This window comes from Oncorhynchus clarkii, chromosome 28 (assembly GCF_045791955.1).
Source record: "Oncorhynchus clarkii lewisi isolate Uvic-CL-2024 chromosome 28, UVic_Ocla_1.0, whole genome shotgun sequence".
Lineage (NCBI taxonomy): Eukaryota > Metazoa > Chordata > Actinopteri > Salmoniformes > Salmonidae > Oncorhynchus > Oncorhynchus clarkii.
Genome location: NC_092174.1, coordinates 33575952 through 33638451, shown reverse-complemented (window position 1 = coordinate 33638451; position 62500 = coordinate 33575952). Strand labels below are relative to the sequence as shown.

Sequence of the window (62500 nt, the reverse complement as noted above, 5' to 3'; positions counted from 1 at the left end):
TGCTTCCATCACGTGGACTGGGAGATGTTTCGTATTGCGTCAGATAACAACATTGACGAATACGCTGATTCGGTGTGCGAGTTCATTAGAACGTGCGTTGAAGATGTCGTTCCCATAGCAACGATTAAAACATTCCCTAACCAGAAACCGTGGATTGATGGCAGCATTCGTGTGAAACTGAAAGCGCGAACCACTGCTTTTAATCAGGGCAAGGTGTCTGGTAACATGACCGAATACAAACAGTGCAGCTATTCCCTCCGCAAGGCTATCAAACAAGCTAAGCGCCAGTACAGAGACAAAGTAGAATCTCAATTCAACGGCTCAGACACAAGAGGCATGTGGCAGGGTCTACAGTCAATCACGGACTACAGGAAGAAACCCAGCCCAGTCACGGACCAGGATGTCTTGCTCCCAGGCAGACTAAATAAGACACACACACAGGGAGAGACACACACACAGGGAGAGACACACACACACAGGGAGACACGCATACACAGGGAGGCACACACACACACACACAGGGAGACGGACACACACACACAGGGAGAGACACACACACACAGGGAGACACGCATACACAGGGAGGCACACGCACACACACACACACACACACAGGGAGACGGAGACACACAGGGACACACACACAGGAAGACACACACATGGACACACACACACAGGGAGACACACACACACACACAGGTAGACGGAGACACACACACACACACACAGGGACACACACACGGGGACACACACACACAGGGACGCAGGGTGAGACATGGACACAGGGAGAGACACACACACGCACACAGGGACACACACACACACACAGGGAGACACACGCACGCACACAGGGAGACACACGCACGCACACAGGGACACACACACACGGGGACACACACACACGGGGACACACACACACAGGGACGCATGGTGAGACATTGACACAGGGAGAGAGACACGCACACAGGGACACACGCACACAGGGAGACACACGCACACAGGGAGACACACGCACACAGGGAGACACACGCACACAGGGAGACACACGCACACAGGGAGACACACGCACACAGGGAGACACGCACACAGGGAGACACACGCACACAGGGACACAGGGAGAGACACACACAGGGACACGCACACACACAACACAGGGAGACACACACACAACACCGGGTGACACACACACAACACAGGGAGACACACAGGGAGACACACACACACAACACAGGGAGACACACACAACACAGGGAGACACACACGCAATACAGGGAGACACACAGGGAGACACACACACACAACACAGGGAGACACACAGGGAGACACACACACACAATACAGGGAGACACACACACAACACAGGGAGACACACAGGGAGACACACACACAACACCGGGAGACACACAGGGAGACACACACAACACAGGGAGACACACAGGGAGACGCACACACAACACAGGGAGACACACAGGGAGACACACACACACAACACAGGGAGACACATCAGTTGATGGGTGCATTCCTTTCCGCTAGGCACACTTAGAGACTGGCTGATTTCTGAACAGGTGAATTGTGTGCGTTGTGTGAAAAAGAGAGCAAGAGAGATGCTGATGCTGAGATTATTTGATGCTTGTCTGACTTAATTTTAGTAGATCAGTATTCTGGTATGAGAAGGAAGAAGTACAGAAAAACAGACCTGTCTCCAACTAACTTCTCTTCAGTCCCATGGCTGTGCAGAAGTCCGACTAGCTGCAGGGCTCACTGTTTATCAGGGTGCATTGGGTTCCTTTCACTCCAAATGTTTGTTTACTTTCCCCGACGCACAGTTCAGACACTGAATTAATAACGAGTCCAACTGAATAGAAATTAAGAACGGGCTGGCATGATTGATGTACCAATTGGTTTCGTACAGTCGCTCTCAACACTGCAGCAGACTTCCTTGGTTGGTTTTGGGTCGAATTCGGGCATAACAGCGACCTCTCAGAGATATCCTCCACCTGCGATCTGGAGCCATGATTGTGCTTCCGTTGTGGTTGTGGTCAAGAGGCAACCTTTTTTTGCATGAAATTGACATGCATTACCATTTCTTCCGACAGTGGAAGAACTGCTATGGATCGCTGCATGAAAGACGGCAAGCGGCACAGTGGTCTAGGGCACTGCATCACAGTCCTAGCTGTTCCACTAGAGATTCTGGGTCTCAGCTGGCCCCGACCGGGAGACCCATCGGGCAGTGCGCAATTGGCCCAGCGTCGTCCGGGTTAGGGGAGGGTTTGGTCGGTAGGGATTTCCTGGTCCCATCACACACTAGCGACTCCTGTGGCAGGCCGGGCGCAGTGCACACTGACACGGTCGCCAGGTGTATGGTGTTTCCTCCGACACATTGGTGCAGCTGGCTTCCGGGTTAAGTGGGCATTGTGTCAAGAAGCTGTGCTGCTTGGTTGGATTGTGTTTCGGAGGACGCACGGCTCTCGACCTTCGCCTCTCCAGAGTCCATACGGGAGTTGCAGTGATGAGACAAGACTGTCTACCAATTGGATACCACGAAAAGGGGGTAAAAAAAATTCAAATAAAATGAAGGCATGCTTCAACAGCACCACTCCGAAAGAGCTGCCGAAAGAGGCTGCCGAACTATCGTCAAATGACAGGCGAAGGGTACTATATTGTTTCAGATGGCAATCTATCCAAATCAAATCAAATTTATTTATATAGCCCTTCGTACATCAGCTGATATATCAAAGTGCTGTACAGAAACCCAGCCTAAAACCCCAAACAGCAAGCAATGCAGGTGTAGAAGCACGATGGCTAGGAAAAACTCCCTAGAAAGGCCAAAACCTAGGAAGTCAGAGGTCGGGGCCCGAGACACACTCTGTGCACCCTAACCACTCTTTCAAAAAGAACGTGCCGTAGTTCTGTGCTGTGATAGGGCGCTGTTTGAACTAGGGCTTAGAAGGGAAGATAGACACACACATGCTCAGAAATTACACAACACTATTGAGCTGTCTTCACAGAATCTTCCCGAAGTTGTCCTGTAAATGTGTGCGTTATGAGTGTCTCACATCTGTCAGTTCTGACCTCCTCCCTCATCGGCTATGACAGACATTCTAACGCGCGGGGTTGTCACGACAGCAAAGCCAGTTACACACCAGTGTTTGATCAGAATGGAAGGGTAAACACACACACTCCAAACTCATCTGGTCTTTGTGAATAGATAACATACAACCTCCCTCCCTGTCATTTCCATGCCTGTCAGCCTCCCTAACCAGACTGTGTTTTTATTTGATAAGTTGCTTTTTAAATTCTTCTCTGCTGTAATCTAAAGTAGGGGCTGCCATGCGACCCGAATGCAGTTAATAAACCCTAAAGGAAAACCCCTAAAGTATAGCCAGTGGTTACCAACCTTTTTTGGTTACTGTTCCACCAACTGAATTTTGCTCTGCCTGGATACCCCAGAAGTACCCCCCTCGTGCATTTTACCTATAGGTATATGGTCTCATGAATCTTCTCAAGAACCCCTGTGGATAGGCCAAGTAGTAGCCCTGGTTGGGAATCACTGGTATAGCTTGTAAAATAACGTGTGCCTTTTTGAGCTGTTATTGTGACTCTTCAGACAGTCACACATTTCATAGGCCTATGCACAATTCAATACATGGGCATCTCTGTCAGACATGAATGCTGTTAACAATTCAGAGAGGCGTGAGGGAAATGTTCCCTATCTTCACATGTCCTAGACCCTAGGCTATTTTCATTTCCAGTTCCAATCCCACTGAAACCCCAAAATCTGACTCGTGTCTCACCTAAAAATTCCTAACTTTATTCTGTAATCTATAGGTTGTGTAATCAAAGCACGTCGCTCGCTTATGTAAAAGGGAAAGGGGGATACCTAGTCAGTTGTACAACTGAATACTTTCAACTGAAATGTGTCTTCTGCATTTAACCCAACCCCTAAATTACCGCTCAAACATTTCCCCCTTCTCTGTGCTGTCTCGTACTTGTTGCCCATATGAGAGCTTCAGTAGGTGTGAGCAACAAATGGTACGAGAGTAGATATGGCTATTTTTAAAACAGTTGGTCCCCGTTAAGATACCTTGAACTATTTCCACTCTTCATCTCCCCGGTATTCATGAGCTGATCTGATATCTGTATAAATAGAGATATTCTGTAATTCATTTGAAGGTTATCAAGCAAGCTTAGCAACTTTGGTCAGTTGACGTTTGTTTGACTGAGTTTCTATGATTCAACAATGTCATTGTCAATCAAAGATAGTAACTTTATCATATCTAAATATCTGTTTAATTTGCCCTGAAATCTTTAAATAGTGTCGCAGCCAAGTCGACAAGGTGGCGGTGCGCCCCTCTTATTTTGCGAGAACCAAATAATGACCATACCTTGGTTCCATACATATTTGGCCATGGAAGAAGTGGTCAGAACGGGACTTTTTTAAGCTGAATGCTAAAACATTTTTGCTGGCTACCCAAACTCCTTGCTCCGGCCAAACACTATGCCATGGATGTTAGTTTATTCTCTGCAATGAGTCTGGATCTGAGCACCTCCCCGACTATTTCTAGAACGCAAACACATTCTAACCATTTTGATTCGTCCCAGAAACCAATGGGTTGGGCCAGAGCCCGAACAAACACATGTGGGTAAAGCGCCATTTTGACAATGTGTCATTGCCTTTGATACTTTGATTGGTTAGAAATGATCCAATCACTGAATACTTTGTTTTGTACAACACCCCTCATTTTGATGTCACCACAAACTACTTCAATAATAGCAGTCTTAGACTGAAGTATGTAGCAAACAGAGTAGCAGAAGAATTGTTGGAGTCATCAGGCAAAAAAACCTTTAGGAGATGGAGGTGCTCAAAGTTGACCCATTTTGCATACCCCACCATACCATGAGACATCCAGGTCTTCAATGGAAAATATTAACGGTTGAGTTAGGTGTCATTTAAAAGCTTACAAACAGGGTTGTCGAAGTCATTTATTGAAGAGCATTTTTTAAAAACATCTTCATATTAGCATGTGTTGTAGCTAAGTCCCTACTTTATATGATCTGAGGTTTTAGTGTTGTGCCCGCCATTGGTTAAGACACAACATGCTCATGAATACAGGGTGGGTGTCATTTCAATCATAGGTCCATTCAATGAAAACTATTTCTCTTCAGACCATCTCTTTCGGACCACTGCACTTTAGCTGGTACACCATTGACATTTAAATGTCATTTACATTTGAACTTCTAATTACTCCCACAAAGATCTCTACCTGAAGAGACATGCTCTAAGTGATTGATAGTTGATATTCAGCAGTCATAAAAGTAGGGCTGGGAATTGGCAGGGACCTCACGATACGATATTATCAACATTCTTATTGCCGATACGATATGTATTGTGATTCTCACGATTCTAAAAATATTGCGATTCGATACTGATTTTAATTGCGATTCGACATTCCAAACATATTGCTTACCATATGTCGGCTGCAGAGGGATGAGAGAGACATGAGAAAACACGTTTTCATCAGTCATGGCAGTAAAACTGCTGAAAACACATTTTATTCCTTTTTTTATTATTATTAAAAAAGGAAAAATGGAGGAAAAATACTGCTGCTTTGGTGTAGGTACAGCCAACTAGCGCAAAAATAATATTGAGAATTTGTTTTTAAAGCCATACGGTATGTAACTATCGATTTAGTTTTTCACCCATCACTACATAAAAGTATGCCTTATTTACTTTGAAAAATGATTAAATAGTGACTTTGTCAGACAGCATAGGCAGCAGCTCTATAGAGATGACGACTTGGCTATAAATAATAGTCATCAAATTAAACAAGTGTAATTAATATACACAACTTAAATATTTAATTAGTCGTGAATAAATTATGGTTAATAAGTAGAATGGAGTATTGTTTCTTCATCCTATGTCATGTAATCTGTTATTATGTTTATTTATTATTATTTTCAGAGAAATTGGTAATTGAAATTAGATTTGTCCCATCCTACATCCTGATATTACTAGGTTCTGACCACCAGATGCTATTCCGATTTTAATTTAAAAAAAAATTTTTTTACCCCCGCCACCCCATCAATGTTAAAGGGATAGTTCACCCAAATTACAAAATTGGACAAGGTATGACAGCAACCAATGATTTTGGTATTGTTTACCTTGCCACTGTTTCAAATGCTATCTTTTTAGCATTTGTGGCATAAATCCAATGTGTGGCACAAGTCAACGGTACCTATATTAGCATGTATACGCTTCATATGCAAGCCATCATTGAGTTATACAATACATTTTTTTATACCTTGTGATTCAGACATGAAGCATGAAAATGCTAATATACAGTGGGGCAAAAAAGTATTTAGTCAGCCACCAATTGTGCAAGTTCTCCCACTTAAAAAGATGAGAGGCCTGTAATTGTCGTCATAAAATGAGAAAAAAAATCCTGAAAATCACATTGTAGGATTTTTAATGAATTTATTTGCAAATTATGGTGGAAAATAAGTATTTGGTCACCCTGTCTTGGGTCAGTTAGCATCACCACTTTATTTTAAGAATGTGAAATGTCAGAATAATAGTAGAGTGATTTATTTCAGCTTTTATTTCTTTCATCACATTCCCAGTGGGTCAGAAGTTTACATACACTCAATTAGAATTTGGTAGCATCGCCTTTAAATGGTTTAACTTGGGTCAAACATTTCGGGTAGCCTTCCACAAGCTTCCCACAATAAGTTGGGTGAATTTTGGCCCATTCCTCCTGACAGAGCTGGTGTAACTGAGTCAGGTTTGTTGGTCTCCTTCCTCGCACAATAATTTTCAGTTCTGCCCACAAATGTTCTATTGGCTTGAGGTCAGGGCTTTGTGATGGCCACTCTAATACCTTGACTTTGTTGTCCTTAAGCCATTTTGCCACAACTTTGGAAGTATGCTTGGAGTCATTGTCCATTTGGAAGACCCATTTGCAAACAAGCTTTAACTGATGTCTTGAGATGTTGCTTCAATATATATACACATAATTTTCCTGCCTCATGATGCCATCTACAGTGCCTTGCGAAAGTATTCGGCCCCCTTGAACTTTGCGACCTTTTGCCACATTTCAGGCTTCAAACATAAAGATATGAAACTGTATTTTTTTGTGAAGAATCAACAACAAGTGGGACACAATCATGAAGTGGAACGACATTTATTGGATATTTCAAACTTTTTTAACAAATCAAAAACTGAAAAATTGGGCGTGCAAAATTATTCAGCCCCTTTACTTTCAGTGCAGCAAACTCTCTCCAGAAGTTCAGTGAGGATCTCTGAATGATCCAATGTTGACCTAAATGACTAATGATGATAAATACAATCCACCTGTGTGTAATCAAGTCTCCGTATAAATGCACCTGCACTGTGATAGTCTCAGAGGTCCGTTAAAAGCGCAGAGAGCATCATGAAGAACAAGGAACACACCAGGCAGGTCCGAGATACTGTTGTGAAGAAGTTTAAAGCCGGATTTGGATACAAAAAGATTTCCCAAGCTTTAAACATCCCAAGGAGCACTGTGCAAGCGATAATATTGAAATGGAAGGAGTATCAGACCACTGCAAATCTACCAAGACCTGGCCGTCCCACTAAACTTTCAGCTCATACAAGGAGAAGACTGATCAGAGATGCAGCCAAGAGGCTCATGATCACTCTGGATGAACTGCAGAGATCTACAGCTGAGGTGGGAGACTCTGTCCATAGGACAACAATCAGTCGTATATTGCACAAATCTGGCCTTTATGGAAGAGTGGCAAGAAGAAAGCCATTTCTTAAAGATATCCATAAAAAGTGTTGTTTAAAGTTTGCCACAAGCCACCTGGGAGACACACCAAACATGTGGAAGAAGGTGCTCTGGTCAGCAACAATGCAAAACGTTATGTTTGGCGTAAAAGCAACACAGCTCATCACCCTGAACACACCATACCCACTGTCAAACATGGTGGTGGCAGCATCATGGTTTGGGCCTGCTTTTCTTCAGCAGGGACAGGGAAGATGGTTAAAATTGATGGGAAGATGGATGGAGCCAAATACAGGACCATTCTGGAAGAAAACCTGATGGAGTCTGCAAAAGACCTGAGACTGGGACGGAGATTTGTCTTCCAACAAGACAATGATCCAAAACATAAAGCAAAATCTACAATGGAATGGTTCAAAAATAAACATATCCAGGTGTTAGAATGACCAAGTCAAAGTCCAGACCTGAATCCAATCGAGAATCTGTGGAAAGAACTGAAAACTGCTGTTCACAAATGCTCTCCATCCAACCTCACTGAGCTCGAGCTGTTTTGCAAGGAGGAATGGGAAAAAATGTCAGTCTCTCGATGTGCAAAACTGATAGAGACATACCCCAAGCGACTTACAGCTGTAATCGCAGCAAAAGGTGGCGCTACAAAGTATTAACTTAAGGGGGCTGAATAATTTTGCACGCCCAATTTTTCAGTTTTTGATTTGTTAAAAAAGTTTGAAATATCCAATACATGTCGTTCCACTTCATGATTGTGTCCCACTTGTTGTTGATTCTTCACAAAAAAATACAGTTTTATATCTTTATGTTTGAAGCCTGAAATGTGGCAAAAGGTCGCAAAGTTCAAGGGGGCCGAATACTTTCGCAAGGCACTGTATTTTGTGAAGTGCACCAGTCCCTCCTGCAGCAAAGCACCCCCACAAGATGATGCTGCCACCCCCGTGCTCCATGGTTGGGATGGTGTTCTTCAGCTTGCAATCCCTGTTTCCTCCAAATATAACGATGGTCACTATGGCCAAACAGTTCTATTTTTGTTTCATCAGACCAGAGGACATTTCTCCAAAAAGTATGATCTTTGTCCCCATGTGCAGTTGCAAACCGTAGTCTGGCTTTTTTATGGCGGTTTTGGACAGTGGCTTCTTCCTTGCTGAGCGGCCTTTCAAGTTCTGTCGATATAGGACTCATTTTACTATGGATATAGATACTTTTGTAATTGTTTCCTCCAGCATCTTCTGGGTCCTTTGCTGCTGTTCTGGGATTGATCTGCACTTTTCGCACGAAAGTATGTTCATCTCTAGGAGACAGAACGTGTCTCCTTCCTGAGCGGTATGACGGCTTCGTAGTTCCATGGTGCTTATACTTGCGTACTATTGTTTTTACAGATGAGCATGGTACCTTCATGTGTTTGGAAATTGCTCCCAAATTGTCACACAATACGCCATAATGACAAAGCAAAAATAGTTTTTTAAGCATTTTTGCAAATGTTTTAAAAATAAATAACAATACTTTTATTTACATAATTATTCAGACCCTTTGTTATGAAACTCGAAATTGAGCTCAGGTGCATCCTGATTGCATTGATCATCCTTGATGTTTCTACAACTTGATTGGAGTCCACCTGTGGTAAATTGAATTGATTAGACATGATTTGGAAAGGTACACATCTGTTTTTTTAAGGTCCCACAGTATATGGTGCATGTCAGCAAAAACAGCATTGAAGGTCCCCAAGAACACAGTGGCCTCCATCATTCTTAAATGGGAGAAGTTTGGATTTATCCTAGAGCTGGCCGCCTGGGGAGAAGGGACTCGGTCAGGGAGGTGACCAAGAACCCGATGGTCAGTCTGATAGAGCTTCAGAGTTCCTCTGTGGAGATGGGAGAACCTTCCAGAAGGACAACCAACTCTGCAGCACTCCACCAATCAGGCCTTTATGGTAGAGTGGCCAGATGGAAGCCACTCTTCAGTAAAAGGCACATGACCACCCACTTGGAGTTTGCCAAAAGGCACGTAAAGACTCTCAGACCATGAAAAACAGGATTTTCTGGTCTGATGAAACTAAGCTTGAACTCTTTGATCTGGATGCCAAGCATCACATCTGGAGGAAACCTGGCACCATACCTATGGTGAAGCATGGTGGTGGTAGCATGCTGTGTGGATGTTTTGCAGCAGGAAGGACTGGGAGACTAGTCAGGATTGAGGGAAAGATAACCAGAGCAAAGTACAGAGAGATCCTTGATGAAAACCTGCTTCAGAGCTCTCAGGACCTCAGACTGGGGCAAAGGTTCACCTTCCAACAGGACAACAACCCTAAGCACACAGCCAAGACGATGCAGGAGTCGCTTTGGGACAAGTCTCTGAATGTCCTTGAGTGGCCCAGCCAGAACCCAATCAAACATCTCTGGAGAGACCTGAAAATAGCTGTGCAGCAATGCTCACAATCCAACCTGACAGAGCTTGCAAGGATCTGCAGAGCTGAATGGGAGAGCCTCCCCAAATACAGGTGTGCCAAACTTGTAGAGTCATACCAAAGAAGAATCCAGGCTGTAATTGCTGCCAAAGGTTCTTCAAGAAAGTACTGAATAAAGGGTCTGAGTACTTATGTAAATGTCATATTTCAGGTTTTTATTTTTTTAGCAAAAAATATCAGGTTTTTGCTTTGTTATTATGGGGTATTGTGTGTAGATTGAGAAAAGCAAAAACTATTTAATACATTTTAGAATAAGGCCCATAACGTAACAATGTGGAAAAAGTCAAGGGATCTGAATAATTTCCAAATGTACTGTACTATGAAGAGCATTGAAAGTCAAAGTGGAGGGTTCCATCAATCAATCAATTAATCAATATATTTTATATAGCCCTTTCTCACAAAGTTGTCTCAAAGTGCTTAAGAGAGACCCAGCCTAAAACCCCAAAGAGCCAGCAATGCAGAAGCACAGTGGCCAGGAAAAACTCCCCATTAAGGCAGGAACCTAGGAAGAAACTTGGAGAGGAACTAGGTTCCTAGGGGTGGCCAGTCCTCTTCTGGCTGTACCCGGGTGGACATTTTTAGAGTACATGTGTGGCCATAAAGACAGATCGTTTTTCAAGATGTTTTCAAATGTTCATAGATGACCAGCAGGGTCAAATAATATCCATGGTGGCCATGGAGGTTGCAATTGACTGACCCATGTTCAACTGCTGTCCACAGTCTCCCAATATTTGAGATACTTTTGGTCATGTGGTGTATGTGGACATTCCAAATCATGGGCATTAATATGGAGTGCCACCCCCCCCCCCCCCCCCCCCCCCCTCTTTTGCTGCTATAACAGCCTTCACTCTTCTGAGAAGGCATTCCACTAGATGTTGGAACATTACTGCGGGGACTTGCTTCCATTCAGCCACGAGCATTAGTGAGTTCGGGCACTGATGTTGTGCGATTAGGCCTGGCTCGCATTCAGCGTTCCAATTCATCCAAAAGGTGTTTGATGGGGTTAAGGTCAGGGCTCTGTGCAGCTTCCACACCAATTTCGAAAAACCATTTCTGTATGGATCTTTCTTTATGGACCTCGCTTTGTGCACAGTGGCATTGTAATACTGGAACAGGAAAGGGCCTTCCCCAAATTGTTGCCACAAATTTGGAAGAACAGAATTGTCTATAATGTTGTATGCTGTAGCTTTTAAGATTTCCCTTCACTAGCCCGAATCATGAAAACCCATTATTCTTCCCCCCACCAAACTTTACAGTTGGCACTATGCATTGAGACTGGTAGCGTTCTCCAAACCCAGATTCGTCCGTCGTATTGGGTTAGTGTTGAGCTCCTCTGATAGCTCTGTAATCGGTGCTCTTGTCTGAATGTGTGTCCTCTGATGCTCTGGCATCTACTCCTGACACCTTCATGAATGAACAATCTCATCTCCCTGCCGAGCAGAAATGTTCTTTAATTGCGTCGACAAGCCAGCGCATACCATACTCTATCAGACCGTCTCTGAACACACACACAGTTACTTACACACAAACAAACCTAAGATGACGGGGGTACTGGAGAACTCAGCAGATTGCATGTCCCACTGGTATGGGGCCTGTTGCTGCAGCTCAGTGGGTGTGGATGGTGGTGGCTCTCCTCTCATCTTCTTGTCTCCTTTCTTCTCCGATGGAATGATCTGTCCCAAAATGTGTGCTCCTGTCGCTGTGATCCACAGAATGATAGCTCTCACCCACACACACCAGTATATTGAGCTGTGTTGATCACACACACTCCGGCCCCTCAATCTGACAGACGTCTCGTTAGCGCTCTGTCTGGATGATCTGGGTGTGGGCTGTGCCCCCGCATATCCCTGTGTGTCTGTGGTGAGCCTATCCCACCACTAAGAGACTGGTGGGCTCTGTCTGAGCTACCATCTTCTGAACTTCTGTGTTGAGCCCTATTTAGACTACCAACTACTCTTCTCTCCCTCCGCTCCCCGCTCTTTTACTGGCGTTCTTTCTCTTTGTCCTCTCGCTTTCTTTGTTCTTTCGCTCTCTTTCTCTCCTCGCTTGCGCTCTCTTTCTCTCCTCGCTTGCGCTCTCTTTCTCTCCTCGCTTGCGCTCTCTTTCTCTCCTCGCTTGCGCTCTATCTCTCCTCACGCTTTATCTCTCCTCTCTCTCTCTTTCTGTCCTCGCACTCTTTCTCTCCTCGCGCTCTCTTTCTGTCCTCGTGCTCTCTTTCTCTCCTCGCTTGTGCTCTCTTTCTCTCCTCGCTCGTGCTCTCTTTCTGTCCTCGCTCGTGCTCTCTTTCTCTCCTCACGCTCTCTTTCTCTCCTCGCTCGCACTCTTTCTCTCCTCGCGTGCTCTCTTTCTGTCCTCGCTCGTGCTCTCTTTCTGTCCTCGCCCGTGCTCTCTTTCTATCCTCGCCCGTGCTCTCTTTCTGTCCTCGCTCGTCCTCTCTTTCTGTCCTCGCTCGTGCTCTCTTTCTGTCCTCACGCTCTCTTTCTCTCCTCGCTCGTGCTTTCTTTCTGTCCTCGCTCGTGCTCTCTTTCTCTCCTCGCTCGTGCTCTCTTTCTGTCCTCACGCTCTCTTTCTCTCCTCGCTCGTGCTTTCTTTCTGTCCTCGCTCGTGCTCTCTTTCTCTCCTCGCTCGTGCTCTCTTTCTGTCCTCACGCTCTCTTTCTCTCCTCGCTCCTGCTCTCTTTCTGTCCTCGCTCGTGCTCCCTTTCTCTCCTCGCTCGTGCTCTCTTTCTCTCCTCGCTCGTGCTCTCTTTCTCTCCTCGCTCGTGCTCTCTTTCTGTCCTCGCTCGTGCTCTCTTTCTGTCCTCACGCTCTCTTTCTGTCCTCCTCCCCGCTCTCTTAGGTAGATGTCAAGATGCAGAAGACAGAGTGGATCAGGTGGGAGAAGCTGGAGGGAGAGGGACAGGAGCCCAACGTCAAACACTTCATCCCCAGTCAGTTCCTCTCCGTCACACACACGCGTGCTCTCTCCACCTTTGCGCTCTCTGTCTTACACTAACATATAACAAATTCAGAACTGGTTTCTGGTACTGAAACCTTTTTAATGCGTGTGTGTTCCTGTGTAGACCAGTACCCGTCATCGTCTGCCTCCAGCCTTAACTGGGACAAGGTGGTGGGGGACATCAGTGAGGAGGAGAAGCTGGAGGGACACGCAGCGCTCAACGAACTCTTTCAACAAATCTACTGTGACGGCACTGACGAGGTCAAACGGGCCATGAACAAATCCTTTGTGGGTATACACACACCACGAGAGGAACGGAGAAAGCTGTTTTTGTTTTAGCAGGACACAGTATCACTGACTCTCTTCTCCTCCCCCTGTAGGTAGAGTCGGGTGGTACAGTCCTGAGCACCAACTGGACAGACGTCGGGAAAAGAACGATAGAGATGAGCCCTCCTGATGACATGGAGTTTAAGAAGTACTGAAGAACACTCTCGCTCTCTGTGTCAAATGGATCACCCATATCTCCTCTCCCCCCCCCTTCCTCCTCCCAGGCCATGTCTGTTAATATATTATTTTTTTAATTTCACCTTTATTTAACCAGGTAGGCTAGTTGAGAACAAGTTCTCATTTACAACTGCGACCTGGCCAAGATAAAGCAAAGCAGTGCAACACAAACAACAACACAGAGATACACATGGAATAAACAAACATACAGTCAATAACACAATAGAGAAACGGTCTATATACAGTGTGTGCAAATGAGGTAAGGCAATAAATAGGTCATAGTGGTGAAATAATGACAATATAGCAATTGAACACTGGAATGATAGGTGTGCAAGTAGAGATACTGGGGTGCAAATGCGCAAAATAAATCAAATAAAAAACAGTATGGGGGATGAGGTAGTTGGATGGGCTATGTACAGGTGCAGTGATCTGTGAGCTGCTCTGACAGCTGGTGCTTAAAGTTAGTGAGGGAGATATGTGTTTCCAGTTTCAGAGATTTTGCCTCCAATGGACATGTCCACTTTATTCCCCCAAACCCACCCTTCCTTCCAGTCCGTCTGTCGATATTGGTTTTAGAGCTTTGGTGCTTTTCGCCGCAGTCCAGAAACCACTAGTAACCCTAGCGTTTAACCATTCTCACAAACACTATAAAGAGGTTAATCGATACATCTGTCTATCCTATATATAATATAAAAACTGGGAATCATCTGAATGGCCAATTTGGTTAAACCTGATTCTTGGACTGAAAGGTTAGGAAACCCTTTTCACCTCTTGTGGCTGTTCTTGTGTTTAGAGCCTTTCTTTATCCGGGGTGGGTGGGAGGTGAGGGACGTTTATGTTGTCCCATCACCACTTGGAAAGAATACAAAATATGTGAAATGTTTTTTTGTTTTTTTTGTACTTGTATAAGAATTCTAGAATATTTTTCCACATCAGCAGCAATACAGTCATGCAATGGAAGTCCATTTTTAATTTCCTTTTCCTCAATGTGATTCAAACTTAAATGTAAGTAAATTATTTTGTTTATGGATCACAATTGTTTGTTTCACTGTGTGTAATGTTGTCTAAATGTTCTGATAAACATATGTTATGTACATCAAAGGAATCAAACCTGCTCTATTCGTGGCATTTTGTCTGCAACATTTGGCTACTGAAGGTGGCCCAAAAGAAAGCTAGCATCGTCAATTACCAATACCAAACACACCCAATCCTGTACTAATCTACTGTACTATATTATAGGGAGTAGACCTCATCCTCACACACTACGCTCTGCTGCTCTCTGCTTTGAGTGGGCGTTGCGTTAAGTGCAGGAGCATTAATATGGATCTAACTGCATCATCAGCCCTCACACTGAGTTAAGTGAAAAATACACACACCCCTTCCCTTCCTCACTGAGTTAAGTGTTAAATTCATTGCACGTTGTTTCAGGTGCCGTGGCGATCAAATGGCTTCGGTTAAAACTCTTAACTGCATCTCACGCACCCACACAGCCCCCTGCCTGAAGCTGCTCTACTAACATCAAAAGGAGTTAAGCACTTTGCATCGTGGGTAAGATCTCAGCATGACGGCTGCAGTCTTTAGTCTCATTAAACACTTCTAGAACTGGAACTCTGACATTAAAGCTTTCGAGATCTCTGAAACTCACTGCTGCTCTCAAAGTTTTTCACCTTCTGGATCAACTAGTATATTTTCCATATTAACTCCAGTGTGTTTGGCTGCATGCATGCTGTGTGTACGGTAGCATTCATCTCTGCTCTTCACACATACAGTACAGACTCATTTGCAACATACAGTTTGAAGGGCCGCTTATGTATTGAGGACAGCACATTACTGAAGTAATGTGTTGCTATGCAATAAGAATGGCAAAAATGAATTATATATGTTTATTTAAAAGGTTTATTCATTGAAATTGCACTTTGAAATAGTTATTTCATGCTGATGGGAAATATAGTTACTTTTGAGGAGAACTACAAAGCAAACATCACATGTTGTTAGTAGGCCCTACTTCTGGAGAAATGGTTAGGACAGAAACATTTCTCACTAGCATGATGAATACCTAAAGGCATGCACAGCTGACATACAGTCTAGTCCTACAGAATAGTTCTTACATGTATTTACATCAGAAAGCTCCAAGGAAAGGTGTTAGCTCTTTACATACAAGTTTCCACAAATCATAACTATCACAGATCATATTATATATCATTGATATAAAAGCTGTACTGATGTTACTTTATGTTTCGTTTAAGATGACAAGATCAGACAGGATGATTTTGTTATCACGGGTATGTGGTATGAAAGAGTACTCTTTTCTAAAGTATGTCATATGGTATTGTAGTCTGTGTTATAGCATATCTTATGATGAAAAACTGAATATCCTTGAAAGATTCGTTTTTTCCCTCTCCCTTGCCCAAATCCACCTACCCTCTTCTCTCTCTACCCGCCTCTCCTTCTCTCTGGAACCTACCAGTCCAGGGCTGGTTGAGGGGTGTTTAGAGGATGCCCAGGATGCGTCCCACCCACCAACGGCAGGGCATAATGACTCTGCAGGCTACCCTGCACCCGCGGTAGTGGTAGGGCCAGGGTTGGAACCTGTCCAGGGGCTCACAGATCCTCTGGCACGGGGTGTGGCTCCTCCGGCACTCCGTACAGCACACGCCCTGGTGGTCCAGCATGGGGTCAAAGGTCATGGTGCCCTCATCGCCATCCAGGCCACGCTTTATGTTGAGGGACAGATGGGGAGGAAATGCAGATAGAGGGAGACAGAAAGGGAGTGAGAGAGAGAGTGAAATACTGATAATAGCCACATTTTTCAACTCCTCTCTAAACCCATTTATGTCTGTATTAATGTGTTTCTGTGTAGAATTATATTTCTCATTCAATGATTTATCTCAAATGCAAACAGAGTCTGGTTCTGTGTCTGTGGGTGTCTGTTTCTCTCAGGGGAAGGAGAAGGAGGAGCGGTGAGGATTAGGGGAAGTCTGGGGGTCTACACATGGACAGAGTGGCAGGAGGGGAGCAATTTACACTCCTGAAAGGCTCAATGGGACTTTAGTTTGGTATTCTAAAGGGGTTCATGAGGCGCAGACAAGACTCGGCGTGACAGGCAAACACACACACACACGCTCTGAGTGACAGGCGCACTCGCATAATCACACACTGGCATTGTGACCCCAACATCTGCTCCTGCTCACACAGCTGTGCATGCTGGGAGAGAGACGGGACCAGGACAGAAACCATTTGTCAGACACTCAACTGTGAACATAACATTATATATCTGAGAGAGGATGTGGTCTGGCTGTTCGAATAGGCCAGTGGTGACACAGCAAACACTCAATGAAGGCCAAATGTTAGTGCTCTGCTGTGGGAATCTCGAGTAACACAGCATACTGACTGATTGGACGGGGGGACTCACGTGATAGGGGTTCTCGGGGTTAAATTCTGCTTCCGGGTCCACTTCCTCCTCTGCCCCGGGTGCCTGGCGATGCTGATGAGGGGCCGCCCTCCTCTTCCTCTGCCCACCTGGGGAGAGCACAGAGACAGTCAATACACTATGGAAGCCAACACAACATAATTTGACATCTGGTCATTATTGGAGCCACTTTTGAAGGCAGCACACCTACATTGCTAAAACTAATTGCAAAAAACCCTACTAATTGTACTGTTTTGCATATCTCCAGTGCATCATGTTGCTATGTGCATTGCTTGGAGTCACTTTCATAACTTATTGTTGTTCTGTGATAATTTTAAAGGGTCTGATTGGGTACTGTTGGTGTAGGTGTGATGGAGCCAGAAGATTTGCAGGTCTCCACACAAATCACGGATCTTGATGCTGAGGAAGGCAGGGTCAGAGAGGGGCACGTCAGCTGCCACCCAGATCCATGACTGTTCCTCAAATTTAGCAGGGGTCACCTCATCCTGGAGAGAGAAAGACAGGGGGGTTATAAATACACAATAAACATTGAAATGTAAATCATATACAGTGGGGCAAAAAAGTATTTAGTCAGCCACCAATTGTGCAAGTTCTCCCACTTAAAAAGATGAGAGAGGCCTGTAATTTTCATCATAGGTACAATTCAACTATGACACACAAAATGATAGAAAAAAATCCAGAAAATCACATTGTAGTATTTTTTATGAATTTATTTGCAAATTATGGTGGAAAATTAGTATTTGGTCACCTATAAACAAGCAAGATTTCTGGCTCTCACAGACCTGTAACTTCTTCTTTAAGAGGCTCCTCTGTCCTCCACTCGTTACCTGTATTAATGGCACCTGTTTGAACTTGTTATCAGTATAAAAGACACCTGTCCACAACCTCAAACAGTCACACTCCAAACTCCACTATGGCCAAGACCAAAGATCTGTCAAAGGACACCAGAAAAAAAATTGTAGACCTGCACCAGGCTGGGAAGACTGAATCTGCAATAGGTAAGCAGCTTGGTTTGAAGAAATCAACTGTGGGAGCAATTATTAGGAAATGGAAGACATACAAGACCACTGATAATCTCCCTCGATCTGGGGCTCCACGCAAGTTCTCACTCCGTGGGGTCAAAATGATCACAAGAACGGTGAGCAAAAATCCCAGAACCACACGGGGGGACCTAGTGAATGACCTGCAGAGAGCTGGGACCAAAGTAAGTAAAGCCTACCATCAGTAACACACTACGCCGCCGGGGACTCAAATCCTGCAGTGCCAGACGCTGCTTAAGCCAGTACATGTCCAGGCCCGTCTGAAGTTTGCTAGAGAGCATTTGGATGATCCAGAAGAAGATTGGGAGAATGTCATATGGTCAAATAAAACCAAAATATAACTTTTTGGTAAAAACTCAACTCGTCGTGTTTGGAGGACAAAGAATGCTGAGTTGCATCCAAAGAACCCCATACCTACTGTGAAGCATGGGGGTGGAAACATCATGCTTTGGGGGTGTTTTTCTGCAAAGGGACCAGGACGACTGATCCGTGTAAAGGAAATAATGAATGGGGCCATGTATCGTGAGATTTTGAGTGAAAACCTCCTTCCATCAGCAAGGGCATTGAAGATGAAACGTGGCTGGGTCTTTCAGCATGACAATGATCCCAAACACACCGCCCGGGCAACGAAGGAGTGGCTTCGTAAGAAATATTTCAAGGTCCTGGAGTGGCCTAGCCAGTCTCCAGATCTCAACCCCATAGAAAATATTTGGAGGGAGTTGAAAGTCCGTGTTGCCCAGCAACAGCCCCAAAACATCACTGCTCTAGAGGAGATCTGCATGGAGGAATGGGCCAAAATACCAGCAACAGTGTGTGAAAACCTTGTGAAGACTTACAGAAAACGTTTGACCTCTGTTATTGCCAACAAAGGGTATATAACAAAGTATTGAGATAAACTTTTGTTATTGACCAAATACTTATTTTCCACCATAATTTGCTAATAAATTCATTACAAATCCTACAATGTGATTTTCTAGATTTTTTTTTCTCATTTTGTGTGTCATAGTTGAAGTGTACCTATGGTGAAAATTACAGGCCTCTCATCTTTTTAAGTGGGAGAACTTGCACAATTGGTGGCTGACTAAATACTTTTTTGCCCCACTGTAAGTAGCTCTCGACTATACAAAGTTGACAGACATTCACGGGCTCTTAAGGAAAGCCCCTGGACTTACACTATGTTTGACGGACAGTAATTATTTTCCTGTTTAATGGCAATTTTCTGACTCTTGACCCCTTGTCTGGTTTGATATGGTTTGCTCTTTCTCATTCCCCCTTTTCTGTTTAAATATTTTGTATGCTTTCTAAATGAAACCAATAACAAAGTACACATTAAAACAGGGAAATCCCTCATGCTTTTTGTAAATATATAGTTTCTGACCTAGTGTTCATTAGATGTTAGATTTATTGGATGGTCTGCGTTAGGTACTTTATGAAGCCCTGAGGTAGAACTGAGTAGAAAACACAGTTGTTCCAACAATTCGGTGCCTTTTGAGAAAGGTAACTTGGTCAATTTATTTTTGATTTCACCTCATTTTAACATTCTGTCATAAAGAGCACATCTTCAACTTAATGAACAGCACATTTTCCAATTTCATGACGTAAAAAATATAAGTGGCAAATAAAGTAACAGGGTTGACCATAACAGGATGAATGATTTCTTGTTAAATCAGTCATAAACCCCTTTGTGACGGGGAATGGAAGCTTGTTGTCTGCAACAGGGAGTGAAGTAACAGGGTTGACCATAACAGGATGAATGATTTCTTGTTAAATCAGTCATAAACCCCTTTGTGACGGGGAATGGAAGCTTGTTGTCTGCAACAGGGAGTGAAGTAACAGGGTTGACGTGTTATGCTCGACCTGCTTAGTTTTCCACCACAAAACACCAGAAAATGGCCAAAAAGAGTAGAACCATCTCACCTTCTTTAACTCTAGGATTTGACTATTAGATGGTCAATGTTTTTTTTAAATTTTTTTATAGTTTAACCATATTAAAATGAGAGTTCAGTTCACATAACAGGGTTGACCTTAAAATGAGGGACAGATGTAAATGAATCATTAATCACATGAAATAAATAATACTCTTCAGAAGTAACTTTGTCAGAGCAACAAAATAACTAGGGCTTTACAATTTAAACTTGGATAAAATGTGGGACTAAGTGACTGAGCAAGCCTTTAGTCATAACTGTGTGTGGTGACCAGTAGCTACATGACTCAGGCTGGTTCCCAGAGTAGCCCTCTACATATCCTTCATCAACCATCTCCCTGACCACCTTCCTCTGATCAAGCCACGAACTGTCCCTCTCCATCTTTGGAGGATGCACACAGACTTGTCCTCTACTGGTTGACCTAACTATAGCTAGTGAACTCATCATGTATTGCTTGTTTGTTTTTTGCTTTTGAAGAGCTTTCAAATTGTTATCAAAAGTGATTTAGACATTTAATAAATTATTATTATATTAAAATTCTGATTTATTGAATTCTCCAAAGGCAACTTCATTTAATAGCACAGTTTCTACTTAAAATATCAAAGGAACGCAAAGGCACTCATCTCGTGTAATGACTCAGTAGCTCTTCTGTTGATGAAAAAACATTTAGGTTCTCTCCAGTATTTAGGTGCTCAAACAAAGTCAGGAGACATTCACATTAAGTCTACAAGCTGACAGAAAAACATGGCCTACATATTAAAAAGTACATCATCTGATTTTTAGATCAAAAACACACACAGACAGACACAGACACACAGCTAACACTAATAACATGGTAATAACATTGTATTATTAGAGTAATAAACATGTGTTGCTAGTTACTAAACAGGTAATAGATAGTCAGGGGAATGTTATCATCTAACCCAACAGATAATTTTTTCATTTTAAATTATTAGCTTGGGGGACAAACAACAGCAAGGGTCCTCCACTGCAGGACCGATAAGAGTTTATCTGACCCAGTGTGTGTGTGTGTGTGTGTGTGTCACCCCTGCGAGACTGATAAGAGTTTATCTGACCCATATTTCCCATCACTCTAAATTACAGCAGATGACCAGCCTGCAGCTACTATTATAACCACATCTCCCTATCTGAGCCGACCACACACACACACAGTTTGGCACACAGCAGAATAAATAAATGGCTGTTTACAAGGCAGAGAGTAAGGTACTGTGTGTATGTGCGTGTTTGTGAGAAAACAGCCCTGCATGATGTTTAATGATGTGTACATGGTGCATATGCAGCGCTAACTGATTTAAATAATCAGACGGCCTCATTTTGGCACAGGGATAGCTTACACACACACACACACACACCCACACACAGAGAAACACACACAATTACAACTTGCAGCACTGTGACAGCTTGACAGGCTTGTTCAGATGTTGTTAAGATCAGTGTGTTGATCCAACCCACCTCGTCCCAGTTTGGCCAGAGAGCGAGAGTGTGAAAACATGACTCACAAGTAAAAGCAATCTTTCTCTCTGAGAGGCATGTGCTAGTGTGTGTGTGTGCACGTGTGTGTATAGTGCTGAGCGATTCACCGAAATGTATATTTTCCACTTTTTAAACAACTAATGACTTAGGTTAAATTATTTGAATTCAGTTTTTTTCCATGAGCTCATTACGCACATTGCAGCTGTTTCTCTAGAGATAAATAAGTTAAAGCCTGAACTGTGCGAAGTAGTAGGGAGTTGTAGTTTCCAACAGGACAATATTCTACATATTTTAGTGCAGAAAAGATGGTAATTAACTACAATGACCATAATCCATTGCGCGCCTACTTGTCCGGTCTGTGTTTCTTTTACACCTGCTATGTAAAAGAGACTGCAGGATCGGAGAGGGATAGAGAGCAGTTGCTTTGCGAGGTATTTCTACCTGAAAATACATGATCTAAGTGATCGATAGTTATATTCAGCAGTCATAAAGGCATGCCTTATTTACTTTGAAGATCTACCTAAATAGTGATTTTGTAAAGTAAAGTAAAATACACAACAACTGAACTATTTTATTATTTTATTAAAGTAATGTGAATAAATGATGGCTAATAAGAGATAAGCAGTAATGGGCAGTCACTACCATCATAGTGTCACGCCCTGGCCATAGAGAGGCTTTTTATTCTCTATTTTGGTTAGGCCAGGGTGTGACTAGGGTGGGCATTCTTTGTCCTTTTTTCTATGTTTTGTATTTCTATGTCGTGGCCTGGTATGGTTCTCAATCAAGGACAGCTGTCTATCGTTGTCTCTGATTGAGAACCATACTTAGGTACCCTTTTCCCCCACCTGTTTTGTGGGAAGTTGACTTTGTTCAGGGCACATAGTGCCAAGACTCACGGTTTGGTTTGGTTTGGTTTGGTTGGCGTCATTTTTAATCAAAAGAAAATGTACGCTTACTATGCTGCACCTTGGTCCTCACCTTCTTCCCACGACAGCCGTGTGTCACGCCCTGGCCTTAGTTATCTTTGTTTTCTTTAGTTTGGTTAGGCCAGGGTGTGACATGGGTTATGTATGGTTTTTGTCTCATCTAGGGTGTTTTCTTGTCTAGGCGTTTGTATGTTTATGGGGCTGTCTCCTGTCTAGTTAAATTGTATGTCTATGGTTGCCTAGATTGGTTCTCAATTAGAGGCAGCTGTCTAGCGTTGTCTCTGATTGGGAACCATATTTAGGCAGCCATATTCTTTGGGTATTTTGTGGGTGATTGTTTCCTGTGTCAGTGTTCCACATGGAACTGTTTCATTGCCAGTTCACTTTATTATTTTGTATCTGTGTTCATGTTTAGTTTCTTATTAAAAACCATGGACACCTACCACGCTGCGTATCGGTCCGATCCTTGTTTCACCTCTTCAGAGGAGGAAATCTGCAGTGACACATGGGACATTCACTAATGGTTTTTTTCTATGTTACAGCATTCAACCCAAATAATGACTAGTACATTAAGTGGTTTTAAAAAAAAATTGAAAGCGAAATTGAAAACTGTGATTATTTAAATAATCAAACCGAACAGACCTCAAAGCACCAATCTTTCAGCACTAGTGTGTGTGAGGCTCCACAGCTCACAGTCCACCTCCCCATTCTTCCACTAGCTCTCTGATAATCTGACAGCTGCTAACAGGACTTTAAAGCCTCCTTGTATGTGAGCTGGTGGCTGCTTCTCCTGACTGCAGGGTTACTGGCTCATGACCTTCTCTGGCTGTTCATTAAGTTGCTACATTAAGGGGAAAAAACAACACCAGTATACAGTAGAGGAACATGAATAGATGATATGTTCACCATCAAATACTCCTAAACTGGCTTCACCCTGAGAGAAATGGACAACATGACAGTCAGGGCTATAACACATGACTTGGGGCATAGGGGGTGGGGAGTCCCTTGTGTCAGCTGAGGCCAGATCACAGGTCTGGTTTGGGTATCGTTTGTGGCAGAGGAGCCCCCCCAGGCCAGAGAGAGAGCTCATGTTTGGGTCTGGATGCCAATCTACTACAATCTCTTCCTTTCCCTTTACAAGCCCTCAGGCTAAACACATCCAGGCCAACTAACCACACACACACCGCCACGGCAGACACATCCACACACCGCTAACCCAGCCAGAGTCAACCACTCAGTTCATCTTAGATCTGTCCTGTAAACGCTTAAATGACCTCAGTCCCTATACCTACCCCGCACCCCCAACCCTCAGACAATGTTAACCGTGTCTGACAGTTGATAGGTGTGTGTCGTGGTCAGATAGGTAACACAGAACTTCTTTGACCTGATACCTTCACCTTTAGACAGAGACACACACAGGAAGGTGATGAGTGAAGTAACACGCAAGTGTTAGAGTGAGTGAAAGAGAGGGAGGGAGAGAGAGACAGAGGCACTGGCGTACAGGACACACCCACAGCCCCAACAAGGCTGAGGGACCCATGAGATCTGCGGGCCCATGTGCCTGTCATCAATGTCTATTTATTTTTTTCATGTAATAAATCATTTTGACAGTAACCTTCTAAAAATACATTTATTCATATACCTTTTTTGATTTCCATATGTACCAGGAAGATAAGTGTTTGTTTCTTGGGCTTCAGGAATGTGACTGAAAAAGTTCCTCAGGCCTTGAAAAAGAAACATTTAAACTGATTGAAAGTATAAGGGGGATATCCATGAACAAATGTGGTGATCAAGGCTACGATGGTGACAGTGCAATGAGTGGAGCTTAATCAGGTGTTCTAAAGTTCATATCAGACGGAGAGCCTAATGCTTCTTATGTAGTTCTTTATGAGTTTTAGTTTAGAGAATGAGCTCTTTGCAGAACCGACAGTTACAGGGATGGTAAAAACAGCTTGATTGCCGTAGCAACATCAGGGAAACTAGGCAGAAGGGAGGAGTGCTAATATTAAAGCAGTTTTGCAATATCTTTAATTGCGTTTCTCATTCTCCTTAATTGCTGGCCGCAACCTGGACCTACAGGCCGTGGGGAAAACCTTTGCACACAAAAAAGGAGTACTTCAGAAGACCAAGGAAGTCTCAAGTTGGATTTCATTTGTTTTAGGCCTCATTTAATTTTCCTTCAATATTGCAGTCCATTTGTGTAGGCTATTAGCGAGACAATAAATAGTAGCTGAATTTATCCTCAAGGCAACTACTTTTTTCCTCATTGTTAGGCTATTTGATGTGTCATTTTTATAAAAAGATTATAAATAGCACCTAAATCGCAGCTAAAGACACTATAGATGGTATTATACAGTACCAGTCAACAGTTTGGACACACCTACTCATTTCAGGGTTTTTCTTTATTTTTACTATATTCTACATTGTAGAATAATAGTGAAGACATCAAAACTTTTAAATAACATATGAAACACATACGGACAAATCAAATATATTTTATATTTGAGACTCTTCAAAGTAGCCAACATTTGCCTTGATGACAACTTTGTACACTCTTGGCATTCTCTCAACCAGCTTCATGAGGTAGCCATCTGGGATGCATTTCAATTAACAGGTGTGCCTCGTTAAAAGGTAATTGTTGAATTTCTTTCCTTCTTAACGTGTTTGAGCCAATCAGTTGTGATGTGACAAGGTGGGGGTGGTATACAGAAGATTTGGTAAAAGACCAAGGCCATATTATTGCTAGAACAGCTCAAATAAGCAAAGACAAATGACAGTCCATCATTACTTTAAGACATGAAGGTCAGTCAATACAGAACAGTTCAAGAGCTTTTAAAGTGTCTTCAAGTGCAGTCGCAAAAACCATCAAGCTATATGATGAAACTGGCTCTCATGAGGACCGCCACAGGAGAGGAAGACCCAGAGTTACCTTTGCTGCAGAGGATAAGTTCATTAGAATTACCAGCCTCAGAAATTGCAGCCCAAATAAATGTTTCACAAAGTTCAAGTAAAAGACACATCTCAACATTAACTGTTCAGAGACAGCGTGAATCAGGCCTTTGTGGTAAAATTGCTGCAAAGAAACCATTACCAAAGGACACCAGTAAGAAGAAGAGACTTACTTGGGCCAAGAAACATGAGCAATGGACATTAGACTGGTGGAAATTTGTCCTTTGGTCTGATGAGTTCAAATTAGATTTTTGGTTCCAACCGCTGTGTCTTTGCGAGATACAGAGTAGGTGAACGGATGATCTCTGCATGTGTGGTTCCCTGGAGGAGGAGGAAGAGGAGGTGTGATGGTGCATTGCTGGTGACACTGTCAGTGATTTAGTTAGAATTCAAGACACACTTAATCAGCATGGCTACCACAGCATTCTGCAGCAATACGCCATCCAATCTGGTTTGTGCTTAGTGGGACTATCATTTGTTTTTCAACAGGACAATGACTCAACACCTCCAGGCTGTGTAAGGGCTATTTTACCAAGAAGGAGAGTGATCGAGTGCTTCGTCAGATGACCTGGCCTCCATAATCACCTGACCACAACCCAATTGAGATGGGTTTTTTTTATTCTACAATGTAGAAAATAGTTTAAAATTGTCACGAATATCACCGAAAGTGTTCGAGCGCCTTCCTGTTCGGGTGGCGGTCGTCGTCGCCGGTCTACTAGTTTTGTCTAATTGTTTTCACCTGTTCCTTGTTGGGATTTTTGGGTTGGGGTTATTTAAGTTCGATTAGCCCGCTTGTGTTTGTGCGGGCATGTTGCTGTATATGTAAGAGGTGTATTGATTATTGTTGGGTTTTCGCTGTCCGGGTTATACCAGTGATACTTGGGTTGTGTTTTACGCCTGTGTTCGGCGTCACCCATTGTACGCGTTCCTGTTTTTGGACATTAAAGCGTTTTCCCCTCGAATCTTCTGCTCTCTGCGCCTGACTCCACACCCATCACTCTTCGAGCGTTACAAAAATAAAGAAAAACTTTTGAATGAGAAGGTGTGTCCAGACTTTGGACTGGTACAGTAGCTAAAGATAATACACTTTATAATGAAACAATCCCTACTAAGCTAGTGTTTTGAGGGGGGATTCAAAGTATTTTTTTTACATTAATAGACTGGTTTTACTTTCTATCCAAGCTGTGAGAAGGCGAGGACAGCTCATGTCATGCAGGTTCAGGTAGCATATATATTCAGCTGTATATTAAAAAAAAAAAATTGGTAGCTGATTAGTATTCTGTTGTATCGAAAATTAATTTGACAATCTGCATTGTTTGAATTTCGAACTTTAATTAGTGAATTATACACTGCTCAAAAAAATAAAGGGAACACTAAAAAAACACATCCTAGATCTGAATGAATGAAATATTCTTATTAAATACTTTTTTCTTTACATAGTTGAATATGCTGACAACAAAATCACACAAAAATGATCAATGGAAATCAAATTTATCAACCCATGGAGGTCTGGATTTGGAGTCACACTCAAAATTAAAGTGGAAAACCACACTACAGGCTGATCCAACTTTGATGTCATGTCCTTAAAACAAGTCAAAATGAGGCTCAGTAGTGTGTGTGGCCTCCACGTGCCTGTATGACCTCCCTACAACGCCTGGGCATGCTCCTGATGAGGTGGCGGATGGTCTCCTGAGGGATCTCCTCCCAGACCTTGACTAAAGCATCCGCCAACTCCTGGACAGTCTGTGGTGCAACGTGGCGTTGGTGGATGGAGCGAGACATGATGTCCCAGATGTGCTCAATTGGATTCAGGTCTGGGGAACGGGCGGGCCAGTCCATAGCAGCAATGCCTTCCTCTTGCAGGAACTGCTGACACACTCCAGCCACATGAGGTCTAGCATTGTCTTGCATTAGGAGGAACCCAGGGCCAACCGCACCAGCATATGGTCTCACAAGGGGTCTGAGGATCTCATCTCGGTACCTAATGGCAGTCAGGCTACCTCTGGCGAGCACATGGAGGGCTGTGCGGGCCCCCAAAGAAATGCCACCCCACACCATAATTGACCCTCCGCCAAACCGGTAATGCTGGAGGATGTTGCAGGCAGCAGAACGTTCTCCACGGCATCTCCAGACTGTCACGTCTGTCACATGTGCTCAGTGTGAACCTGCTTTCATCTGTGAAAAGCACAGGGCGCCAGTGGCGAATTTGCCAATCTTGGTGTTCTCTCGCAAATGAAAAACGTCCTGCACGGTGTTGGACTGTAAGCACAACCCCCACCTGTGGACGTCGGGCCCTCATACCACCCTCATGGAGTCTGTTTCTGACCGTTTGAGCAGACACATGCACATTTGTGGCCTGCTGGAGGTCATTTTGCAGTGCTCTGGCAGTGCTTCTCCTGCTCCTCCTTGCACAAAGGCGGAGGTAGCGGCCCTGCTGCTGGGTTGTTGCCCTCCTACGGCCTCCTCCACGTCTCCTGATGTACTGGCCTGTCTCCTGGTAGCGCCTCCATGCTCTGGACACTACGCTGACAGACACAGCAAACCTTCTTGCCACAGCTCGCATTGATGTGCCATCCTGGATGAGCTGCACTACCTGAGCCACTTGTGTGGGTTGTAGACTCCGTCTCATGCTACCACTAGAGTGAAAGCACCGCCAGCATTCAAAAGTGACCAAAACATCAGCCAGGAAGCATAGGAACTGAGAAGTGGTCTGTGGTCCCCACCTGCAGAACCACTCCTTTATTGGGGTTGTCTTGCTAATTGTCTATAATTTCCACCTGTTGTCTATTCCATTTGCACAACAGCATGTGAAATTTATTGTCAATCAGTGTTGCTTCCTAAGTGGACAGTCAGCATTGTGATACCGTGTATAGCTTCGTGAAATGTCAGCATTGTGATACCGTGTATAGCTTCGTGAAATGTCAGCATTGTGATACCGTGTATAGCTTTGTGAAATGTCAGCATTGTGATACCGTGTATACCTTCATGAAATGTCAGCATTGTGATACCGTGTATAGCTTCGTGAAATGTCAGCATTGTGATACCGTGTATAGCTTTGTGAAATGTCAGCATTGTGATACCATGTATACCTTCGTGAAATGTCAGCATTGTCATACCGTGTATATTTTCGTGAAATGTCAGCATTGTGATACCGTGTATACCTTCGTGAAATGTCAGCATTGTGATACCGTGTATAGCTTCGTGAAATGTCAGCATTGTGATACCGTGTATAGCTTCGTGAAATGTCAGCATTGTGATACCGTGTATAGCTTCGTGAAATGTCAGCATTGTGATACCGTGTATAGCTTTGTGACATGTCAGCATTGTGATACCGTGTATAGCTTCGTGAAATGTTAGGCTTAACCTGAGAAAATGACGACCAAATAGGCCTACCAATAAACATTAGCTAAAACAAACGGCGACCTTGCCAGGGGCCCCAGAGAAACTGTGTTACGCCTCTGGACAGAGGGAGAGGGAGACTGGATAGGGAGAGGCAGTAGGAGAGCTGAGGTCATTCCTACCAGGTCGAACAGAAGTGAGTCTTTGTTGAGAGTTTTCACATCAGGCAGGTGAGCTTTGACCTGGGTCTTAATGTAACACTTCTCTCCTCCAGCTAAACGGACACCAGTTATACCCTGGAGATAGAGAGATTGAAGAGAGCAAATGGATTATAACAAAAGCATTTAAAATTGAATGAGAAATGTGCATCCAACATGTTACATAATTACTTTAATGTACCATTGGAATTAGAATGTTTTGTTGTCGTTGTCATTGCTGTTGTTCTTTCAAACTTGCAACCTGGAAGTCGTGGACCTCCACCGCCTCACCATTTCCGCTGCCGGGGGGAATCCCTCTATGTTGTTGGTACCATCAATCTCCACAGAGCCCTCCTCCACCTTACCTTTAATACTCATGCTGTAGTGGACGTTGTTGAACTGCCACACACACACACGCACACACACACACACACACACACACACACACACACACACACACACACACACACACACACACACACACACACACACACACACACACACACACACACACACACATGGATGGAGAAGGAATCATAGTTTTGTGCGAGGTTGTACGAGGTGACCATTGTTTAATTTGAGATTTTAGCATCTAGTTTAGTTCAAGTTAGTTTTTAGACTTGATTTATTATTTTTTATTTAGTTTCAGTTTGATAAAAATCTTTGTATTTCATTTTTATATTATTTACTGTTAGGGATAGAAGGTAGCCTAGGCGTGGGAGACTAGGAGGCATGTATGTGTTTTGGGCCTGTAGTTGGACCGCAGAGTGAAGGAAAAGCAGCCAACAAGTTCTCAGTATATGTGGGAACTCCTTCAAGACTGCTGGAAAAGCATTCCAGGTGAAGCTGGTTAAGAGAATGCCAAGAGTGTGCAAAGCTGTCATGAAGGCAAAGGGTAGCTACTTTGAAGAATTTCAATAAAAAATATATTATGATTTGTTTAACACTTTTTTGGTTACTACATGATTCCATATGTGTTATTTCATAGTTTGTATGTCTCCACAATAAAACAAAAGGTTTTATAGTTATTATGACACCTCCAATGTGGGGCTCTATTTCCTACCGCCATCGCATGTTCGCTCTTCTTTCAAACTACCCGTGAGTTCTATTGGCTGCTGTATTTAACTTTCAGGTAACAAGAGCTTGCATCCCTCTTCAAATAATCTGTTGGTATAAGAAATGCTGAAAAAAATGATGTCCGACAAGCTATTCTAGTCTAGCTTTTCCTGCCTGGGACTCCAAGAGCTACAGAGCATATTTTAAGGAGAGAGGTCAGCGGAGGTGCGTATTCCCAAGAGACAGAGGTTATAAGTTAGAAGCTTATTATGCATCACCCATCATTAATTAGCTAAACATAAGGCTAATACTGCATGGAATATATTTCTTGGAAGACGTAGGCTATGACATGTATATATCAATCTAGAACAGGATTATCTATTTTGGAATCAATTTGAATGTAGTTGATGGAGAGAGAGAAAGAATGCGAGAGAGTGCTTACGTGTTCACTGATTTAAAACAACGATATTTGATTGTAAAACTCTGACTCTGAAATAAATGTAAAAATCTTTATAATAAAAAAAACAAGGTGAGCCCTGAAAGCCAGATGGAGATGGGTAAATTCGGTCTTTGTATTACTGTAGCATAGACAATGCTTCAGCAAATGCAAGCCTACCTGTCACACGAAATGTTACCATGATGAAATGATAGGTTTACAATACATTGTGAACTGCGCTCCATACTGAGATGGGCTGTCTGTCCCCATCCTGAGCGTTGATTCAACATGCAGAGGCCGTAGAGAAACCAGATTTAGACATCACATATAATTTACCAGTTCCATTTCACTCCATGCTGTTCAAAAAATAATTTATTGTAATTTGCCGGTTTCTCGCAGTTACTTAATTAAGGGGGAGGTTTTGGGTGGTAAATCCCTGTAAATCTCGATAACCGGGTTCCCGCCATTCAACCCTAATCGGGATATGTAATAGAGTAGCAGCAGCGTAAGTGAAGTGTGAAATTGTGTCTGTGTGAGTGTGCGTGTGGCGTCAATATGCATGTGTGTGTGTATTTTGTGCGTGTGAGTGTATGTAGTGTGTGTGCTTGGGGGTAGAAGCTGTTCAGGTGCCTTTTGGTCCCAGACTTGGCGCTCTGGTACCGCCAGTGATGATGTACGCACTACTCTCTGTAGCGCTTTGCGGTCGCATGCAGAGTAGTTGCCATACCAAGCAGTGATGCAGCCAGTCAAGAGTCTCTAAATGGATCAGCTATATATCGTTTTGAGGATCTGAGGGCCCATGCCAAATATTTTCAGCCTACTGAGGGTGAAGAGGGGTTGTAATGACCTCTTCACAATTGAGTTGGTGTGTTCGGACCATGATAGGTCTTTAGTGATGTGGACACTGAGGAACTTGAAGCTTTCGACCCGATCCACTACAGCCTCGTCAAAATGAAAGGGGCATGTTCGACCCTCCATTTCCTGTAGTCCACAATAAGCTCTTTCGTTTTGCACACGTTGAGGCAGAGGTTGTTGTCCTGGCACTGCAATGCCAGGACTCTGATCTCCTCCCTATAGGCTGTCTCATCATTGTCAGTGATCAGGCATACCACCGTTGTGTCGTCGGCACACTTATTGATGGTGTTGGAGTCATGCGCGGCAAACCCCCGTGTTCAGCGTGGCGGATGTTTTGCAGCCTACCCTCACCACCTGGGGGTGGCCCGTCAGGAAGTCCAGGGAGGTGTTCAGTCCCAGGGTCCTTAGCTTAGTGATGAGCTTGGAGAGCACTATGGTGTTGAACGCTGAGCTGTAGTCAATGAACAGCATTCTCATAAACAGTAGCTGTTCCTTTTGTCCAGGTGGGAAAGGACAGTGTAGAGTGCAATAGAGATTGCATCATCTGTGGATCTGTTGGGGTGGTATGCAAATTGGAGTGGGTCCAGGATTTTTGGGATGATGGTGTTGATGTGAGCCTTGACCAGCCTTTCAAAGCATTTCATGGCTACAGATGTGAGTTCTACGGGTCGGTAGTCATTTAGACAGGTCACCTTGGTGGTTTGAACTATGGTGGTTTGCTTGAAACATGTAGATGTTACAGACTGGGTCAGAGAGAGGTTGAAAATGTCAGTGAAGACACTTGCCAGCTGGTCAGCGCATGCTCTGAGTACGTGTCCTGGTAATCCATTTGGGTCTGCAGCCTTGTGAATGTTAAGCTGCTTAAAAGTCTCACTCTGATAGGCTAAGGAGAGAGTAATCACACAGTCATTCCGAACAGCTGGAGCTCTCACGCATGGTTTAGTGTTGCTTGCCTCGAAGCAAGCATAGAAGGCATTTCAAATCAAATCAAATTGTATTGGTCAAATACACATTTTTAGCAGATGTTATTGCAGGTGTAGCAAAATGCTTATGCTTCTAGCTCTGGCAGTGCTGTAATATCTAACAAGTGATATACTGTATAACAACTACACAACATATACCCAAAACACACAAATCTCACACAAATATATAAATACATGGACGAGCAATGTCAGAGCAGCCTAGAATAAGATACAGTAGAATAGTATATGATACAGTATATACATATGAGATGGGTAATACAAGTTATGTAGACATTATTAAAGTGACTAGTGTTCCATTTATTAAAGTGGCCAATGATTTCATGTCTATGTAGGCAGCCTCTATGTACTAGTGTTGGCTATTTAACAGTCTGAGACAAGAGCGTTTTTTCAGTCTATCTGTCCCAGCTTTGATGCTGGGCTCTGACCTCGCCTTTTGGATTATAGCGGGGTTAACAGGCAGTGGCTTGGGTGGTTGTTGTCCTTAATGATATTTTTGGCCTTCCTGTGACATCGGGTGCTGTAGGTGTCCTGGAGGGCAGGTAGTTTGTTCCCGATGATGCGTTGGGCAGAATGCACTACCCTCTGGAGAGCCCTGCGGTTGCGGGTAGTGCAGTTACCCTATCAAGAAGGTGATACAGCCCAATAGGATGCTCTCAATTGTGCATCTGTAAAGATTTGTGAGAGTTTTAGGTGACAAGCCATATTTCTTCAGTCTCCTGAGGTTGAAGAAGCACTGTTGCACCTTCTCCACCACACTGTCTGTGTGAGTGGACCATTTCAGTCTGTCAGTGATGTGTACGCTGAGGAACTTGTAGCTTTCCACCTTCTCCACTGCGGTCCCGTCGATGTGGATAGGGGGGTGCTGTTTCCTGAAGTCCACGATCATCTCCTTTGTTTTATTGATGTTGGGTGAGAGGTTATTTTCCTGGCACCACACTCCCAGAGCCCTCATCTCCTCCCTATAAGCTGTCTCGTCATTGTTGGTAATCAAGCCTACTACTGTTGTGTCGTCTGCAAACTTGATGATTGAGTGGGAGGTGAGCTTGGCCATGTAGTCATGGCTGAACAGGGAGTACAGGAGGGGACTGAGCACACACCCTTGTGAGGCTCCAGTGTTGAGGATAATCAAAGGTGTTGTTTCCTACCTTCACCACCTGGGGGCGGCCTGTCAGGAAGTCCAAGACCCAGTTGCACGGGGCGGGGTTCAGTCCCAGGGCCTTGAGCTTAATGATAGGCTTGGAGGGTACTATGGTGTTGAATGCTGAGACATAGTCAATGAACAGCATTATTACTCTTATTCCTCCTCTTGTCTAGATGGGATAGGACAGTGTGCAGGGTGATGGGATTGCATCATCTGTGGATCTATTGGGGCGTTAAGAAAATTGAAGTGGGTCTAGGGCGACAGGTAAGCTGGAGGTGATATGATCCTTCACTAGTCTCTCAAAGCACTTCATGATGACAGAAGTGATACTAAAGTGCTACGGGGCGACAGTCATTTAGTTCAGTTACCTTTGTTTTCTTGGGTACAGGAAAAATGGTGGCCATCTTGAAGCATGTGGGGACAGCAGACTGGGACAGGGAGATATTGAATGTGTCCGTAAACACACAGCCAGCTGGTCTGCGCATCCTCTGAGGACGCGGCTAGGGATGCCGTCTGGGCCGGCAGCCTGGCGAGGGTTAACACGCTTAAACGTCTTACTCACATTGGCCATGGAGAAGGAGAGCCCACAGTCCTTGGTAACGGGTCGCGTCGGTGGCACAGTGTTATCCTCAAAGCGGGCAAAGATTAGTGTCCAGATTAGTGTCCTGCTCATGAAAGCGGCAGCTCTAGCCTTTAGCTCAGTGCGGATGTTGCCTTTAATCCATGGATTCTGGTTGGGATAGGTACATATGGTCACTGTGGGGACAATGTTGTTGATGCACTTATTAATGAAGCCAGTAACTGATGTGCCAGTAGATGAATCCCGGAACATATTCAAGTCTGTGCTAGCAAAATAGTCCTGTAGCGTAGTATCCGCTTCATCGGACCACTTCTGAGCACGTCACTTGTACTTCCTGTTTGAGTTTTTGCTTGTAAGAAGGAATCAGGAGGATATAGTTATGGTCCGATTTGCCAAATTGAGGGTGGGGGAGAGCTTTGTATGCCTCTCTGTGTGTGGAATAAGGTGATAGAAATGAGGTAAAACAGATTTCAGTTTTCCCGCAATAAAATCACCGGCCACTAGGAGCGCCGTCTCCGAATGAGCATTTTCTTGTTTGCTTATGGCTCTATACAGCTCATTTAGTGCGGTCTTACTGCCAGCAGCGGTTTGTGGTGGTAAATAGACAGCTGCGAAAAATACAGATGAAAACTCTCTTGGTAAATAATATGGTCTACAGCTTATCACTTAGGTGAGCAGAACCTTGAGACCCCCTTAATATTAGAGATAGTGCACCAGCTGACACACACCACCCCCCTGATCTTACCGGACTCCGTTCTGTCCTGAATAGAAAAACCAGCTAGATGTATATTATCCATGTCCTTTTTCAGCCATGTCTCTGAGAAGCGTAGTGAATTATAGTTTGTAATGTCTCATTGATGGGATAGTCTCGAATGGAGCTCATCCAGTTTATTCTCCAACGATTGTGCACGTCAATAGAACAGAGGGTAGAGGCGATTTAGTAATTCTCTGACTGTAGGCTCATCACTGTGCCCTCGCGCCGACCTCTATAGCACCGTCTTTGCCTTCTTTGAGTGTCGGAGAGTAGGGCTTCTTTCACTTCCGAATCATTGAAGTAGAAGTCCCCGTCCAAATTGAGGTTAGTGATAGCTGTTCTGATGTCCAGAAGCTGTTTTCGGTCATAGGAAACGACAGCGGAAACATTATGTTAAAAAAAAGTTAAGAGCAGTGCAAAAGAAATACACAAAATAGGACAATTGGTCAGGAGCCTGTAAAACGGCTGCCATTCCTCTGTGAGAGCATGCACAGTGCCATTGAGGCCCTCTCCATCTTGAAATAGTCCATTTTCTTCTTTTGAAGTAAAATTCATTGGCTGATCCATCCTGATGTCACGATTCCAACCGGGTCATCAGGTCATGCCAACAGGGTCATCTGGAGGGATCAGTCAATGAAGTTGGAAGTCCCGCCCAATTGTCTAAATCAAAACGGTAAAAATCCTCAATGGCGCTGCCCATGCTAACAGGCTTTTGGCCAGTAGAGGACTCCGTACAACTTCATGGCCAGGACATGGATTTATTTGGTTAGGTTTAAGTCTAGTCTGGTGCAAGAATTATGATGGAAGGAAACTGTCTTGCCCATGTTTACACAAATCTAATGCTTTTTTGAAACTTGAATAGTAGAATAATCAAGTACCTTTACCTTTATCTCACTGAAAGAGAGGGGGAAAAACAAATGAAGTCATGGCACATTTGACATGTTATGTTTTGTAATATTAAACATGTATCACATGTAACCCCTTCCAATAGGGTTAATAAAAACAGCTACAACAACAGCAAAAACATAAGCAATACAACAAGTCATCACAACTCTATCAGTTCACAGCCATGCAGCTTGTGTGTTTCTGTTCTACCAAACAAGATGTTCTGTTTTGCAACAGTAGTTGACCGAAACTGGGTGCCCCAAGGTTTAGAAGGCACGTCACCACATCAGACAGCAACTAGCTGTCAGTCTGAAGTTGATCAGTGTGGCATGCGAACGGCTCCTGCAACTTCAGAAGTTGTTTTAGCTTGGCCCAGTCACACTCCGTGCTTGCCCTCTGATTTCTTCCCTGTTAGGTAGTGATAGCTAGGGATAGCGATGCACAAGCTAAGCCTATGTGAAACATTGGCATCTACTGGCAGCATTTAGCTGTCAGATTCAGAAGCTCAAAAACCCCATTCAAAAACCAGCTTGAAAACCCCATTCAAAAACCAGCTTGAAAACCCCATTCAAAAACCAGCTTGAAAACCCCATTCAAAAACCGGCTTGAAAACCCCATTCAAAAACCAGCTTGAAAACCCCATTCAAAAACCAGCTTGAAAACCCCATTCAAAAACCGGCTTGAAAACCCCATTCAAAAACCAGCTTGAAAACCCCATTCAAAAACCGGCTTGAAAACCCCATTCAAAAACCAGCTTGAAAACCCCATTCAAAAACCAGCTTGAAAACCCCATTCAAAAACCGGCTTGAAAACCCCATTTGATTTTGGAAGTTTAGAAGAACAAAACTCAAACTAAACATAACTGATCATTTATTTTATTTTACACTGAACAAAAAATATATAAACTCAACATGTGAGTTGTTGGTCCCATATTTCATGAGCTGAAATAAATAAAAAACGGAAATGTTCCATATGCACAAAAAGCTTATCTGTTTATCTGCACAAATCTGTTTACAACCCTGTTAGTGAGCATTTCTACTTTGCCAATAAATCCACACACCTGACAGGTGTGACATATCAAGGAACTGATTAAACAACATGATCATTACAAAGTTGCACCTAGTGCTGGGGACAATAAAAGGTCACTTTAAAACGTGTAGTTTTGTAACACAACACAATGCCACAGATGTCTTGAGGGAACGTGCAGTTGGCATGCTGACTGCAGGAATGTCCACCAGAGCTGTTGCCAGAGAATTCAATGTTAATTGCTCTACCATAAGCTGCCTCCAACGTCATTTTAGAGAATTTGGCATTAAGTGATCTCCACATCCGACTTCACCTGCGGGATCGTCTGAGGGGGTTTGTGGGGGGCGTGGGTATTTCTGTCTGTAATAAAGCCCTTTTGTGTGGAAAAATCTGTCTGATTGGCTGGGCCTGGCTCCCCTGTGGGCCACCCATGACTGCACCCCTGCCCAGTCATGTGAAATCCATAGAGAAAGTAAATCCATAGAGAAAGTCAAAGAAAGTCATTTCAGTATAGTTTTAGTTTTTGTAATATTTTCATTTTTATTTTAGTTTCAGTTTTAAAAGTGGGTTTCCAATTTTCATTTTTATTTTAGTTTCAGTTTTAAAAGTGGGTTTCCAATTTTAGTTTTTATTTTAGTTTCAGTTTTAAAAGTGGGTTTCCAATTTTAGTTTTTATTTTAGTTTCAGTTTTCGTTTACTGTGTGTGAGAGAGAAGGGGGGTGTAGATTCTATATATGGCTAGTGGGGAGGTTCATAATGGGTGTTTTGTTTACATTCCCCCATCCACATCCTAGAAACAGCAAGACAAACAGGCACAGACAGACACTACCCTGCACCCAAAGCCTACACATTTAAACGCATTGAAAAATTCCTAACAAAATATTTTTAAAGTAGCAAGGGCCTACTGCGCTCACACCTCTCGACCCCGGTACATCAGCAGGACCCTCAGTCTCAGAACATACACGGCTTCTATTCAGCTACCCTCTTGACTCTTGAAAAACAAGAGTCGCTGGCTGGTTCAAGGCCCAATGTTTCTTGAACTCGCTATCGTCAGAGGGACTAATGTTTAAATGCTTACATGGTTGTTGTTGTTGTTCCAGAAGTAAAACGCTCCGATAGCCCCGAACAGCAGCAGAATTGCCTCGGCGATAAGGACCACAATCCTGGGTCGTCAGCAGGCGGCTGGTGGCAGCCGGTTTAACGGCCACAGCAGTGTATGCCTGCGGTGAACACATGAACCATTTACACATGAATGCCACCTACACAAAGTTCATAAAGTGTTTATAATGAGTTGCGCTTATAAAAGTTCAGTTCAACCACAACACCTCCCTCAGAATGAGCAGGTGTCTTTGTGGAATGTCCAAACAAAGTTTTCTGAGAGTAGTCTATCTGGCGCACTTTACAAGCAAAGATATATGATATAGGCTGCTTACTGGTGGCATAAACTGTTGCAGGTCATTGGGTCTCGCTAAGGCGATGGGCTCTTTCTCTGAACACCCGGCCATGGCTGCGAATGGGTCTGAGAGCCTGAGCAAAGGTCTCTCTCTCTTCTCTCTTGTTCTCTCTGGGACAGGGCAGGGGGAACAAAACTGCCCATTCATGCGAGAGGCGTGTTATATTACCGGCCTGGGAAACGACATGGTGGACGGTATGCGTTTCCAAATTCTGTCACTCTGTTGGCCTCACAACAGGGGTTCCATAAGGAATGCAGAGTAGGACGGTGTTAAGGCTTTGAGTAGACTGAGGAAGAACAGCCTGTTCGGGTCTTGAACCAGCCACAGGGCAAGTGCATTCATTAACTTCTGTGTAAAACATGTCCAGATCTCTTGGCAGAGGCACTCACATACACGCAGTGTAGGACTACAAAATCTTAGAAATAATTTGTCATAATGTGTGTATTTACGTTTGACAGGCACACATGATGCACTATTTCTCTAGTCCTAATCCAGACGGGAACGCGCCTTGTTCTGTAGGTGGAACACAAACGTGAACGTGCACAGCGGATCTAAAGGCACCCTGGAACATACGTTCAGTCAGATGGGATACCTGAGCTGCTCTTACAGTACTCGCTCTCTCTCTCTCTCTCTCTCTCTCTCTCTCTCTCTCTCTCTCTCTCTCTCTCTCTCTCTCTCTCTCTCTCTCTCTCTCTCTCTCTCTCTCTCTCTCTCTCTCTCTCTCTCTCTCACTCAGTTCTAAAGTTTCCTAAATTCAGCGGTGGATCCTGTGGAATGTGTCATCCTGTCTCAAGCTGATGATACCATATTTCTGCCACTAAGGCAAGATCCATGGGAACAAATCCCCCCCGGAATGCTTATGTGCACTGATTGAGCCATCCTTACATGTTTTATTACCTGACATATTCATTACACCATGTGGCTTATAGGCGATAGTCAATCGATGCGTAAACAGTTCCCTATCCAAATGTACCAAGGGCGCTTTTACGCATCGGCGCGCATTTGACTTTTTGATTGAGTATGTGTGCGCAACTGATTCTGATTCTACGCCTTGAGGGGCGGCAGGGTAGCCTAGTGGTTAGAGCATTGGACTAGTAACCGGAAGGTTGCAAGTTCAAGCCCTTGAGCTGACAATGTACAAATCTGTCGTTCTTCCCCTGAACAGGCAGTTAACCCACTGTTCCTAGGCCGTCATTGAAAATAAGAATTTGTTCTTAACTGACTTGCCTAGTTAAATAAAGGTAAATAAATGTGGTCCACTGACTCTTTAGACAGAGAATGTAACTCCTGGAGACTATAATATGTGCAGAGGATTCTGTAAAATTTTATCTGATTGATTAGCCTGTTTGGTTACAACTTTTTGCCTCTAGCGAGCACATTGGCTAGCCGGCCATATCGTTTTGTTGTCAGTGGTCAAAGTCAATCTTCAATCAAATGTGGATGAGACAAGTAGGCGGGGTTCGTATTTTGTATTCACTTTTAGGTGTTATTTCATCCCTCACTCCTAAACTGTCCTGTCACTGAATGACAACTACTGAGCGCACAGCTTTTACAATAGCGACACCTCTCGTCTGCAAATTGCAGAATAGGTGAGGGTAATGAATTTCATTGTCAGAAGGGGCATAATGCCTTGACGAAGGATTATGCCTCTATTTAATAATATAGAATACCTTTTTATTTAGCTCCCTTATTCCTCTAAAAACCAAGAGCAGTGTGACTTGCACAAATAGGCTAATGCAGGAGTGAACAGAAGTAATGTAGGAAAAGATTACTGAAGTTGCAAAACAGTATTTCAATGTTTATTTTCTTTCGAATATCGTGATACAAAATCTAAACAATTATTACATTATTGCATTCAAATAAATTCATACATAATTATCAACTTGTACGTTGGGTCTCCAGCCTAAAACCGTGGTTTCTGGGCCATTTAAATAGAAGTCATGCCTTAGAATCGAGTATAATTACAATTAATATGTACACATCTTCGATTTTTAATGATGATTTTTATAAAAAATAAACTCTTTATATACAAATCCTTGCATAAATTACACAGTATGTCCAACAAAGTCTTTAAAGTGATTGGATATAAACTCCAAATGTGACTTTTACAATGAAACACTTAAAAATTCATAATCCACAAATATTATTTTGGATATATAAATAAATGTACATATTCTTCCCACAATAATCTCATACATTTGTAAGCAACATGTGATTCTCATTGACATGGTTTTATCAATGAAACCGTTTTTTGGAACGCTGTGAATGAAGTTATTTTTTAGACTTCATTGCTGGGACACCGTGTCGTGGTGGGACTATAGACTGGGATAGTGATGTCACTAATCTCCTGAACTCTCAAGGGTCTGGGAGGAGTGACCAGGACATAGTCATATTCCTTATGTAGTACCTTCTCATACACGCTCTGCAGGCCCGTTGTTTTGGGGATGTGCGCCTGGTAATAGTTATCTCTCCGGAGCGAGTCTCGGGGCAGCGAGGCAGTCTTGGAAAAGCTGTTGAAGGAGGAGACAGTCTGGCTGGTGGGGGTGGGAACGGGTGAGGGACCAATGTGAGCACGGACAGCCGAGGGGCTCCAGCAGCGGTCAGAGTGGCCCAGAACCTTACATTCACTGGTACATGCCCATAGACCTGAGAAAGAGAGAGAGGAGGGAAGGGAAGAGGTTAGGCTACTTGTGCGACCAAACACAAAAGCAAAATTCCATACACACCGATTTCATTCGAATTACTATAATGGTTATGATGATAAAGAAATATAAGTGTCTCTTACCACTGTGACAGCCCATGGAGTGTACCGGTACCCCCTCCTTCTTCAGGTCGGTGCCACTGATGTCACTGTCACTGTCGTTAAAGTCACTGTCGCCTTTCCCGCTGTCCTTCCCGCTGAACGCGGGGTCTCTCGCGGAGATGGTGGTGTAGGAGTTGCCCTTCCAGATTGTGATTGGTCTGACTGCCTCTTTACCATTATTGTAGCTGTTACCGTAGCCGGGCAGAGTGGAGTAGCCCTGTGGAGCAGAGAGAGAAACACACACATAGTTCAGCACCTTGGACAGCAACACAATACAATAGCACTGTATGTGGCTGAGAGCACAGAGAGAGAGACAAAGAGAGAGAGAGGGAGAGGGAGAGAGATAGAGACAGAGAGAAAGAGAGAGAGAGAGACAGAGAGAGAGAGAGAGAGAGAGAGAGAGAGAGAGAGAGAGAGAGAGAGAGAGAGAGATACAAAGAGAGAGAGAGAGACAAAGAGAGAGAGAGACAAAGAGAGAGAGAGACAAAGAGGGAGAGAGAGAGAGAGACAGACAAATGGTGGTAGTAGGCCTAGATTAAAAACAGCATCTCACCTTGGGTTTGCTGTCCGGTTCATAGACGCATGGTGCCTCTCTCCCATCCTCAGAGGTGGAGCACAGGTCGCTGCTGCCAGTGTGTCCCCCAGTAAACCCGGGCTGGCTAGAGAAGGTGTGAGCTTCAAACCCTCCCACGGTTCCATGGAGCGGCAGCAGTGGATTGTCGCTGATGTTCTTGCCCCTTTCCAGGATCTCCTTCTCCCCATACGAGTCTGTGTCATCTCCAGTCTTGTCCCGTTTCCGCCGGTTGCAGGTGGTGGCGATGAGGATGATTGCTAACAGCAGGAGCGTGCAGCTCCCCGCCAGAACGACAATGATCACCACTGACAGGTCCCACTGTGCGTGCTCCCCCGCCTCCCCGCTGCCTGCCCAGTACACCGTCCTGTCATTCGGCGGGGCGCCCACAATGATGAGGAAATGAAGCGTAGCGGTGGCGGTGAGCGCAGGTCTCCCATTGTCACTCACCGTGACGGTCATGCGCAGGGTCTCGTCCACGTCGTGGCTGAGCTCGCGGTTGAGGTAGACCTCTCCGGTGGCCTTGTTAACGGAGAACATGGAACCCTCTCCAGATGCCAGTCTGTAGGACAGCTCTGCGTTCACGCCCTCATCAGCATCTCGCGCCTCCACCCGGGTGATGACGTAGCCTGAGGGTGCGTCCCGGGGCAGCAGAATCTCAGAGGACCCATTATTTAGTGCGGGCTGGTTGATGACAGGTGCGTTGTCATTCTGGTCCACTATCCTGACATGAATGCTTGCGGTTCCGGTGAGGGGCGGGGACCCACCGTCGCTGGCTGTGATGCAGAGTTCCAGCTGTTTCATGACTTCATAGTTGAAGCTCCTGAGTGCGTAAATGGAGCCGCTCGCGGGGTCCAGTGAGACAAACGTAGATACCGGGGAGCCCATGATGTAGGTGTCAGCGAGCTTGTAGATCACCTTCCCGTTGTGTCCCAAGTCCATGTCCCTGGCGACCACCGTGGTGATGTAGGCCCCCGGGGTGTTATTCTCCACCACAGCCACTTCATACGCAGATTTACTGAACACAGGAGCATTGTCATTTTCGTCCATCAACCGGATGGTGTACTGGGTGATGGTTCTGAACGGTGGGGAGCCCAAGTCCTCTGCCACCACTGTTAGATTATACTCAGGGATCTTCTCCCGGTCCAACGGGCTCGTACTCACTATCATGAAGCTGTCCTCGTACGCCTGCTGCAGCCTGAAGTGGTCGTGGCCATAGAGCGTACAGTGCACCTGTCCATTAGCTCCAGAGTCCATGTCAGAGGTGCTGACCAGCGCTACAAAACTCTCGCGCGATGCAGCCTCCGTGATATAGGCGATTCCAGCCGTGATGGACGTCATAGGAGTGATGGAGATCTCTGGCGCGTTGTCGTTAACGTCCTGGACCCGCACCACTATCTTACAGATGGCCGGGCTTGGGTTCAGACCCAGGTCAGCCGCCTGGACGTTGAATTCGTACGTTTTCTTGCTCTCAAAGTCAATGGGGCTCTCGAGGGTGAGCCTTCCCGTTTTGCGGTCTACTCTGAAAAGTTGTCTTATCTCGGATGGCACCTGGTGACCAAAACCATACACCACCTCCCCATTCAGCCCCTCATCCGGGTCTTCTGCGTTCAGGTCCAGTAAGAGAAACCCTACTGGTGCATCCTCAGGGAGGTCCACAGTAAAACTGCTCCTGTCGAACAAAGGGCTGTTGTCATTGTAGTCTTTCACCTTGATGTTGATGCGCGTGGACCCCGTGCGGGACGGGTTGCCGCCGTCCATAGCAACCAGCTCGACCGCATAGGAAGCCTGTGTCTCACGGTCCAGCTCTTTCATGAGCACGAGCTCCGCATATTTAACCCCGTCGGCTCTGCTGAGCACGTCTATGGTGAAGTGACTGTTAATGGAGATCTGGTAGCTCTGGATGTAATTCAACCCCACATCTTCATCCACAGCGAAGTCTAACGGGATCCGCGTGCCCACCGCTGTGTTTTCGGAGATCTCCAGACTCGACTCTTTCCGTGGAAACTCGGGGGAATTGTCGTTGATGTCCTTGACCTCTACCTCGACGTGGATGAGTTTGAACTGCTCTTTGGAGAAGCTTACCACATCAAAGGCGACGAGGCAGTGAAGGGTGTGTTTACAGATTCTCTCTCTGTCAATTCTCTCTCCGATAGTCAGCTGTCCGTCGCTCTCCCTCAAACGGATAAAAGACGAGTTGAACTGTTTCATCATCCTGAAATTTGTCTTGGAGCCGGAGGAGGGGCTGGATGAAATGTCCTTGGCCAAGTTTCCAATGACAGTTGCCGGGGCGTCTTCCTCAAATGTCTCGTACTTCACTGTCTTTCCCTGCGTGAGAGTGGGCAGGACAGCCAGTGGGATGCACACCAGCACCCACCAGTTCCACCCTCTCATACCCATTCTGCCGATTTAACACAACTAAAACCCACTGAACTGGCTGCACTTAACTCAACTATTTATTAAAACAAAAGCACTTATCAAGTTGAATTTCGCCCTCTCTCGTTGGGCACGCCAGTTTTCTTATTAGGATGTTGCGATAATAATCCCTTAGTTTTAGTACGCGCTCACTCTCTTTCTCCCGCGCTCACTCTGCTTTGCACTCTCGGAGGTTTGCTCTCCCAGCGCGAGAGGGCTGCAGTGGGATGATTTATATGGGCGGCGCATGCAAATGAGCTTCACTGTGACCAATCCACGCATTGAAAACGGAAAAGACCCCTAAACCTGCTTAGAGATTCCTGGACTGTGTGGAGAAACTTGGCACAGATAGGTGGGCTAAACGTTCGGCTTGATTTGAAATGTTTAGTTTCCGTTGCTTGTTTATGTTGGTTGGTCTGTTAAATGAGTCTGCGCACAAATACACGTGGAGAACAGACAAGATGCGCAGTGCCCCTGAGCTAGAGGACAAAGCACCCGGGTAACAGACAGTAGCTAGCCTACAGTAGCCTAAAAAGAAAAACATTCGTCATTATGGACATATGCTATAGAACCTCTTCTATTGCTCTCTCCTCTATGACAGCTCAAAACGTATTGGATCATTGGGCTATCGATGCACCATCAGAATATTGATATGTTTGGTTGAGAAGCTCTGAACAGAAACCTATCCATCCCTTCTCCTAAAGGAAATGGTATTACATAGGCCTGTCCAAACAACCCAAAGAGCCCCTAAAGACTTTTAGAGGACACATTCGTGTGTCAGCAGCACCTCTCACCCAATAATCCTGAAGAAAGGGTAGGCTACCACAGTGTGGGCCTGTAAATCAAAACGTGCAATATACTATACTGTATTACATGAACAAATTGCACCAAAAAAGGTTTCACAAATGTATGAGATATAGGAATATGAACCCAACAAGTGCACCAGTGTCCTGTGATGGTTGTCCAATGTGCATGGCTATGTTATTGTCATTCATAATTCTTTAACTCTATTCACCAAGAGCTGCGTAGATATTTTGATTATTTCCCCATGTGTAATCCAATAACTGTTATCAGATCAGATTTGACTCAATAGTAACGGCTATATCCACTTTATCTACTTAAACATTGATTTTATTCTAATTCTGCCTCAGCTCAGATCCGCCCACGAGATGTCGTATGAGCGGGAGTGGGGATTTGTTAATGAAAGCCGGTGTACCAGGGCCCATTTGACATGCGTGTCAGCGCCTTGCGCGCCCCTCTCCACAGCCTCGTCTGCCAGAACAGAGCTGCGCAGGTGAAGAGACAAAACTCACTCACCCCCACAGTCACATACACACACACCCGTAACAAATAGGATTTGGCTGTAAACGCGGGGAGATTTATACGGATTTCAATAGTGAGATTATATCAAAGGCGTATGAAGCGCTCGTTAGCAGTGACAATATAATGGCATGGTAGGGCTTCCCTTTATGCAGAGCCGGGTGTATTGTGCCGGTGAGCCAGCCTGTACTGAACCAAACCCCCGCTGCTCTCACATAGCCCCCTAACTGCAGCATAATGTGCCAGAGCCACATGCAGCCTTTGTCCCCCCCACCTCGTTCTGCCCCAGACCGGCCACAACTCCTTTCATTAAACAGGAGATGGGGGATGAATCGGACTGGACATGGGGGCACCTCCTATTCAAATAGGCCTACATTTAGAAAACGGCCTGGGACCCGTGACGGGTCTTTAAGATATTTTGTCTTTCTTTCCATAAGAAACAGAAACACACACACACACACACTCTAAGGCAACACTTTCCAGAGGGAACTAATATCAGTTGGCATCTTCTAAAGGCCCAGCTGCCGCAGAATGTCAAATATTCTGATACCTGTGAACTACTAGGTTACACCTGTGAGTGCTATCTGTTGGCTATATGGGCCCGCCAGGCGTACCAGAGAACAGCCTGTGAGAAAATACATTTGAGCAAAGTGTTTGCAACAGTCAACAATCAAATATAGCCTGCTATTGTGGAAACAGAAGCCTTAATCCAAACATTCTTTAATAAAAAAGGTTTAACAGGCCTGCCTCTTTAAAACCCGTCTAATGTAACTCAATACATTCTGTAGACTGATTCTAGCTGTAGGCCTAAAACTTTTCACTGAATGCTATTCTATTCTATACGGTGAGAATTGCTCTGTTTATTTTGTATTAGGCTGCCCTGGCCTGCATGTTGTAATACACAGCTCAGTGTTCTCACAGAGAGAGAGCAATCAAAGGCAAATTACACTGTGTAGAGTCTCACTTTGCCGATTATGTGTGAGAGATCTCTGTTTGTGTGTGTGTGTGTGTGTGTGTGTGTGTGTGTGTGTGTGTGTGTGTGTGTGTGTGTGTGTGTGTGTGTGTGTGTGTGTGTGTGTGTGTGTGTGTGTGTGTGTAAGAGAAAGAGAAAGAGAAAGAGAGAAAGGGAGAGGTTTATTCTTAAAACCTCTTTAGATTCTCTTTAAAATACTGGACAGGCTTTCGGCAAACCCAAACTGCCTTTTGTGTGAGCGTGCTTTCACTACTCCAGCTCTGACACTCGCACACACACCTCATTCTCTCACGTGATTGGTGTGTCACTCTCACTCGTCTGCACGCGAGTTCAACAATAGCAGAATTAGTGCGAGCCTCGCAAATCCCTTCTATTGTTCACGAGACATATTAGCATTTTCTTAACAAATATTTTTTGCAGACCCGCACTCAATTTCAATTTGCAGACCCGCACTCTCCCTTTCCTTCCTACCTCCTCCCTCTCTCTCTTTCTCATTGTCCGATTTGCTCTGGTGATTGCCCGGCATTTGTGGTGAGGAGTTCGTCGCCTGATCCTCGTCTTTTTTGGGGTTTAACTCATTGAGATGGAAATTAGGTGATTTAGGCTTCATTATCCGTCTGATGAGAAAGTAGGCAGAAGAGGAGAGGAGGGGGGAGAGGGTTAGGGATGGAGGGGTACATGGGGATGTCCAAGATAATCGACCCTCGAGCTGTTGAGGCAGGCAGGCGGTCGCCCCTCTCGCGCCCCTTCAACCTCCCGCTAACCTTTGCTTAACTCGCGTGCCATCACACGCACACATCCTAATTAGTTCCTAACGTGATTCACAACTAATTATCTCATTATCGCCTCTAACGGAGAGAGGAGACACAAAAGGGTCCATTTGGGATAATACCTACCGAACATTGCTAAATAAAGACAGTATAAATGTGTGAATGCCCCATCAGGCTCAACAGTTAGCCCTCGACATAACCATGTTAAAGAGAGGAGCACTTGAAAGAGTATTGAGTCGGGTCCTCTAATTGACAGTATTTAGGCTCCAGATGTCGTGTGAATAGAGAAATCCGGACACAGAATGAGAATAAAGAAATATAAATTAGACTGTTTCAGGCATCTCCTTGAAGGCTTTTAAACCGTTGGCTCATAAAATATTAATTATCCTCAATGCGTGGTTGGCTGAATAGTTTTACGTAGCGTATCACATCACATTTTACAGATATAGGCTATACCAAGCTATCCTTTAAGTAGGCTATGTTTATTTTTAAACGAATAATAGCATCACATTATGTAGACTGTTCGAATGAAACATTAATTATCAATGTTAACCACATCTAATTTTCCCATCATATGCTCCTCTCACCTCTCTCCTACTCTCTCCCAGTAGCCAGCTGAGAGGAGAGCTCAGATACTCGAATTACCACCAGATTGGTAACATGGAAATAGCATGGGCAACACATTATCATTCTTTCTCTTTTCGGGGTTCTATTTTCTCTCCCTCTTTTTTCTCTCACCAATGTGTTAGTTAACTTCTGCTCAGATCCATCACATCTCAGCCATCTGTTGCAGATAGCTGCAACACTTTGAATACATTCCACCATCAGACAAACAAAACGGTTAACACCTCATGAATACATCTTTTTTTACACCCACACAGACTGAGGGGAACTTTAGGGCCAGTATAGCTAACCCAAAGAAATCTGTCTCCTGCCACTCCCTTCTAGCTTCCACTTCATTACCGGTTTTGTGTTCTGGAGCAGGCAATCTGTGCAGCCGGCCCGGCCATCCCGGCCCGGCCTGGCCAGGTTTCTAATGACTTTCCAATGGTGATTTAAAGGGTTCCCCCGTCTCCTCCCTCCTCCTCTGTCCCTTGTTTCTTTCAATCCTTTTGAATCTCTTCAGCTTTTGTCTCGCTGTGTCTCGCCTCGCTGCCCCTGTCCGCCATCCCAGTGAAAGTGAAGCAGGAGGTCAAAGGAACACTCACATAAAGATTCTCACATTAGTTGAATAAAGGGAATGGCAGAAAGTTATTGTCTGAGGACCTTGGTCCATACATTACTGAGGGAGGGAGCGTTTCAGTTGGAGGCTGTAGCTAAAGAATTTAGGGGGATTGTGGAAGGACGAATATGGGAGTTTTTTCAAATTTCTGTAAAATAAAAATAAAAGAGTTTAGGAGTTTAACTAATCAAAGGGAAAGCTGTCAGAACAGGTTTGTGGGGGACCTGCAAAACGCAAGTGCACACACACACGCACGCACACACACAGACACACACACACACACACACACACACACACACACACACACACACACACACACACACACACACACACACACTCGCCAGACTGGGTGGAGGGGTGGGTTGCAGATGGACAGATGGGGAGGATGAGTTAAGAAAGCTGTTAAAGGGGGATATCACTCCTGTGAAGTTATGTCTCTTGTTGTCCTCATGAACACTATGCAGACACTATGCAGTTTCCACACTGGCCATAAGTCAGAATTGCATTTCACCCCATAAAGATTAAGGGAAGGTTAGACCTAAGCTGATCCCGACTAGTGCTAACGGCCAGGGCCACACTGAGTCACACTGATCATCTTAGGTCTATATAACATGTAGGACTACTCCAATAAAACAACATGTATAACTACTGGCATTTCATGAGACATGTTCTGGGTAGAATGATCTATTACACCATTTTTGGCTCTGTAGAGGTGAGCGTGGGCGTGATTCTACCCAGAATTTCAGAACTTGGGGGCTTTTAGAACTCTCTAAGTCTTATTAGAACTTTGAGCAAAAAACCTACTGACCTACTTTATAAAGAGCAGATGAGTCACAAGCGAGAGCTACTCACTGCATTAACCGCTGAGGTGGAACGGGTCTTTAAAGTAAACAACGATATAGACATTTTCTCTTTTCCTCCCACCACTCACTTTACAATTCCTATCTCTCAGCTTTCTCTCGCTCTCACATCTCACCCCCACCCATCTTCTCTCTCACTCCCAACTCCCCCTTTCTCTGTCACATCGCTAACCCCCACCCATCCCTCTCCCCCTCTTTCTCTCTCCCTCTCCCCCTCTCTTTCTCTCTCCCTCTCCCCCTTTCTTTCTCTCTCCCTCTCTCTCTGCATGTATTTGTAATTAATAGCTGTTCTATGGTGGTCTCGTCAGCCCACAGTAGGATCAGTATGTAAAACTGATACCTGCCCACACTTACACCGAGATGGGAGAGAGGGAGAATGGAGAGAGAGTAGAGGGAGAGAGAGGACAAAAATAATGGAGAGAGAAAAGAGAGAGGGGAGGGAGGGAGGGAGAGAGAGAGAGAAAGAGATAGAGAAAGACATTTGAGTTCAAGAATGGCCTACTAACGAACAAAGGAGAATTTGTGCCAAATCCCATGGTCCTATCTGTTGATAACGTAATCTCATGTTTTTTGGTCACATATTTACATTTAGGTTGTGTTAGAATATTATAGCTTGGAAAACGGCAACCTTCCCTGTTCAGTGCCGCAGCGGTCTAAGGCACTGCATCTCAGTGCTAGAGGCGTCACTACAGACTGCTAGATTTCAGGTCCACTGCAAATCTACCATTCCAGTGTTTATTTTTAATTTATTTAATTTATTTTTTTGTATTTACTTTGCCACCATGGCCTTTTTTGCCTTTACCTCCCTTATCTCACCCCATTTGCTCACATTGTATATAGACTTATTTTTCTACTGTAATTATTGACTGTATGTTTGTTTTACTCCATGTGTAACTGCAGGCAGTTTCCACGTGGGCTGTTGCTGTGACAGAAACGCGCTATAAAGCCTAAAAAATGTAATTCACTTAAATCTTGTCTCTTCATTATAGACGCACACAAAACACATAGGTTCAGCCAAGTCTTCAAGCATATTTGTTTTTCATTATTGCTGTTGTGATTTAGCTAATAATCTTTCTTCCCATTAAAATGTAATGTTTATCATGTGTTTATTTGATAAGGGTTTCAAATCGTTCATGGGGATTACAACCTATAGACCAGACCTCAAATAAAGAGAATCTGTAAATGAATGTCGTCTGTAGAGCAGCATGCTCTACAGACGGGGGGGGGGGCGTGATCACAGTCCGGAAGTCTCCGCAACGTCTTGCCAATTAGCCAACACTCTCCATACTACATCTTCAAGATGTATCATGTATACATCGGGCCAACATCGGTCAGACATATGTGAGGGGACAGCAGACACGTAGGCTACATACACACATTCACACACAGTTGCGCACGATCAACGCGTCGCCAATTTACACTCTCCTCTCTTTGCGTGTGCCAGGGAGAGTTTAAAGAAAGGGTCCCGTTTTCCTGCAGGAGAAAACAACCGCTTATTTAAAACAAATACCTTATATATATGGCAAAGGTTCACATGAGAAATCTGAAACAACATCGAGCACAATATTCTCTAATTAATATTTAATCTCTTGGCCTTGATTGTTCTTGTTCAAGAGGGCCCTGAGACGATAATGAGGCGAAACTGGGTTCTTGGTGCTTACCAAAATATACTTTGAAAACAAAACACACACTTTCCCTCAGGAGTGACTGGATCTTTATTTGTTTTTATTTAACTAGGCAAGTCAGTTAGAACAAATCCTTTTTTACAATGACGGCCTACACCGGCTAAACCCTAACCCGGGTTAGTTGGGCCAATTGTGCGCTGCCCTATGGGACTCCCAATTACAGCCAGCTGTAATACAGCCTGGAATCGAACCAGGGTCTGTAGTGACGCCTCTAGCACTGAGATGCAGTGCCTTAGATCGCTGCGCCACTCGGGAGACCCTTTAAGATTTCACACAGTGAAATCCTGTGAATGTTCAATGGTTGGAGTCAGAGAGGATGACACACACACACACACACACACACACACACACACACACACACACACACACACACACACACACACACACACACACACACACACACACACACACACACAGTTACCTCACCCAGCTCTGCACACAGTAAATAAACCTAAGAACATTTTGAAAAGGGTCTGGGAAGAATAATAAGAAATACAAAATGGAAGGAATCTTCTACCTCAACAGAGTTCTAGACACAAAGTGAAATGTAGAGTAATTAACTACAACCAGACGGCATCAAAGCTTTCCCCTGAGGAGCCCTGTTCTGATAGTCGCGCTTCCCGCCAAAGCGGCCTATTTCTCTGTATGAGCATCTCTGGAACGCTGTCACACACACACTGGCGTCAGTATTAGCGCAAGGGGAAATTGGAAGCAGTGTTCGATTCATCTGAACCGTTTGTGTGTCACAGCAACAACAACAAAAACAGGGCAAACTTTTTTTAAATTCAGGCTTTGTTGCTGTAGAAGTGGAGCCAGAGAAAGTTTTATTAAAGGGGAACCATGAGGTTCTGCCTCATTAGAAAGAATGCCTGCTCTATATTCAAGGTCTCTGTGGTCTAATGCAGAGGCTGGGACTGGACTAAAGGCAGTTTGTTACGCCAAGACAAGTGCTTTTGGGGCCCAGGGTAATCAGATAGGCCTGAAGGAGGGGTGAAGGAACCTTACCATCTAAGGGCCCATGTGGATGTAGGCTTCTGCCTTAGCCAAGCAGTAGGCCTAACAAGCCTAATTCAAGGCTTCTCATCAAACCTTGATTGAAGACCATAATTAGTAGATTCAGATGTTTTGGCTGGAGTTAAAGCCTGTACCCACACCGCTGGGGTCATCGGAGGGTGAATTGCCCATCCTGCTATGAGCTTTATCAGTAGGCCTATGGACAACAATCTTGGTGCTTTCCATTCCTTCAAACACCCACCTCAACAGACTCACTCAGGTCCATAGCCTCAATCTGTTTAGGCCTGGCTATTGGGCCCACCATTATACACATATGCCTACATTTCAGGATAGAACCTACATAATCAGAAAAACAAACTAGTCCCTCAGTTCCTGGTGTCCATACATTGTTGAAATGTGATAACACCTAAAACCTGCATATTAAGCTAAATGTATTGCTAAAGACATGGCTGATGCCTTTTTATCATCAAATCATAATGGTATGCCTTAGGCTATGAGTAGTAAGCTTCCAATGTCAAAATGACTGATTGTAATTCATTATGAGATGCTAAATACATGTGTGGTTAATTCATGCTTGTGACAAGTCTTACAATGCATTGACCAATTTGACTTTATATAGTGCAATATAAAAGTGTTACCAATGAATTTGATCAGAGAGCCCATAACTCGGGGGTTACCCTCTCTCCATAAAGAAGGACCGGAAAATCGGTAATATACCGGAACTGAATTGTCAATTAGGAGGACAATTAAACTCATTTGAGCGTGAGCTCTCGCTGTGCTTCAGCACTCTTTACTGCATGAAATATGTCCTGAATGTGACGCAGATGAAAGTGGTAAAGAGAGACCATGCAGTGAGGTATTCTACAGGCCTGGTTGACCAATGGAAACTCTGTGAATAGGAATCTGGTGGTCATACATACGTTATTTAAGTGAGCCGTCAAAGACACACAATTGTAAAGTAAGACCAACGAAAAGAGGTAGGCCTATATTCCTGTAATCGATGTTTATCGTAATGAATAATGTGGAAATTGAACAAGTTGAGGTGACTAAACTGTTTGGAGTAACCCTGAATTGTAAACTGTCCTGGTCAAAACATATTGATAGAACAGTAGCTAAATGGAGAGAAGTCTGTCCATAATAAAGTGCTGCTCTGCCTTCTTAACAGCACTATCAACAAGGCAGGTCCTACAGGCCCTAGTTTTGTTGCACCTGGACTTCTGTTCAGTTGTATGGTCATGTGCCACAAAGAGGGAGGAAAATTGCAATTAGCTCAGCACAGGGCAGCACGGCTGGCCTTTAGATGTACACAGAGAGTTAACCTTAGTTATATGCATGTCAATCTTCCCTGGCTCAAAGTGAAGGAGAGATTGATTTCATTACTACTCATATTTGTGAGAGGTATTGATATGTTGAATGCACCAAGCTGTCTGTTTGAACTACTAGCACACAGCTCAGACACCCAAGACATGCCACCTCAGGTCTCTTCACAGTCCCCAAGTCCAGAACAGACTATGGGATGCGCATAGTACTACATAGAGCCGGGACTACATGGAACTCTATTCTACCTTAAGTAACTCATGCGAGCAGTAAAATGAGATAAAAATACACCTTATGGAACAGTGGGGACTGTGAAGCAACACAAACACAGGCACAGAAACATGCATAAAAACACATGAGAACATACTCACTATACACACGTACACATAGATTTTTTTGTTGTAGTGGCTCGCAAAAGTTTTCACCCCCTTGGCATTTTTCCTATTTTGTTGCCTTACAACCTGGAATTAAAATATATTTTAGGGGGGGGGGGTTGTATCATTTGATTTACACAACATACATACCACTTTGAAGATGCTAAATATTTTTTATTGTGAAACAAACAGGAAATAAGACAAAAAAAAACGGAATACTTGAGCGTGCGTAACTATTCACCCCCCCTCCAAAGTCAATACTTTGTAGAGACACCTTTTGCAGCAATTACAGCTGCAAGTCTGTTCGGGTATACAGTGCCTTGCGAAAGTATTCGGCCCCCTTGAACTTTGCGACCTTTTGCCACATTTCAGGCTTCAAACATAAAGATATAAAACTGTATTTTTTTGTGAAGAATCAACAACAAGTGGGACACAATCATGAAGTGGAACGACATTTATTGGATATTTCAAACTTTTTTAACAAATCAAAAACTGAAAAATTGGGCCTATGGCCCCTCCAGAAATAGCCATAATGAATTTTCACTACTCAACTTCATAGTCATTCAAATATCCAATCACAGATCAATGGCTTGATAACTACTTTATACAGGCGTCTCTCTCTCTTGGCCTGAATCTAAAAGCCTCTGAGACAGGATGTCATTGTCCTCGTGCGTCAAGGCCTAGTTACAACACCGCAGGGTCCCTGTTCTCCCCTGTGAGGAGCAGAATGCGTGAGGCAGGTGTAGGCTGCATTTTAAACTGTTAATGAGGTGTGTCTAAATGCATCAAAATGTGTACCCTGCTGTGCGCCATTCTCCCAATTTAGTTAGTCCTTACTAGACAAAAGCCATCAGAGAGTGTTTTTCCTCTCTAAACGGCAGTGAATGGGTGCATGCAGCGGGAGTTATATTGTAGATCCAAACCCCTGTTGATAGCAACTGCTACTGTTTAACCAACAGAGGCGAGTGGTTATCTATATATCGTGAACAAGTCTCTTATAGAAAAACAGCCTGTATTAATATCCCGTAGAACAGACAACAAAGAGCATGGGTGCCAAGAAACTGATATCATGCGTGTGCTTTCAGACACTGGACTGCCAGGGTTGAGACAAACAGGATAGACCACCCACTGGGCACAGATGTCAATTCAACATATTTTCCACGTTGGTTCAATGTAATTTCATTGAAACGACATGGAAACAATGTTGATTCAACCAGTGTGTGCCCAGTGGGCAGTAAGCCTTAATGGTAAGGGATAGGCCACTACATGCCTATTCCACAAGGCTGTGGCACACTAAGTACCAACCCAGTATCTCAATATGTAATCAAACAGGCCTGCAGCAGCCAACACATTTTGGATAGGCCTTTCTATTTCACTTTTCGAGGACCTACATGCAATGTATTACACATTTTCATTTCCAGGTGGTTCAGGGACTCAGCTTTATGCAATGACTGCAATGAGTGGACGAGAGGGACCCACTGAATGGAACTCATACCATCTCAGATTGGCCATGTGTTGAAAGATGATCTGTGTGTACAAGGGTAATTATAGCCTAGACCTAATAGGGAACTGTTTTCTTCAACCTCATGACCACAGTTGGACTGAAGAATGTGAGAGCCACACTTAACTGGGCAGAGGAGTCGTATCTGGGCTGTGCTCTGGGATAAGTTGTGTGTGGTTAATTTGTGTTTAGTCTCTGTTTGATACAGTAACATATGGGATAAGAGAAGGCTCTCACCTCTAGGTCTGTCAAGCACCGCAGGGGTTAATGTGTGTTAGGCTGCATTATTCTAATAGGAGTGTCCGTATCCTCAAGTGGGCTATTAACAGTGCATGTGTGTGTGTGTGTGTGTGTGTTTGTGTGTGTGTGTGTGTGTGTGTACTGTGTTCATTTGGAAAAGGAGACAGGGGATTATGCAAATGAGCTTGTGTGACAGACTCAAGGAAGATGATAACACCTCATGCAGAGTTTAATGTACAACCTTCGAGCTTGCGCGACCACAATGTGCAATCTGTTCCATCAGAACCTGTGACCATTATTTATATCCCTTGTACTCATTCAACCGCAGCTGATACACAACACACTATTTGAACTTCATGTAGGAGTGCAGGTAACATTAAGGATAAGGATGAGGTTAAGGAAGGACTCATGTCCTTTCTAGCATGGTCTGATGACATCTGTGATACATTGGCAATTATTTGTCTCTCCTCTCTTCTCCTCTCTCCTGGACTCAGATTTAAGTCATTCTAGTGCCAGGATGGCATAAAAGTGACTGGAACACAAAGCCTGGCCTACTTTCTGCCCTTATGGAGAATATGAATGAGCTAAAGTGATTGTGCTAACGCCTGTCTGATTTTAATTAACAAGCAGCTTTGGCGATAAAACCCACTCTGTCTATATCTACCAACAATACTGATACACCCTCTTTTTGAGTTGAGGGAGAGAAATGGAGAAGGGGGGGCTGAAGAGAGAGGGGAATAGAGGTGGTAGAAAAGGAGGAAGAGGGAGGAGATGGAGAGACGAAGGGGAAGAGAGAAGACTGTTTAAGTAAAAAATACATAAAAAAGACATAAAATTCATAGTTTTACTGAATGCCCACAAGCTGTTTGGAGGCGTGGTAATTCCAACATGCGCATTCTCATCTCCAGAGCATGGCTGCGGGTGTTTCACTCACACACAGGCACACACACTCGCTGTAATACAAAATTACACACACACAAACACTCCAATGAAAGATCACACACATGCAGTGCCTTCAGAAAGTAATCACACCCCTTGACTTATTTAACATTTGTTGTGTTACAGCCTGAATTCCAAATGGATAAAAACAAAATCTCAGCAATCTACACACAGTACCCCAGAATGACAAAGGGAATACATGTTTTTAGAAATGTTTGCAAATGTATTGACAATTAAATACTGAAATATCACATTTCTGTAAGTATTCAATACTTTGTAGAAACACTTTTGGCTGTGATTATGACAGTATTTAGTCGTATTTGGGTATGTCTGTATCAGCTTTGCACATCTGGATTTGGGGATTTTCTCTCATTCTTCCTAGAAGATTTTCTCATACTCTGTTAAGTTAGATGGGGCGCAGCGGTGAACAGCAATCTTCAAGTCTTTCCACAGATTTCCAATGGGATTCAAGTCTGGGCTTTGGCTAAGCCACACAAGGACTTTCACATAATTGTTCTGAAGCCATCCAGTGTTGCTTGGCTGTATGCTTGAGGTCATTGTCCTGTTAGAAGGTAAATCTTTGCCCCAGTGTAAGGTCGTTTGCATTCTGAAGCAGGTTCTTGTCAAGGATTTTCCTGTATTTGGCTCCATTCATTGTTCCCTCTATCCTTACCAGTCTCCCAGTCCCTGCCGCTGAAAAGCATCCCCATGGCATGATGCTGCCACCAACATGCTTCATGGTAGGGATGGTGTTAGATGGATGATGAGCTGTGCATGGTTTTCTCCAGACATAGCACTTTGCATTCATGCCAATTTTACATTTTTGTCATCAGACCACAGAATCTTTTGCCTTATGCTCTCAGTCTTTCACTTGCCTTTTTGAAAACTCCAGGTGTGCTGCCAATCAATCAATCAAATGTATTTATAAAGCCCTTTTTACATCAGCCGATGTCACAAAGTGCTGTAACTGAAACCCATCCTAAAACCCCAAACTGCAAGCAATGCAGATGTAGAAGCACGGTGGCTAGGAAAAACTCACTAGAAAGGCCAGTACCTAGGAAGAAACCTAGAGAGGGACCAGGCTATGAGGGGTGGCCAGTCCTCTTCTGGCTGTGCCGGGTGGAGATTATAACATTATAACATGTCCAAGATGTTCAAACGTTCATAGATGACCAGCAGGGTCAGATAATAATAATCACTGTGGTTGTAGAGGGTGCAACAGGTCAGCACCTCAGGCTTTTTATAGCCGATCATTCAGAGTTAGAGACAGCGGTAGAGAGAGAGGACAAAACAGCAGGTCCAGGACAAGGTAGCATGTATAGTGAACAGGTCATGGTTCCATTGCCGCAGGCAGAACAGTTGAAACTGGAGCAACAGCATGACCAGGTGGATTGGGGACAGCAAGGAGTCATCAGGCCAGGTTGTCCTGAGGCATGGTCCTAGGGCTCATGTCCTCCGAGAGAAGAGAGAGAGAGGAGAAGAGAAAGAGAGAGAGAAAAAGAGAGATAGATAATTAGAGGGAGCATACTTAAATTCACACAGGACACTGGATAAGACGGGAGAAATACTCCAGATATAACAGACTGAACCTAGCCCCCCGACACAAACTATTGCATCATAAATACTGGAGGCTGAGACAGGAGGAGTCGGGAGACCCTGTGACCCAAACAGGCTTGTGGCTTTTTCTCAGGGGTGGCTTCTGTCTAGCCACTCTCCCATAAAACTAAGATTGGTGAAGTGCTGTAGAGACTGTTGTCCATCTGACAGGTTCTCAGCCATTGTCACAGTGTTCATTAGGTTCTTGGTCAACTCCCTGACCAAGGTACTTCTTGCCCGGGTTACTCAGTTTGGTCAGACAGCAATCTCTAGGCAGAGTCCTGGGTAGATCCATATTTTTTCAATTTCCCAATGAAGGAGACCACTGTGCTCTTGGAAACTTTTCAACACTCTAGAAATGGTTTTATACCCTTTCCCAGATATACAGTATACAGTCAAATGTTTTTTTCCCATAGTTTTAATGTCTTCACTATTATTCTACAATGTAGAAAATAGTAAAACTAAAGAAAAACCCTTGAATGAGTAGGTGTGTCCAATCATTTGACTGGTACTGTCTGCTTCATCACAATTCTATCTCTGAGATCTACGGACAGTTCCTTGGACTCCATGGAATAGTTTCTGCTCTGACAGGCACTGTCAAGTGTGGGACCTTATATAGACGTGTGATTATTTCTAAATCATGTCCAAACCATTTAAATGGCCACAGCTGGACTCCAGTCAAGTTTTAGTGACATCTCAAGGATGATCAAAGCAACATGGATGCACCTGAGCTCAATATGAAGAGTCATAGCAAAGGGGTGTGAATACTCATATAAATGAGATATTTCTGTATTTCATGTTCAATAAATGTGCAAACATGTCTAAAAACATGTTTTCACTTTGTCATTATGGTGTATTGTGTGTAGATGGGTGAGAAAAATAATACATTTAATCCATTTTGAACTCAGGGTGTAACACACCAAAATGTGGAATAAGTCAAGGGCAGTGGTGGTCAGTGCTGTTTAAGATGAGGGAGGATGATTCTTTTTTTCATGACCATAGCCTTATTTCTATTACGGCATATTGGATGACTCTTATTCATATTCCATTCACTCAGTTCAATGTAACATCGATAGGTTTAGGCTACTACATGATATTAACATTTTCCATGTACCCATCATGAGGTTGCTACAACCTAGCCTATGAATAAAAGTTAAAAATGTAGGTGCACACAGGTTGAGAGACACATTTGAGGCGACAGACAGTAACTGCATTTGCTAGCTAAGGTAAGTGAAACGGAAAAAATTATAATCTCTCTATTTCTCTGTTTCACGTCTCCTTCATTTTGGAAGAAATTAATTTGTTAAAAACTGTTCAACTATTGTCTTTCTCTCTCTTTGAGTCAAATGCTCACCACATTTTATACACTGCAGTGCTAACTAGTTGTAGCTTATGCTTTCAGCACTAGATTAATTATCTGATCTTTTGATTGGGTGGACAACATGTCAGTGCATGCTGAAAGAGCTCTGATAGGATGGAGGACATCCTCCGGAAGTTGTCATAATTACTGTGTAAGTCTATGGAAGGGTGTGAGAACCTTGAGCCTTCCAGGTTTTGTATTGAAGTCAATGTACCCAGAGGAGGATGGAATCTAGCTGTCCTCCGGGTACACCATGGTTCTACCCTACAGAATGCTGTTGAGGCTACTGTAGACCTTTTTAAAAATATATATTTTGTGACGTGATTATATTTAGTATAGTTTTATCTAAAAAGGATAACTTTTAAGATGTTTTACCATTTTAATTTCAATGAAATTCACTGAGCAGGATGGCCCTCCCCTTCCTCCTCTGAGGAGCCTCCACTGGTCAAGGGGCATGAATACTTTCTAAAGGCGCGGTACACAGACGCAGGTACACACACACACACACACACAGAAACACAAACACACACACATGCACATAGGCACACACTAATGATTCCATTCTACAGTATATTTAGGTTACTGGCAAAATAAAATAAATCACTTGCGTAAATGAGGGATACAAAGTATGTTGAAAGCATGTGATTCCACACAGGTGTGGTTCCTGAGGTAATCAAGCAGTTAACATCCCTTCATGCTGAGGGTCATTTATATCGCCCAGTATTTGATCTACCATGGCTAGAAGAGATCTCAGTGACTTTGAAAAGGGGTCTCAAAGGAGCATGGTGCTTTAAAGGGTGTAGGTATGTATGTGTTGTGTGTGTCTCAGCCACCAGATCTCAACCCAATTGACACTTACGGGAGATTCTGGAGTGGCGCCTGAGACAGTGTTTTCCACCACCATCAACACAACCCCAAAGGATATCATTTCTTGTGGTAGAATGGTATCATCTATTACGGCGCTTTCTGTTGGTGTTTCCTTTATTTTGTTAGTTACCTGTGTAATTGCATGTTTTTCCTCGTCAAAAATACATTTCAGTTCTATATGAGCTACTTTCATTCTCACCACGTATATTATATATATGTCCTGTGTCATAAAATGTCATGTCTATGTGTATTCATTTGGAATGCTATTGCCAGTTATGTGAGAGAGTGGGAGAGAGAGAGAGATAGAGGGAGGGAGAGAGAGACAAATTTTGGGCATGTTGCACTAACGAGCTATGTTGTGCTTGGGGCGATATGTGTGATGGCTTGAAGCCGCTGTGTGTGTGTTGGCTTGAAGTTGCTGTGTGTTTATACTGATTGGCTGCTGAGGGATTCCAGTCTGACTGATAATCTCAACATTTCTAACTCCTCTCCTCCTCTCCATTCTCTCCATTCGACTCTCCTTCTCTTCTCTCCTTTCCTTCTCTCCTCTCTTCTTCTCCACCCACTATCATCCCTCACAATTCCCAGTAATCTCTACTCCACTTTGCACACGCCCCTTCAAACAGCTGTCACTCAAATCAGGTTCACATGTTTATCACACTTTTGAAGGTGAACTGAGAGGATGAAAGACAAACGGAATGAAAAATGATGTCTACACACACACACACACACACACACACACACACACACACACACACACACACACACACACACACACACACACACACACACACACACACACACACACACACACACACACACACACACACACACACACACACACACACACACATACACACAGACACACAGACACACAGACACACACACAGACACACACACAGACACACACAGAGACAGACAGACACACAGACACACAGACACACACACAGAGACAGACAGACAGACACACAGACAGACAGACAGACAGACAGACAGACAGACAGACAGACAGACATACATTCATACATACATACAAACACACACACGCACACACATACATACATACAGTGGGGCAAAAAAGTATTTAGTCAGCCACCAATTGTGCAAGTTCTCCCACTTAAAAATATGAGAGAGGCCTGTAATTTTCATCATAGGTACACTTCAACTATGACAGACAAAATGAGGGAAAAAAAATCCAGAAAATCACATTGTAGGATTTTTAATGAATTTATTTTCAAATTATGGTGGAAAATAAGTATTTGGTCACCTATAAACAAGCAAGATTTCTGGCTCTCACAGACCTGTAACTTCCTCTTTAAGGGGCTCCTCTGTCCTCCACTCGTTACCTGTATTAATGGCACCTGTTAAAACTTGTTATCAGTATAAAAGACACCTGTCCACAACCTCAAACAGTCACACTACAAACTCTACTATCGCCAAGACCAAAGAGCTGTCAAAGGACACCAGAAACAAAATTGTAGACCTGCACCAGGCTGGGAAGACTGAATCTGCAATAGGAAGCAGCTTGGTTTGAAGAAATCAACTGTGGGAGCAATTATTAGGAAATGGAAGACATACAAGACCACTGATAATCTCCCTCGATCTGGGGCTCCACGCAAGATCTCACCCCGTGGGGTCAAAATTATCACAAGAACGGTGAGCAAAAATCCCAGAACCAAAACAGGGGGACCTAGTGAATGACCTGCAGAGAGCTGGGACCAAAGTAACAAAGCCTAACATCAGTAACACACTACGCCGCCAGAGACTCAAATCCTGCAGTGCCAGACGTGTCCCCCTGCTTAAGCCAGTACATGTCCAGGCCCGTCTGAAGTTTGCTAGAGAGCATTTGGATGATCCAGAAGAAGATTGGGAGAATGTCATATGGTCAGATGAAACCAAAATATAACTTTTTGGTAAAATCTCAACTCGTCGGGTTTGGAGGACAAAGAATGCTGAGTTGCATCCAAAGAACACCATACCTACTGTGAAGCATGGGGGTGAAAACATCATGCTTTGGGGCTGTTTTTCTGCAAAGGGACCAGGACGACTGATCCGTGTAAAGGGAAGAATGAATGGGGCCATGTATCGTGAGATTTTGAGTGAAACCCTCCTTCCATCAGCAAGGGCATTGAAGATGAAACGTGGCTGGGTCTTTCAGCATGACAATGATCCCAAACACACTGCCCGGGCAACGAAGGAGTGGCTTCGTAAGAAGCATTTCAAGGTCCTGGAGTGGTCATGTTCTGACCATAGTTATTTTGTGTTTTCCTTGTTTTAGTGTTGGTCAGAACGTGAGCTGGGTGGGCATTCTATGTTGTGTGTCTAGTTTGTCCGTTTCTATGTATGGCCTGATATGGTTCTCAATCAGAGGCCGGTGTTAGTCATTGTCTCTGATTGGGAACCATATTTAGGTAGCTTGTTTTGTGTTGTGGTTTGTGGGTGGTTGTTTCCTGTCTTTGTGTTCTCTGCACCAGATAGGACTGTTTTGTGTTGTGGTTTGTGGGTGGTTGTTTCCTGTCTTTGTGT

At 44.0% G+C, this 62500-nt stretch overlaps 2 protein-coding genes and 1 pseudogene across 2 annotated transcripts in view; 1 reads left to right on the top strand and 2 right to left on the bottom strand.

Moving 5' to 3' along the window:
* Positions 1–13655, top strand: part of LOC139386762 (protein SGT1 homolog) — a 38648-nt gene extending 24993 nt beyond the window's left edge. The window contains exons 6-8 of the mRNA XM_071132574.1: positions 13075–13165; positions 13298–13461; positions 13554–13655. Coding sequence (XP_070988675.1) covers positions 13075–13165; positions 13298–13461; positions 13554–13655 — 357 coding nt within the window. The remainder of the gene's footprint in view (positions 1–13074; positions 13166–13297; positions 13462–13553) is intronic.
* Positions 13656–16166: 2511 nt separating this feature from the next.
* On the bottom strand, positions 16167–38198 carry LOC139387394 (leukocyte cell-derived chemotaxin 1-like; annotated as a pseudogene).
* A 1804-nt stretch (positions 38199–40002) lies between these two features.
* Positions 40003–43920, bottom strand: LOC139387255 (protocadherin-8-like). Its single transcript, XM_071133366.1, has 3 exons — positions 41504–43920; positions 40933–41167; positions 40003–40793 (listed from the first exon to the last, which is right to left on the bottom strand). The coding sequence occupies exons 1-3, from the start codon at positions 43913–43915 to the stop codon at positions 40426–40428; spliced, it is 3015 nt and encodes a 1004-aa protein (XP_070989467.1). The 5' UTR covers positions 43916–43920; the 3' UTR covers positions 40003–40425.
* Between the last annotated feature and the right edge of the window lie 18580 nt (positions 43921–62500).

What these genes read in the sequence shown, in the direction of transcription:
- LOC139387255 (XM_071133366.1), bottom strand. Translation starts at nt 43,915, where the DNA reads ATGAGAGGGTGGAACTGGTGGGTGCTGGTGTGCATCCCACTGGCTGTC. An exon ending in AACCGGACAGCAAACCCAAG is followed by an intron (nt 41,168 to 41,503) that starts GTGAGATGCTGT and finishes TCTGCTCCACAG; the next exon opens with GGCTACTCCACTCTGCCCGG. An exon ending in CTCCATGGGCTGTCACAGTG is followed by an intron (nt 40,794 to 40,932) that starts GTAAGAGACACT and finishes TCTCTTTCTCAG; the next exon opens with GTCTATGGGCATGTACCAGT.